This window comes from Pinus tabuliformis, chromosome 9, assembly GCF_031772625.1.
Source record: "Pinus tabuliformis cultivar Carrire ecotype Pingquan chromosome 9, CPIR1, whole genome shotgun sequence".
NCBI lineage: Eukaryota > Viridiplantae > Streptophyta > Pinopsida > Pinales > Pinaceae > Pinus > Pinus tabuliformis.
The window spans coordinates 191,529,784-191,601,872 of record NC_142307.1 but is presented as its reverse complement, the minus strand read 5'-3'; the positions used below and the strand labels follow the sequence as shown (position 1 = coordinate 191,601,872).

General features: G+C 37.5%; 1 protein-coding gene across 1 annotated transcript; it reads right to left on the bottom strand.

Moving 5' to 3' along the window:
• Positions 1-13,185: 13,185 nt before the first annotated feature.
• LOC149147791 (vacuolar protein sorting-associated protein 2 homolog 1) lies at positions 13,186-40,904 on the bottom strand. Its single transcript, XM_089441209.1, has 5 exons — positions 40,345-40,904; positions 33,543-33,673; positions 15,166-15,270; positions 13,656-13,916; positions 13,186-13,527 (listed from the first exon to the last, which is right to left on the bottom strand). Exons 1-5 carry the CDS (start codon positions 40,379-40,381, stop codon positions 13,390-13,392), a joined length of 672 nt encoding a protein of 223 aa, XP_089297335.1. The 5' UTR covers positions 40,382-40,904; the 3' UTR covers positions 13,186-13,389.
• Between the last annotated feature and the right edge of the window lie 31,185 nt (positions 40,905-72,089).

Below are 72,089 nucleotides of genomic sequence, written 5' to 3'. Positions count from 1 at the left end.
TGGCTGCCATCATGCACAGCAAGTGCATGCACTTTTGGAGGTTTGATTTTCCCCATGCCAATGAGTTTATCTTGCTCAAAAGTAAGGGACTCCATGAACTCTTTGAGAGAAGGCATAGTGTAGGATTTACCTGTTGCAAGCCTTACTGAATGAAATGTAGACACAAAGACGAAGTATTCTGGTCCGAGCTTTGACATAATAGAGAGAACTTGGTGACTCTCCTCCTTGGATTTGTCAATTCCACAACCCTTGAGTTGCAGTAATAGATCATTATATTTGGTGAAGAAGTCTTGAATTCTGTCATAGTTCCATGGATCCAATGATAGCAGCTCCACTTCAAGCAGATGTCCTTTCACCTCATCCTGTTTCCCGTATAGTTCTTCAACCTTTTTCCAAATCTCATTGGGAGTATTGCAGGCAGATAGATGAAACTGCAACTCTAGGGAGATGAACTCCATGAACTCTTTGAGAGAAGGCATAGTGTAGGATTTACCTGTTGCGAGCCTTACTAAATGAAATGTAGACACAAAGACGAAGTATTCTGGTCCGAGCTTTGACATAATAGAGAGAACTTGGTGACTCTCCTCCTTGGATTTGTCAATTCCACAACCCTTGAGTTGCAGCAATAGATCATTATATTTGGTGAAGAAGTCTTGAATTTTGTCATAGTTCCGTGGATCCAATGAGAGCAGCTCCACTTCAAGCAGATGTCCTTTCATCTCATCCTGTTTCCCGTAGAGTTCTTCAACCTTTTTCCAAATCTCATTGGGAGTATTGCAGGCAGATAGATGAAACTGCAACTCTGGGGAGATGCACATGCATATGGATCCGTGGGCCTCATCCATGCGGTTGAGGTACTTGGATTTCTCTATGGCTGAAGTGGGTTCCACTTCTGCAACCATGGTAATCCTATACAATCCTTTTTTACGAAGGTATGGAGCCATTTGGTCCTTCCATTCGTGATAGTTGTACGGTGTTAGGATCGATGCTTTGGGAAACTCCATTTTTCTATCGATCTTCGATCTCCAAGCTGTAATACCTGCAAAATAAAGTACTGGTGCGCCTTTTATCTAGCAACCTGTGGGCTTTGATACCATGTAAATGTGTTAGAAAACCTGCACAGATGAATCTAGCTAGTAAAGGTGGAACAAACAGCTTTGCAGAGCAAAAACACTAAAAGAAAATCGAAAGAACAAAAAAATGATACATTAGAAAATAAGTTACAATGCTCATGATATAGCATTACTGGGTGAAGATCCCAAGGTAATGCACCATAGTGGTGATCAATGAGAGGACTCAACACCTACAACAAGTTCCGGAGAGAACTAGCCAGTTGCGGAGTGAAAGGAGGAGCAAATCAGGGAGTAAATCGTGCAGAAGAACTAGCCAGTTGCGAAGTTAAAGAAGGAGAAAATGAGGGAGTAAATGATGCAGAAGAACTAGCCAGTTGCAGAGTTAAAGGAGCAAATCAGGGAGTAAATCATGCAAAAGTAATCTTGCATGTAGTCCCATGCTCTAACGAAGTGTCCGCGTGTACATGTGTAGTACCTCCAACACAAACACTACTCGCTTCTTGCCTTTGTAATTAGCAATCATTGTTCTATGTACTATACCTGCCGATCTTAATCAATGCGCCACTAAAGGTTTCTCCTTCGAGCTTATAAACCACATCTAAGAAGGATAAATAAAGAGAATGATGACTGAGAAGGTGCATTTCTCAGCGAACAACTTGCATGTGGCAAGAATGTTGTGGAATTCCAAAATTATTAATTGATATTGGAAATTTGGGCCAGAAATTGAATCTATTTGATCGAGTTGCAGTTAAGGTTGGTCATCGAACTGCGTTGGCATCACAGGCCATAAATCATGGTGATATGTAGTAGAGAACATTTATTATCTACATGAAGAAAGTCGGATGACTGTGGAGAAAAATACAGAGAGCAATACATTGTGCGTCGTTGCAAGACCATTGTTGACCAGAGTATAGAAGTTGGGCCCGAAGTGAAATCCATGATGTGGAGGATTACATGACGTGTAAGTGTTTCCAGCAGGAATCTAAAGATTTTATGCATTGCGTCAAATGTTACATAGGCAAAGACCTGCGTGAACAATGAACCAATGAGTGGACGTCAAAGGCTACTTAAGAGTCCCAGTTTGGAAGTCGTGAGACGTTGTCATGTGATCTTTTGCTCGACCTGACATTCATTTAAGAGCTAATCGCCATCGAAACATCAGAACATTGTTTGCAAAAAGTTGATCATAGGTTTTCCAGTTAAGTAAAATAAAGAAACCTTAGCCGAAGTCGAAGGAGGACGTGTGAAATCCATTGAAGCGACATGTTATGAACAACATTATAGAGAGAAAGCGGAGCTGGAAATATGTTTGCGTGACCACAGAAAGTTTGGTGTTGTGATGGTAGGAAGGTCGCTCCCAAGAGGGATTCATGTTGATAAAATAAAGGTTTTCGTTATACCAAAATTCGGAGGCGTTGGTAAATGTTCCAAATCAGTAATTAGGGTTTTCAAGGTGGAAATTACGGATTCTATAGAGATGCGGTGATTTTTCCAACACCCTCTCAAACGCAACTCGGGGGAATCGAACCTGGGTCCAGTGTCTGATACCATGAAGATCTTTTCCCTTACACCAAAACCCGTAGGTGTTGGTAAACGTTCCAAACCAAAGACTAGGATCCCCAGGGTGGAAATTACGGATTCAATAGAAGTGCGGTAATTCTTCCAACAGTTTACAAGGATCCCCAGAGTGGAAATTACGGATTCAACAGAAATGCGATAATTCTTCCAACAGTTTACAATCATGTAATCGAATTGTAGGGTCACCATTTTTCACTTGTAATCGAATTGTAGGGTCACCATTTTTCACTTGTTGGTTACTTTTTATGTATTTTGGCCGAGAAAGGAATCGAAAGGGCCATAGCTCATCGTTCAATTTGTAACGAAGGAATAATATCTCTTTAAGTTATATGGAAGCAGAATAATATTATAGATGCCTAATTATTTTCATGTGGATCCATTACAAAAATAAAATAAGAAAGTTATTTAAAACGTGAAAACTGGGAGATTGTTTTGTGCTAATGCCTATGTTAGCTTGCCCCTGGAGATTAGTTGCATAATTGAGTAAGTATGGAATTTTTTTATGCTTCTCTCACATGTCAAATTGTTTTATTGAGTTGACAGATTGCTTTCTTCTGATACGGTCAAGCCCAAGGTCTTATATTTTGTCCAACATCAAAATCTTCTTATTCCCTTCCCTTTCCTGGCCGAACATATTCGAATGAGTGCAGTTTATTGATTAAATGTTTTGAATTCGATTATGTTACAATCTGAGTTATTTTGATCGTGGCCTCTAAGACGCTGCGAAGCATTGCTCTTTGAAAACTGACCCATTGCACCATCAGAATGCGCAAGAAGTTGACATCGGTATTTAATTTTTCTTGAGCTTTGTTTTTGTTTTGGTTAAGTTTAAATTATACAATTTATGAGAATAAAATCAAGAAAAGAAAAGGCATTGTGGTTAGAAGAGTTCATTTCGTATATTAAAGACCAAAAAGTCACAAGTTCAAATCTTTGTGCGTGGTAATTTTATTTGTACAAAACAAAAGGGAAGTTAATTTTGAAAAATGTGATACTACATTGGTTGAGTAGCAAGAAGAAGACATTTGTTATCCGATGAATTTTTGTTTTCATTTTAAATTGAAAATGGATGCATTTTCGGTTGAAATCGACACCCTTTTGAAAGTTGATTGCAAGTTTTTTTTTATAGAAAGATGTAGAAAATGGCTAAACTCAATGATTTGTTAAAGTTATTAAGCAGTCTAATGTTCATAACACAGTTCAAATTAACAAAGATACATTGTTTGATATTAGAATTGTTTGTAAAATGCACAAGAGAAGATCGAGTTTCTGCCACTCGAAACCCAACTCCAGCGAGATGAACCTCAGCAGAAGCGTTGTGATTCTGAACTTGTTTTTGTTCAAAACAACTCTCTTTTTAATTCTAACTCCCATCAAAAAGACATTTCAGGAGTAAATTTGGATGCAGTTGAAAGTCTTGATTTGAAACATGTAGTTTCCAAAGAATGTTATAAATTGAGAAGAAATTGTGCATAACAAAAACAAAACTAGTGTGGGATATGATAAAGATGATTCTTTTTATGCTCTTGACTTTTCAAAGCCTATACAGTTTCGTAGTGTTGGATTTATGGATGATGTTGTACCACAACAATTTATAAGATGCCAACATGGTAATAGAATTGGACACGTGAAAGATCATTGTTATGATATTCACCCTTGTGAACATTGTGGAAAGAAGAATCATCATTCAAGCAAATGTTTCAAGCATAAGACTTGCAAAAGAGAAAATTAATTTGGATGGATTGCTTCTTGGGATTGGTCTAAAGCAACATAGGTCATACCATAAGAGATGTTCAAGAGTATTGAACAGGCTTGCAATGAAGTGTACTTCATCTTCTCACCTTGTACCTGACAAGAGGGAAATTGATGGAATTGATATGGTCTACTACACATTCGAAGATTTGTCAAGTGATCATGAGTCAGAAATAACCAGAGTTGCACTGCTACAGCCTAGAATCTGAGTTCATGAATCAAATTTAGAGTTGTAGACAGAGTTTTCTTTATTTATGCTCTATGAGAATGAGCATTATTTCATGTTTTTGGCATGCTGAGATTTGTGAAGGAGCACTTCCACCAGAATGGGAATTGTTCCAAAGTTGGTTTGTTTGAGGAATTGTTATGATAGTTCCAGATTTGACGGTCATCCTTAAACCATCACTAGTTGAGACCTTGATTTCTCCTATATTTTGGTATCGTTTGTGGTTTTCTCTTAAAAACCACCGTTCTTGGTTTGTGCTCATCCTTGAAAACCATTTCTGAAATACATTTAGCTCTTGGCTGATATGCATTTTTGCATTTTTGCATTTTTAGCTCTCATTTTTGGACTTTGATACATCCCTTCAATTAAAGGGGGATGTTAGACACCTAATCCTCGAGATTAAGTTTGGGTTAGTGTCTGTTATGGTGAGTAGTTATTGGAGTCCAAGAAACTTAGGAAACAGAATCAATGGTTTACCTATTGTATTAATATGTACACTATGCACATCATTCTTTGTCACCATTCTTAATAATATAGTTGAGTTGGTTTTCAATTTGTTGTTGTTCTACAAATCTAAATTCTAAGAAGTTAGATTCAAAATTGGTGTAAATGCTTCCAAGTTCACAGATTTCTCGACAATTTCAAGTCAGTACTCCATTGGTCACAGAAGTCTCGAGTTTGTTTTACATGGTTGTTACAAGGATGCTACAATACAAACGGTATATCTGAGGTGAGAAAATCATTTTAAAGGTTGTTGGATGTGTTTGAAACATGGGAAATTTAACAATATAACCCTTGGTCCCATATATAAATTTGGTTTTCGTTTATGTTCACCACCTTGTGCATTCTTTTGAATATGAATGTTTGATCTTTGCATTACCCTGATATCATGATGCCTTTCTTCCATTATCCCACTAACATTGATCACCATTGGTTCGCATGCATGTTTGATTGGTTGTGCCTTGACACAATCCGATTCCCATATCACCCACAACCTTATCCCACGTTTCGAAATATCTCCTTTGTTCCCCATAACCCTGATTGACAACAAGATTTTAGAGAAACCCAACACTTAGAATTTACTCTATAAATAATGGGGAAGCTCAAACCAATGAGGCAAGAACCTTGGTCGTTGACAACCCTGGAGTCGTGAGAAAGTTAATTCTTAGAGTCGAAGGGTGGCTGACATTTCTCTGAAAAATTCCAAGGGTATGACAATGCCATAGCAATTGCTTGTGCCCAAGCATTCGATGGAAATGTAGCTCAAATTAGTGATAGAGTAATGGTTGTCACAGAAGAGTCTCAGGACACAAGGCTCCCTCAGGAGGGTGATCATTGGTTTAAAAACAAACATGTGGAGAAGGGGTTTTGGAGAAGATTCCTGAATTCTCCAAACCTAGAACTTGAATGGAAACGAGGAATGTTGAATCGATACCTTGTGGAGAAGTGGAGAAATTTGCTTTCTATTTTGCCAATGTTTGTGATGTCTGGAGGCAAGTATGTCATCACCTTCCTTTATCATATTTGTTTTATTTCGAAGTTGGCCATCATATCAATTTTCTCTATTTCCTTTATAAGAGCTTGGGAAATATGGCAAAGTGCATTCAACAAAACCCTAAGAGTGCCAGGTGTAGTCTTTATCATCATGGATTCATTAAGATTCGAATTATGGATGACTAGAGATGAAGGGAGGACAATTGGGATGCCTTTGTTGATCCAAGATTGTGTAAGTCCACAACAGGTGTCCACGCCCCTTTGTCACTAACCCATATAGACTTCATTGCGCCTCCTATGCCATGTATTCCACTAATTCTACGTTGTCTGTAAATCTAGCCGGCCTTGGGAGATGCCTCACAAGGCAAGAGTTAGACTAAGATACAATAACGAGGTTGTTGTGACTATCACCTTAGCACTCCATCTACTACTCTTTAGTGGAATTTCACCAGACATGAGGCTTTCTGGTATATATCACCTAAAGATATTCTAAGTCAATAGAATCAAGGTGATGTAAGAGACACTTGATCAAGGTAATTCTTATTTGGATTATGGAAAACTCTTTATGTAAAGGAACAATGTACCAATGAAGAAGCCTAGAGGAGAGTACTTGAAGCATAGGTTTCAAAATATGATTTAATAACCATGCATCTAAGCATACAAGCACAAGGAAAACATATGCTTTAAGAGGATGATCAACAATAAAAAATGGAAAAACTTCAACAAGCCCTAAGTTGAATCCTTTTTGCAGAACTAGGGTTTTGAAATGTCCTAAACTACCTAGGATTGATGACATCAGCCCTAAAGAGGTAATTTCCACCAAGGAAAAAGCTATATTTTGAGTTGATAAGGTCAAACAAGGTGGAAATATGCCAAATCAACTACAATGTTGCACCAATTAAATACTTAGTTGAATTTGGCCCTTACCCTATCCCTAGCAACTTGCCTTAAAGGGCAAAAAACGATAAGATAGAGAGGAAAAGATAAATTTTTCAAGGTTTGATCATTAAAAGGGATCCTAATGCCTTTTCCCTACTTGGGTGATGGATTCTTGGGAACTTTAACCATAGAGATATCAAATTTTTCACATGTAAGGGGTAAAACCCTAGTTTTCATTTTCTAACCCTAGCTATCTTTTTATGAGAGAAATTAACTAGAAAGGGCTTACTATGAGGTTTTCTAGAGAGTTCAAAGGATAATAGAATTAACATGCAACGATTTATCAAGAATTTCCAATAAACATTTGTATTTAGATAAAGAACAAAATAGAAACCCTAGAAATATTTCATTACATGTAAACCATAAAAGATATGCAATAGAATACTTACAAAATATCCAAGAATGTGCCTTTTTTCAATCCCAAAAAGATGTCTCCAACACAAAAACTAGTCTCCAATATCCAAAATCCACATAAGATTACATCTCCTCAAGTATTGAAGTACAACCAGGCTAAGTCGTAGTCTTCTAGAGAGGTTGAAATCCACAAGTGTGATGATGACAAATAACAAGAGGTGATCCTCTTTTTATATGATGTCTATCACCTCCAATAATCCATTAAAAGCCCCTAAAACAAGTATATTTTGAGTAGACATAAAATAAAATTGGGTCACAAGGCAACCCATTAGCTCAACAATAAAATATGCCAATACATGCCATAAGCTCCTAGTAAGCATGATGTCATGCCCTTTTAGGACTCAAGATGCTTCAAAAGCACACCAGAAGGGCTAAAGAGTCTCCTCCAACCATAATGATCAACCACAATTTGAGGAAGGGGTCCTCAAATCAAGCCTTAAAGAATCTCCATGTGTCCAAAATTCCATTGTGGTTGCCCTACGTCATCCCTATGGGTGTCAAGTAGACCTCATAGTGTACTCTCTCTCCAACGTTGGGGCTCCATCATGTACAGTAAGCCCTCTTGAATCATCATATGGAATAACCATCCTCATCTAGGCTCTACATCAAGGCATGTCCATCAAGTAGTGTCAAGGCCAACTTAGGGGCATGTTAGGTCCACTAGTACATTGTCAAGAATCCTCAATGCTAAACAAGAGAAGCTCAGCGCCCTGGCATATGAGGATGCTTTGGGGTATCTATCAACTACCAAGATAATCTAAGTGCCCAACACTGTTGAATAGAGGCAACATGGCATCTACAAAATCATCATGCTCTTCGAAAGTGTAGTATGATATGGGCATCATGTGGAGTATGGGTGGAATAATGTGCCCTCAAAGGCCTCAACTGCTCTGAACCACTTGGAAAAACCATCTCAAACTCAGGTGAAAGCAACCATTCATTAAATACCATAACCATAGATGCATCTAAGTGGACCATACTTAAGTGTTAAGGATATAATAATACCTCAAACGGAGATCACCTTCAAATATCTAACTAAACCAAGTCCCATAAAAGTGTTCCCTACCTTTTAAGGGTGGCTAAGTAATCAACCCTATTAGGTGCTTCCAACCCTAAGGGGAGGTGGCATTTCCAAGGTCAACCTTCAATCCATAGGTGTTAATGAGAATAGGTGGCAATGTAGGGGAAAGACTTCACGGCCAAGTGTTGTGATCAGGGGACAAACTAATGAGAGTCCACATCCTTAGTGTATAGATTTGATGGAGGGAGCAATCATGGAGGCATGAGTTACCCCTCTCAGCCTGCTTTTTCCACCCCTTTGGCGTGCATTTTACTTATTTTTTATAATTATTTTTAATGGTGCATAGTTCAAAAATCAAAGCTTGTTCTTATGATATAGCATTTATTTTATCCCTTGACATGAGTCTATTTTTCACTCATTAGGGTTGAAATAGGTAAAGATTCCTTATGATGAGATGGAGCATCAAGTGCTCAAGAACTAGATGATGGCTAAAGAGGGGGGTGGAGCCATTGCTAAGATTTCGCCCATGCATTAACTTTTACTTGAGCATCTTTTGCATTTTAATTTTTCTTTTTCATTCATTGTGCCCATCTTATGCTTTTTCATTCTTTTAGTTGCATTAAACCGCCAAAGGAAAGTTTTTCGTCTTGACTTAAGGATGTGGATATGTGAATGTCAAATCCCAATGAACCAATGACAATTAACTCGAAATATGGAGATGGTATCAAAGGAATAATGTGATATGGAAGGTGTTATGTATGGAAAAACTAGGGAAGATGCTATTATGACATTGAGGCCTTAATGGAGGTCCCACTAGAATTGCGCTAACGATTAACTGCCCTAGTAATTTGAGAGAACAATTTTATAGTGAAGATTGGTTTGTCATCTAGATTACCCCTTTATCCATGTCAAAATGGAAAACACATTAAGTAAAAGAACTCAATTGCAAAATGGGTAAAGTACCTATTGAGTGGTAGCCCACTTTCATCCAAGAGGAATGTCAGATGGTGAGAGGTGCATGACAGAAGCAGAGGGCAAAAGAAACTGGCTTATCATCATCAATGACCAATGTGTAGGGTTGTTGGCTGGCTCATTGTCCAAGATAGGAGAAAGTTTCATCCTATGGGGTTGCCTTTTTGGGTGGGTAAAACCATGCTACCCTACATTGTCTAGTGCTTATTTCCCCCCTCCAAGATGCACAATGCTCCTCCACTTGAGTAAGATGTTTATCCAAATAAGTTAGCCTCTTCATGTGGCCACCATGAAGGATGTCTCGTAAGTTGTCATGAAAACTTCAACACCATAAAGAAGAGTAACCAGTAAACATCCGATTGGGACCAAGCTACCATTGTTCTCCAACTTGGACAAGAGGTTAAAGCGCTAAAGTCTTCTACTCTCATACAAGTTGCCCATTGTCTTGTAAGAACAATTGAAGCACTTATTATTTCACATGTTTCATAAAGAGAAACTAATTAGAATAAAAAATGGATACATCATCTCGTTGCTCGTAAGAAATTGAATATGATGAATAGCCCTTTCCAAAGATGGAAAGCATTGATTACATGGAGACTATTATGTAAGGAATTTTGTCTAGAGAAATATTTCATAGTTATGATTAAGTTTATTGTTTATCTTAATCTTCATATCATACCTCGATATTAAATGAGAAATGTGAAATTGTCAAGTGATAAATTATTAAATAGAAAATGTTGAAAACTAACTATAAAGGTAAAGATAGAATCATGAATTCACTCAAAACAAATGAATATGAATAATTATTACTTTACAAAAAAATTAGTGATTTGTTTTCTTTTTTCATATATACATAAAATTGTGTATCCCTACATACACTTATCAATAAAAATGTCGCAAGCCTTAATAATGTATGTTTTTCTCTATATATCTATATATATACACACACCTCCCTCTTATGAAGAGTGTCATTCCAAACCTATGGCACAAAAACAGTGTAGAACTGGTTGACGGCTAATGAGGCGGGTGGAGCAAATACTAGGTTTTTTCCCACACACTAACTTTGTCATGACCATCTTTTGCATTTTAATTTTCTTTTTCATTCATTGTGCCCATCTTGTGCGTTTTCATTCTTTTAGTTGCATTAAACCTCTAGGGGGAAGTTTTACACCTTGACTTGAGTATGTGGATATGTGAGTGTCAAATCCCAATGAACCAATGACAATTACCCCAAAGGTATCAAAGGAATAATGTGATATGGAAGGTGTTATGTATGGACAAGGTAGTGAACATGCTACTATGACTCTGAGGCCTTAAAGGAGGCCCCACTAGAGTAGAGCTAAAGATTAACAACCCTAGTAAGTTGAGAAAACAATTTTACAGTGAAGATTGGCCAATCATCTAGAATACCCCTTTATCCATGTCAAAATGGCAAACACATTAAGTAAAAGAACTCAATTGCAAAATGGGTAAAGTACCTATTGAGTGGTAGCCCACCTTCATCCAAGAGGAATGCCAAATGGTGAGAGGTGCATGACAGATGCAAATGGCAAAAGAAATTGGCATATCATCATCGATGACCAATGTGTAGAGTTGTTGGTTGACTCTGTGTCCAAGATAGGAGAAAATTTTATCCTATGGGTTACCTTTTTGGGTGGGTAAAACAATGCTACCCTACATTGTCTAGTGCGTATTGCCCCCCTCCAAGATGCACAATGCTCCTCCACCTAAGTAGGATGTTTATCCAAACAAGGTTATCCTCTTCATGTGGCCACCATGAAGGATGTCCCGCAAGTTGTCATGTAAACTCCAACACCCTAAAGAAGAATAACTACCAAACAATTGATTGGTACCAAGCAACCACTGAGAAATCTACATCTAATGTGCAAAAATACATTGAGATCTTCTCCCATGTCACAATCCATCTCAAATAATTCGAAAGCTAAACATACACCATGTATCCAAAGTGTCATGAAGCACCGCCAAACATGGCGTAAACATTTTCAAAGCAACCAAAAAGCAACACTATGTGCACCAAGTGCCGAAGTCACCAAAATATCACACCAAGCTACCATTGTTCTACAACTTGGACAAGAGTGTAAGGCACTAAAGTCTTCCACTCTCACACAACCAGTGCATTGTCTTGTAAGAACAATTGAAGCACTTATTTCACATGTTTCATAAAGAAAAACCATTTAGAATAAAAAGCGGATACTTCATCTCATTGCTTGTAAGAAATTGAATATGAGGAATAGCCCTTTCCAAAGATGGAATGCATTGATTACATGGAGACTATTATGTAAGAAACTTTGTCTAGAGAAAGATTCCATAGTTATTAAAGTGGATGATTAAGTTTATTGTTTATCTTAATCTCCATATCATTGCTCGATATTGAATGAGAAACGTGACCTTGTCAAGTGATAAATTATTAAATAGAAAATGTTGAAAACTAACAATAAAGATAAACATAGAATAATGAATTCACTCAAAACAAATGAATATAAATCATTATTACTTTACAAAAAAGTTAGTGATTGATGTTTTTTTCATATATACATAAAATTGTATATCCTCCAGTACACCTATCAATAAGAACAGTCACAAACCTTAATGATGTATTTTTTCCACGTGTATATATATACACACACCTCTCTCTCATGAAGAGTGTGGTTCCAAATCTATGGCACAAAAACTATGTAGATAGCGTGTTTTTTTGCAGAATTGTGGAGTTTTAATTACAATCATTTTTCTACGAAATTATTTTTATCATATCTATTGCAACCCTTTATATCTATATACTAATGCAGTCATATAAATTAAATGGCTATTAAACACTAATAGGCATCAAACTATTATAAAAATCAAAACATTTTTTAATAATGCATCTGACATTACCCAGATTTCAAAAAAAAAACATAAAAACTAAATTATAACTTGATTTTAAATTATTATTAATAAAAATTATAAAAAAAGATTTACATATGGGTTAAACATATTATTATCAAAATATGCTACTCTCCTGAGATTTAATTTAAACTTCAAACTTGATTTCTTCAAGAAAACCTGTCCAGAGATTAAACTCGAGGGATCGCATGCCAATAACACAGAAACATGCCGAGTGGCTCGGGAGTAACTAACACCCACTCGAGGTAAAACAATAAAAATGGGGCAGAAGATACATCAACCTTTAACCAGGTTATAAAAGCTTGTATAATATCATGTATACTCTTCCATTCTTTTAGGAATAACTTTGTGATTGGAGGAGGATTGTTAAGCCACAATTTTAGCCATACTTTTAGTCTACCTAAATGAAAACAATCCAGCCAGCCTGTAATAGCTTCGTAGCTTCGTCATTTAAAGGAAATACCGATAATATTGATTTTTTTCCATATTTTATGTCCACGTAACGCATATATATATATATATATATCAAAAAACAAACCATAATAGAAAAAATCGAAACACACATGCCTCCTTTCTTTTTGGTTATATAGATCAAAAGCAGTGATCATGATTTTGTCTAGTCAATTATAGCAACCTCGATTCTGGAGACCAAATCAATGGCCAAATAAGACCATATGTCTACGGTAAAATCTGGAAGAGCGTCTCCTAATAATAATGAAAAATAAAGATGAATTTTTGTAGGTTCAAGTTGAAAGAGCCAAATCACACGACCTTATTCAGATTTTTTAGTTGTCATATATAAACAATCGCAATAAACAACTAACCATATATTCTCTATATATCCGTATCTTATAGATTCCAAAGATTAATTACACGAGACAATATAGATGATGGCGCTTATTAAATTGGTTTTCACCATTACTGTTAATTAAATACAATTACTAGAAAAAACTTCTCTAATCAGAAACTTGGCATATCACCCAACAATTGCCTGATTTTCTGCCATACATATCAATTTACATCTTCCTCAGATTATCAAGTCTTGCTTGTAGATCATCATCAATACCTGGGTCCTCGGCACTAGTTGCAGTTGCTTGGACAACTTTGGTCGGTGCTGCAGGTGCAGCCACTGAAGTTGCTGGAGCCTTTATCAGCTGCAATATTTTAACTTGATGTCAGTAAAACATATCATTGAAAGAGTAAAGTAAATCTAAATCATCTGGAACATGATTTGACAGAAGGAATACATCCATAAGAATAACAAATGGAAAAGAAATCAAACCTGAGAATCGATATCAATTCCAATCTCATCTAAAACTTGACTGACAAGTTCTTCTGTTTCTTCTTCTTCTTCATCTCCTTCCAAAGCATCATCAATTGCATCACCCATAACCTCTGTAACCATTTCCATTCGTTCATTTTGTCTCTCAAATTCTTGCATTATTTTCTGCAATGCTGGTAAATTCATCTGCCTGTTCATCTGCCTCATAGCTTTGGTGACACCCTTCATTGCCTCCCCCATGCTTTGAGTTGATTTAAGAGTCTGCCACAAAAATTCCCATTGAGATCAAAGCATAAATGTACTCTCTAAATCTTTGCTATTAAAAAACATAAATTTGGTTTAGAAGGAAGAACTGTGATAAATTGGGAGACTCAAAAAGAAGTATGCCAACTAAATTTTGATGGGACTTTGAAGGGAAATCCAGAAACAGCGAGATATAGATGACACATTATGGAAAGCAAATGCAGGGTAAAGTTAGTAATAAGTATAGCACGAGCCTCTGGTAAAGCTTCAGATTATTAGGAAGAAATGGATTGTCTGATGATCATGGGACTCCAGCTCAGCAAATTCTTTTGAGTTAAATAAATGATAGAAATGGACTCTTTAAGATTATAATTTATAATGCATATGTTTAGTAAACGATATTACCTTGACTGGAAGTTACAACATACCCTAATGTTCACCAATTCGAAATAATTGATGACTTACTATTTAAGGTTATCATTTTTATTCAACGGATGTACCTTTTGTTACTTCACCATCATCCATCTAAAAATTGCTCCTGGCACGTATTTTGGCACATATTTTAGAAATCTCTCATGAGTTTCTGTGAAAAGATCTTAATCTACCCTGCGTTTCTACTGGCATAACCTCTGAGGTCATTGTCAATATTTTCCCACAAATTTCTAGTTTCTTTCTGACTCACCTATCTACTTGCCTATCAGTGTCTGGAATAGCTCTGTCCATCTTCTCAATAATAGGTTTCGGCAATAGCCACAATAGAACCAATGTTATCTCATTGATAGGAGACACAACTTAGAACAGGAAGTATATATTCATTACATATATCAAACAACAAGATAAAGGATGGAGAAAAGAATGATTATGTACATAGGGGAGGTTTATGGTCTCTCAACAACATTCATACTTATAATTCTTCCATACGGAGTGCTTTAACAAAACACCCGTTATATAATAACCAGCATAATCTGTTACACAAGTTGTCACAATCTAAGTCAACTAGGTCCATTAGCTGTTTAAATCAAGTAGCTGAGTCAATGTACTTGGTTGACCTATTGTTAGAGATGACAAACTTAGCCTACATACTAGTTGACTTGGGCAGATCTGGTCAACATACTGGCTGCTGTCAACCATCAAGTTCAATTGCTCCATTGTTACCTTCTTACTTGTTACATTCAAACTAGAATCACACCAAACCATCTGTAAGTTGGAGACAATCAGATAAATTAAAATGCAAATTAAAGCATGACACTCATGAAGATAACCATACCTGGATGCGGAGAGAGATGCCTTGAAGCTGTGACTTCAGTGCATAAAATTTTGTTATTTGATGCCTTGTTCGAATTAGATCCTTTGCCATGACCTTCACAGCAGCCTGACGAAGAAAAATGGTTGATTTAGAAACAAAAGATGGCCAAATTTCATCCAAATTCCTTGGAACAAAAATGCTGTGAAATCTATGCATAAAAACTAATTTAAATTAGGATAATATCAAGACAAGCTATCAACCTAGCCATGTGACACAACAAATTGAAAGAAACATTTAAAAGGCCTTGTGCTATGCAGAAATAAACTTTTATTCATCTCCAAATAAACAATAAGCCAGTGCTTTCTATTGCATACTATTCAAAGAATAAAAGTAATTATTTGTTAGTCATTTCAACATAATATAGAAAACTAAAGCAGGGCTACTCATTGTCCAATTTATAAACTTGTTGAAGATCAACCTAAAGCAAAAAAATTAAAATCTTAGCCAATGTAATTTCAAAGCGAAGAACGAAACCATCCCTTGGTGGATTTTATAGAGAGAAAAAGAACAAAGATGAAATTGCTTGAAAGGAATGACAAAGGGGGGAAAGGCAATTAGACAGCCAACTAAGGGAAGATTGCAAATTCAATAAGGGATCCAGGAGAGGGCTTTGTGTTAAGAGAAAAGCTAGAGCTTCAAATATTCCAAAGACAAGAAGTTACAAATAAAATGGATATAACTGGAGGTGAGAAATATAGACAAGGATCAAGAAAGAGAAAATAATTTGGATAAAATAACTGGGGGTTTAATGTAGACATTCCCAAATTGTAATTGAGAAGCTAAAATCAAAGAGCAGTATCAGACAAGCATAGAAACACCAAAAAATAGCGAAGACAAGCCAACAAAGGCCAACGAAGGAATGTCAATTACTTATGAGGACCATCAAAATGAAGAATGCACCTTGGAATACTTGAAATCGAATACAATCCTGAACACGTGTTGATTCCTTCTTCAAGAGAAAAAATATCGCTACAACACAAGTTAGCTGTAAGGAAATTTGAACAAGGCTCATTGTCCAGCACTGACTTGGCATGTTTACTAAGGAAGGCTAGCAATTCTCTGGAAGCTTAAGTTGGTACATCTAGAATCCTTCATTAGGGGATACCTAGGAGACAAAATGCTAGCTGAGATTCCGTAGACTCCCTTAGAGGGGAAAATCAAGACGTGTTGAATCAGGAGAAATTCAGTGTCATCTATGTAAGGGAAAAAAGGGGTCTCAAGATATCTAGACAAAGCCAGCATCTTGTTGAATAAAAATAGACTTTCATAACAATAAAACCCAAGGACAGGCCATACACTTGGAAGAACAGGAGCTTTCAATATGAAGGGTGTGCAATATGATTATTGTTCAATAATGTTGGATAATACTGAGAAGTTCAAAAAAACTATATTAATGTCCACAAATGACCAAAATAGGTAAATGGTACTTGGACATTGACAACAGCAATAAAGAGCGCCTATAGCATCTCCTAAGCAGTTCTAATCTACAGTTTAAGGAAAGAAATAATGAGCAGGCAATCTCCTAAGCAGGTATAATCTACAGTTTAAGGAAAGAAATAATGAGCAGGCAATAAAAATAAAGAGAGAAAACCCAGAAAGGTAACCCTAAAAGTTAAAGTAGATAATGTTCCAGTCGAGGAAAGACTCGTAGTAATAACGCTGCACCATGACATTTCAGAAGCCACTGAAACGATGGAAAACAAGGGAGAACAGTTCTTGGCTAGCCACTACATCAAAAGAGGAATCATCATCATCCACCAAAACAAATGTGGCAAGGAAGGCATATTTAGATTTCAAAAATGTGGTTATACATCATGACTTGCAGTAAAATATGTAACAATAGTGTATGAGGGCCAGCCGAAGCAAGAGACAAAGATACATATTCTAACAATAACTAAAACATGTGAAATCTCAATCAAAAGTACGAAAAGAGGAGATGCTAGAAAAAAATTTATCGGAAAGTATGAAATCTCAATCAAAAGTACGAAAAGAGGAGATGCTAGAAAACATTTTATCGGAAAGTAAGGAGCTATAAAAAATAAACCCACCGGAATGCACATTTTGGTTTCAAAAGTTCCAAGATGAGAACTAGTCCCACAGGAATGTACATTTAGGTTTCAAAAATGTGGTATTAACTTTACACATCATAATTTGGTTAATAGCATAGAACAGTGATGGTAAAAGGGTTCACCCAGGCATAAGACAATGATATGCATTCTAACGAATAAACTAAACCATGTGATATCTCAATTGAAAGTCCCAAATGACAAGATGCTTCAAAACATTTATACACAAGGAAAGAGCTATAAGAACTACTTCCATAGAAAGGTACATTTAGGTTTCAAAAATGCCAAGACGAGAACTAGTCCCATAGGAATGCACATTTAAGTTTCAAAAATGTGGTTTACACATCCTGATTTGGATAAACTCATAAAACAATGATGATCTGAGGGTCAACCTAGGCATGACAAAGAACTACATTCTATCAAATAAACTATAACATCTGAAATATCAATTGAAGTCCCAAATGAGGAGATGCTTCAAAACATCTCTAGGAAAGGAAAGAGCTAAAAGAGAAGATGTGAAAGGAATAGGGTATTCAATAGGAAGGTACGACTATGAAGAGTTGATTAGAGAAGATGTTATTTGAATAAAATGGAAGCATTAAAAGGAAGTAGGAAATCTTTTGGAAACAAATATCATGGATGAAATGGCTTAAAAAAGAAGATAGATACACCACTTTCTTCCATAGGGCTACAATACAAAGGAAAGATATTGATATGATTACCAAACAAAAGAAATATGGTTACCCCCTAGAAACAACAAAAACATGAATGGACTACTTGAAAACATATTTAGGAGATGACAAGCGAGATTCTTCCAACACCTAATCATACAAAGAAGAAAACATAGAGAAATATAATAAAAATTAATGGAATACATGATGGAGGAAAAGTTAAGAGAGATGATATTATCTGCAAAGGGTTAGGTCCCACACCTAGATAGAATCCAGGTTGAAATTTTCTTATAACCTTTCTTTCCAATAGCAAAAGATTGCACTGAAGCAACAATAGAAGAATCATCCCTTGATGGGGGTGAACCAACAACGAGATAATTGGCCTCAGGGCTTTCCCCTCCTCACACGTGGCGAGCATGCTCCTCGTCTTAGTGGGTATAATTCGATGTGAGGACCGGCCTCTGAAGTCTCCAGAGGCAGTGGGTATAGTTATAATGTTATTCAAGCACATTTGGATGGTTGATGCAAACTGGGAGATGAGCAGTGAATGTAGTGTGGCAAGTTTGAATAGGGGTTGCCATGCGAGCTCGGCCTGGAAGCTGAACGGGCAGAGAAGAGCTACGACGGACCTTCATGCAACTATTTGTGTTCCAGACAGCTCTCAGGCATTTATCTGGGACCCCAAAGCGCACTTACTTTTCTCAGTAGATCTCCTTCTCGGTCTTGGATCTGCAAGTGGAAGCACCAACTCTTGTCAATGGTACATGCCCCTATCCTGTTTGTCATTAGGTGGCTTTCAGATACTCCTTCCTTTTGGCTTTGCTATGAGTTCCCTGTTCTGGTGGTGTTAATATATTGGTTACAATGTGGGGAGGGGTTTCTGTGCTCAAGAAATTGGGTTTTGGGGTTGTGGCCATCCCTGTGGGTCGTACATGGTGTAGGGTCTTTCTCTTTCTTTTTCAGGTTGTGGTGGAGATGGGGTGTCCAACAATTTTCGGGTGGGGACGTCTCTGTGTCCCTGAGGCCTGCTTCCTTTCTATTGTTTGTTGGTCTATGCAGTCTTCAGTCCAGCCCCACTTTGAATTTGGTTCTCTATGTATGTTGTCCTAAAGCTAAATTCAATTTATATCGGTGCCTGGTTGGTTGCAAAGAGTTGTATGTCAAGGCATCTTTGTTGGGGTGGGAAAGTAGTTCTTGTTTCATAATCCTCTTCATTGTTAGCAAGAGCAACCCGAGGTCAATCAAATTTTCCGCCACCCTTAATTACAGTGGGGTATGTCGTGCATTGGAGTTAGATTTTGTTAATTTTAGGCAACAATGGTATGTTCTATGCTTTAGAGCAATTTTACTTCAATTTCTTTATGAGCCCAATATCAATTTCAGTTTAGCAATCACATAAACATGTAAGTAAAACGCTGATAGAACATAAACATAAACAGTAGAAGACAAGCCAAGACAAGAGGACACGACATGTGGCACCAACTAGGGACAAACCCCATTGTGGGGAAAACCCTTGATCAAATCTTCTTTTAGTCTTCAATAGTTCAATAGAGAGAGATAATACAATTTACAAATTCCGATAATTTATAACAGTAGCAAAAGAGCCCTAACCAAAAAAGTCAATGCTGGTCAACAGGGAAGATTTCTTCCTCAATTCAGCTCAGTCAAACCCAATCAACTTCAGCCTCCAACAAGTCTAATCAGCCCAAAACAGTCTGAAAAAGTCCAATCAAAACTGGTCAACAAAAGTCAACCCTGCGGCCAGCCCTAGTACAGTCAAAGCTAGTCAAACAGGAGGTCAAATTACCTTGGTTCTTGTGCCCAGATCTTCGGCTTGCTAGGACAGAATTCCTCCACCCAAAATCACACCAAAAATAGGTCAACGCTTGGTCAATGCAATCAAAACAACCTCCTGCAAATTCAGTCAACACTGGTCAACAGATGGAACAGAAAAGTACAATCCTGCGCACATGTGGAGAGCTACCCAAAAATCTGTACCCAATCATGTGAGGGGAGAGAGATGTGTGAGAATTTAAGTGTGTCCAAATGAGGATGAGGCATCATGTATTTATAGGCTAACGTTGAGGATGATTAGATGTGACTATTGGGCTTCTGAGCCCACATGAGTTTGCTGGCTGACCTTGACAATTTGTCCATAATCAAAATAAATTCCTCACTTCATTTGTACATGTCAAAATGGGACGATCTTTAGATCAATCCTACACCTCTCTGAGAGAGGAATCTAATAAAAATATCAATTGTCATAAATAAGATGACCCATGTGGAGTTTGGCCCTAGTTGCCAATTTTAACACTCCCTCTCAACTAGGGAGAACTCCCCCTGCTAATCCATATGTCAATCTGTATTATATCTGCCATCCATGCACTGTTATGTTGAATTATGAAGAAGAAGAAGTGATAGAGAATGTATCATACCATTCTCTACTGACCCGAAGTCGGTTCCAATCAAAAGAGAGTGTCTCATACCACTCTTACTGACCCGAAGCCAGTTCCCATTGATCCCAGATCAATATCGGACATCCTAGCATAAGGAGTACGGTAGTACACAATGCGTCCATCGGTAGTACTATGGTCCCTATCCTAATTTCCCTACTCATTGGCCAGATGAGAGGTACTTCCCATGAGTCCCAGACTGCATGGATAAGATGTCTCAGCAGGAGAAGGATGAACCACTCATCTTGCTCACATGTCGCCAAGGGGTATCACAAGGAAAGGATGAACCACTCACCCTGTACACAACAAACCACTAGGGGAACGCTGGACCACTCACCCTATGGTTGCTCACCGCTCCAAGAAGTACCCCAAGCCCCCTAGAGCTCCCAGAGCACAATGTCCATCTCATACCAGACCCTCATAAGAGGGTCTCTCCACGACTCCCAATTGTTCTCGAAAGGCCAAGAATTTGACCTTCACCAAGGGCTTTGTAAGAATATCGGTGACCTGCTCATCAGTCCCAATGTGATGGAGCCTTATTGCTCCTCGTTGTACCATATCCCGAATAAAGTGGTTCCTGATATCTATATGCTTGGAGATCATGAAACACGGGATTCTCTGATAATCGGATCCCACTTTGGTTGTCACAAGAGATCACAGTGGTATGCAGCACATGTCCAAACAGCTCACTGAAGAGCTTCCTCAACCAGGCAGCTTCACAAGAGGGCATACTAGTAGTTATGTATTCAGCCTCGGTGGTGCTCAAGGCAACTGATTTTTGCTTCCAGCTCATCCAGGATATCGAAGCAGAACCCAAACAAAAACAACATCCATAAGTGCTCTTGCAATCCATCGCACTGCTAGCCCAATCAGCATCAGAATAACCATGCAGCCTCACATTTCCGGCAATGTATCTCAGTCCATGAGTGATTGTGGCCCGAAGATATCTCAGAAGATTCTTGGTAGCAATCCAATGTATATGATGAGGCTCAACCATGTATTGGCTCAATGTGTTTACTGCAAAACATATGTTCGAACGAGAGTTCACCAAGAACATCAGTGTTCCTATGAGTTACGACGATACTCAGAACCATTTCCCAATTCAAGTCCAGCAGCACTACCACAACTTCTTAAAGTTAAGTTCCATTAGAATAATCACAGGCATGCAGTCCACCATCCCAAATCTCTCTAATATCTTCACAACATATTTTCTTTGAGAGAGTAAAATTTCAACTGGGTTTTGCCAGACCTCCAACCCTAGGAAATAGTGCATCAATCTTAGGTCCTTCATCTCAAATTCAGCAGCCAACTCTCTCTTACATTTGAAAATGAGAGAGTCTGCACCTGTCAGAAAGAGGTCATCCACATAAAGTACCAGAATGAGAGGTTTATCATTTTCAACCTTAAAGTAAAGGTTCAGATTGGCTTCATTTCTAGGTGAATCCCAGCTTCATTAAACAGCTATCGATCCTCTCATACCAAGCCAAGGGTTCTTGCTTCAATCCATAGAAAGCTTTCTTCAACCTGCATACATGAGATTTTCGATCATGAACTTCAAACCCCTCGGTTTGTTCCACATAGACTTCCTCTTTGATTAAACCATGCAAGAAGGCGGTCTTGACATCCATCTGATGTAGGTTCCATCCTTGCGAGGCAGCGAGGGCTATGATCAAGCAGATGGTGGTGTATTGGGCAACAGGTGCAAATATCTCATGGTAATCTACACCTTCCTTTTGAGAGAAGCCTCGAGCAACAAAGTGAGCCTTGAACTTTTTTGCACTCCCATCAGCTCCATGCTTAATTTTGTAGAGCCACTTCGAAGTGACAACTGATTTGTCCTGGGGTCTAGGGACCACATCCAAACATCATTCTTCATAATTGACTCCTATTCTTTATTCATAGCATCCTTCCATACTTGTTGCTTCATGGCGTCTTCGGATGATGAAGGCTCATTTTGAATGATAGTGCTCATGGCGATCAAATATCCCTGGTACCTATTCGGCTTCTTGCTTTCACGGAAAGTCCCATTTGGTGCAATGTGCCTCTCACAATCTTCGAGAGTCTCCCTAAGCCATCAGGGTCTCCTCCTGGAGGAGGAAGGCTCATGAGGGAGCAGATCAATAGGATCCATAGGTTCATCAACATCAGGCATCGTTTCGTCCTCTTTTTCACCTTGATTTCCTGTGTCAGCTTTTTTGTCCTTCCTTAGGATAGGAAGGTTGTTGATCTTCCTGAGGGCCATATCTTCGTCGAAGGTGACATCATGACTTATCTGAACTTCCTTTTCACCAGCCACATAAATTCTATATCCCTTAGAATTTTCAATATAGCCCACAAAGATTCATTTCTTCCCAAATGCACCCAATTTGCTTCTTTTCTCTTTCGGCACATGAAAATATACGGGGCTTCCAAAAATTGAAAATGAGAGACATCAGGTTTCTTACTAGTGAACATTTCTTCAGGAGTCTTTGAATCCAATGCTTGATGAGGGCATCATTTTTTAACATACATGGTGGTATTTGCAGCTTCACCCCATTGAAACTTCGGAAGGTCTTGATCATGAAGCATGCCATAGACAGCTTCTACAATAGAGCGATTCTTCCTTTCAACCACACCATTTTGCTCAGGAGTGTATGGCATTGTAGTCTCCCTCTTAATGCCAGCTTCTATGCAATAATCTTGGAATTCATTGGATTCATACTCGGTCCCATTATCAATCCTCAATATCTTGATTTTCTTCCCGGATTGGTTTTCCATCAAGGCTTTGAAATGTCGGAACCAGGTGAACGCTTCATCCTTCTTCTTCAAGAAGTAGATCCAGGTCTTGCGAGAATAATCATCCACAAAGGTGAGATAATATAAGTATCCTCCCAAGGATTTTACAAGCATCATACCAGATATGTCGGAGTGGATCAATTGCAATATGTTTGTGGTCTTGCTATTTCTTGAGGGGAATGGTCTCCTTGTAAGTTTACCTTTGGCACATCCCGGACATACACCTTCATGCTCTACTTTGAACTCGTGCATACCTGTCACCATTTGTCTCACATCGGATAGGGCCTTATAATGAAGATGGGCGAACCTTCGGTGCCATAGTTCAGATTGTAGAGATGTGCCGCAGGACATGGCTCCCAATGGACTTCCTCCAACTTGATACAAAGTGTCAACCCTGAACCCAAGAGTAAAAGCATCTTTGAAATTTCTTTTCCAAACACGTACCTTTCCATTGATAAAATCCACCTTGAATCCTTTATCTTCCATCGCTGAAATGGACACCAGGTTCTTCTTGAGATCAAGTACATATAGTACTTCTTGCAAATGAATAGTGTTACCTTGATTCAATTGAAGGGTAACATTCCCTACTCCCTTCACGGGATAGGTGGCATCGTCTCCAAGGATGATCTTCAAATTTGTCTCCTTTCTATCAGAATAGAGAGGGCTTCCTTGTATCCGGTGAAGTGCCTTGAGGCACCACTATCAATCAGCCAATTTCCCAAAGTGTCCAAAGGAGAGGCAGTGGAGAGGGCCGATATAAGATAGTACTCTTTTTGCTTATTGTTAACAACATTAGATTCAACATATCTTGAGTTCCTTGATTGCTTGGAGGATCGACCATTTCCTTGATGTCCCGCATTCCTTTTTCCTTTGCCATTGGACCTGCCATTCCTTTGATCGTTGTTGTTGTTGTTGAAGTTGCCCCTGGAGTTGTTATGATAGTCATCATCTCGAGGTGTATCCCTTTTATTAGGACACTCCCTTGCATAGTGGCCAAACTTATTGCAAACAAAGCACCTGCCCTTCCTTCCTCCCTTAGATCCAAGCTTTCCATGGAAATGACCTTTAGACCCTGTATTATTCCTCCTTTTGGCATGAGCGGGTAATGCAGTGGGGTTGCTTCTATTAGAAGGCATCTCTTGCTCTACCATACTTGTTTATTCTTGAATGCATCTCGACATCAATTCTTCAAACCCTAGAATTCGATCATTGTTGAGTATAGTGGTTCTAAATACATACCACTCAGGTGGGAGTCCTCCAAGGGTGGTGAGAGTAAGTTCCCTGTCAGGAATGACTTCTCCAATCAAGAGTAGATCATTCTTGATCTCAGTAATCCTCAAGAAATAGGATTGAATGTCCTTGTCCTTGCCCTTCTTAATATCCTTCAACTTATTCTTGAGAAAGAGAATTTGATTAGCATTACTAACCTTGAACATGTCGACCAACCTATCGTATATCTCCTTGGAGGTCTTCAATTCAGAGATATAGGCCACCAGATGCTTGTCAATGGAATCCCTGATAATCTTCTTCGCTTTGACTTCAGCCTTATTGTACTTGGTCTTCGCAGCAGCCAGTGCATTTGAAGGAGGCTCAGGGATTTTACCCTGCACATAATCCATCACTTCCTTCTCTTCCAAGGTCAAATCAAGAGACATCTTCCATCCATGATAGTCAAATTTATCATGGAGCTTGTCTTCAGCTGAGAAGTAGGATGAGGAACCCATTGAGTCTTTTGTCCTTGTCCAACTGTCTTTGGCGATTTCTCTTTCACTCTTACTTGGGCTTTGTCTTCACCTCAGCTCTGATACCATGTTAATTTTAGGCAACAATGGTATGTTATATGCTTTAGAGCGATTTTACTTCAACTTCTTTATGAGCCCAATATCAATTTCAGTTTAGCAATCACATAAACATGTAAGTAAAACGTTGATAGAACATAAACATAAATAGTAGAAGACAAGCCAAGACAAGAGGACACAAGATGTGGCACCAGCGAGGGACAAACCCCAATGTGGGGAAACCTTTGATCAAATCTTCTTTTAGTTTTCAATAGTTCAGCAGAGATAGAGAGTACAATTTACAAATTCTAATAATTTATAACAGTAGCAAAAGAGCCCTAACCAGAAAAGTCAACGTTGGTCAATAGGGCAGATTTCTTCCTCAATTCAGCTCGGTCAAACCCAATCAACTTCGGCCTCCAACAACAAGTCTAATCAGCCCAAAACAGTCCGAAAAAAATCTAGTCAAAACTGGTCAACAAAATTCAACCTTGCAGCCAGCCCTAGTATAGTCAAAGTTGGTCAAACAGGAGGTCAGATTGCCTCGGTTCTTGTGCCCCGATCTGTGACCTGCTAAGACAGAATTCCTCCACCCAAAATCACACCAAAAACAGGTCAACGCTTGGTCAATGCAGTCAAAACAGCCTCCTGCAAATTCGGTCAATGGATGGAACATAAAAGTACAGCCCTTCGCACGTGTGCAGAGCCGCCCAAAAATCCGTACCCAATCATGTGAGCAGCAAGAGATGTGTGAGAAGTGAAGTGTGTCCAAATGAGGATGAGGCATCATATATTTATAGGCTAACGTTGAGGATGAATAGACGTGACTATTAGGCTTCTGAACCTACATGAGTTTGTTGGCCGACCTTGACAATTTGTCCATAATCAAAATAAATTCATAACTTCATTTGTACATGTCAGAATGGGATGATCTTTAGATCAATCCTACACCTCTCCAAGAGAGGAATCTAATAAAAATATCAGTTGTCATAAATAAGATGACCCATGTGGAGTTTAGCCCTAGTTGCCAATTTTAACAGTTATTCCTCCTATTCGTCTGGTCTGCAGGTCTCTCGTTTGGGTTCTTGTGGGTGGCGTCACCGCAGGGGTTGGCGACCATTTTGGTTTTCAGGTCTGGGATATTCTTGTGTTTATAGATATTGCTTGGCAAAGAGGTCAACCTCGCGAAGGAGGTGGTTAGCAGGGGCAGGCAGCGCATAGAGCAGTGAGCGACAGCTCATCTACTGCAGACTCGGTCAATATGGAGCGAGAGGGGGAGCTAGCCCAGGACCAAGGACACTCCCCAGGATGCGTGGATGTGTCGGTCACCTCGAAATCGCTAGCTGAGCAGTTGAGAGGAATCCAGGCCAACCTGGACATCCTCAGGGAGCATAGATACAAGGGCAGGAGCGCACTGGTGGCATATATGAACGACATCCAGTTCAGTCAGAACAAGATTCGCGAGCCGCTAGCTAACTTACGCAATAGCCAACGACAGACTAATGACCACCTGCATGAATTGGAGGCCAGAGTGGAACACATTGACTTCCATATGCATGAGCGATCTGGCCTACTTGTAGTGCCTCCTTTGCACCCTCATCTACCTCCATGATATGTTGTTTACAGGTTGTCTTTTAATTTTGTCTCTCTTTTAGCATGTATGTATATTCAACCTATCGGAAATAAAGGTACAATGGGAAAATCTTTTTCATACTTCGGCTCTCCCAGCTAACAAATCCAGTGGGCGTGAAGTCAGGGAGCCGTTGAGACTCATTTTGTAATATATATTTTCATGACAATATAATAGAAGCTCTTTGATCAACGACAAAAAACAATAGAAGAATCATAAAGCTATCAACAAGTCCTTACCATTAAATGGTAAACATTCTTAGCTTAATTGAAAAAATGGCAGACGCAACTTTTCTAGATGAATATAGGTCTATGTTGCACAAAAGTTCTAGGAACCCAGTGTTTTGGGTCGTACCCATACTTGAAACTCGACAGAAACTCGACCATCATGTAATCATCTATGAGAGTTAATATAGACTTGGTTTTTCTTTTAAACTGCCATGTATCGATCTTATTCCCCTTTTTCTTGCAAAATAATGTGTTATTAACTTATTTATAATTTTGTTATATATATATATATATCGGCCTTCTATCTGTCTTATTCCCTTTTTTCTTGCAAGATAATGTGTTATTCACTTGTTTATAATTTTTTTGTTATATATATATATATATATATATATCAGTGTTTTTAAAACCGGAACCGGTGACCAGACCGATCCACCTAATGAACTGGTTTACCGACCAGAACCGGGACTGGTTTGGTCTAAACGAACTGGTTTTAGAAAAATACATTAAATAATTAATTTTTAATGAAAAAACTATTTTTAAGATTTAAAACCATGATTCCAAGCCAATAGAGACAAAATATGCAAAGATTGCTCATTTATATACCATGTAAAGGTGAATATATCAAAATGGCACCGAGTGCAATACATATCATCAACAAAATACATAAGCAATGAGGCTCTAAATGGCCTCTAGAGTCAAAAAAAAAGCCTACAAACTATGGGGCCAGTGGCCTACTACAAGACTCAAGTCTACATATATGATAATAGTGATCAACAGTATCACTTGAAACTTCTCATGAGTCATCATGATCAAACTCAGTTGGTTGAGTCTCGACTCCCAAACTTTGTAGTCACAAACTTCTCTATTGGTTCAGTGACTTGAGTCTCCAACTTCTGAAGGTATTCTACCCTAATATGCCCTATTATTTCATTTGGTGCTCCACATGGCTTTACATGGCCTCCTATCCCAACCAAGTGTTGCTTGAACCTGTTAATACCCCCTCCTTCAATGGATTTTTGGCAATATTTGCAGATCATTTTGCCATCAATCATATCATAAAGAGCCCATGCAGTATCTCTGGATTTTGGAGGCATGATGACTACTACTTAGCTTAAACTCTGTTGTTCCACTACTCCAGCAAAAACTCAACACTCTCCAAGCTCCCAAGAAAATTCACAAACACTCCAAATGAGATGTGTGAAACAAATGAGAGGGAGAAGGGCCTCTTAAAGGCTTGGAGAGGGTGTTTTTGGAAGGAAAGCACCCTTAGTTTCCCTCCAAAACCCCTAAAACATACTCAAAAAGTCGTTGATTGGGCTCGTGGTGGGCTTGCCTCCTAACCGGTCGGTTCCATCCTAAACCGGCTGGTTAGGGCTGGTTAGCTGCATTTTTCGGCGAAGGAGGGTGTCTGACCGGACTTTTTGACCGGTTTCAACCGGTGGGCCTACTAACCGGCCGATTAGACCAGTGACCAGTTAGCTGGGCCGGTTTTGAATACTATGATATATATATGACATTTCAGCCGACATTTCCATTTTTGGGAGGTGATGTTTCTAAACATACCCGTTTTGGAAACTCCGAAACTTTTCAGCATTCTGTGCAACTTAGATATAGGTTAAAATCACTATGCAACATGGTGTATATGCTATTTTAAAAATCAATTATTAATAATCTGGAAGGCACTCTTTCTAAATATCGTTCCCTAGAATAAGGGATTTTAGCAAAGCACTAAAAACAGCAAATCAACCAGACAAATTGAAGGGATTCAAATGACCTTGGCAATATATCCCCTCAAACATCTCCAATTGGTGGATGATACTCTTGATTGCATGGTTACAGATTACAGAGCTGAAGTAGAGGAGAAAAATCCTAGATATTGCCTTCAAACCAATTGAGAATTTATCTAATGTTGAGCTCCACAATGCTGGACTGATAACTATGTAATCAGGAGCTCCACAGTGAAGCACAGTAATGCAGCAGTAAATTGGAAAGGAACTTTGCACAACATATACACAAGGTTGCATTCTTGGACATATAGATGGTTAACCTTGACAAGAAGATTGCAACTTATAAAATTACCGATTTACCTCTGTTCACTGGTACCTATGAGAGTTCAAGAACTTGAAAAGGAGTGAAAGGAACATTTTTAAAAGAAAACATCTGGGAGGGCAGGAAAATGCACTTATTGGCTTGGGACAAGGTAGTCAGACCAAAATATATAGGTCAGACAGAGACAAGTACATTAGATTTGTTATATATCGCCATTAGTGGCTAAGATGCTTAGGAGATTCATTTAACAAGCATTATCAACTTCATGCATGACTTCCTAAAGCAACATATGACCCATGAGCATAACTGAATGACCTCTTTAGAGTGTAGCAATTTCAAAAATGAGATAGCATGTGGAATAACAAGATCCAAGGAAAACACTCAATACAAAATCATACATTCCAGGAAACTAAGAATGGGAATCAACTTTCAAGATGGGTCATGGAACCAGCATCCTCTAGAAATAGATGACAAGAATGAAAGGAGTTCAAGAAACGATCAAAGTAAAAGATGGTTAAAACATAATGGATTACTAGCTAAGAAACCTGAACCTCTTGGGGAAGATATGAATAAAAAAATGGAAAAGCTCAAAGTGGCAGTAGTATATCTTAAGGAGGGAGGAAGAACTCCCTAAGGGGAACACTAACTGAAAGAAGAATTATGTATGATAATAGGATTCAGGAAGGCTTTCCTTAAATGAGGAGGACCAAGAAAAAAGGGAATTCACGGAGAAAGCTATGTACAATGTTCTACTAAGTTCTCACAGATAACAAGAGTTTACGGAGAATATGATAAGAGTTTTCCCAAGAACAAAGAATTTATTTTGGATCAAAAAGAAGGCATATTTCTACTATGTCATCCTATGAAAATGATTAAATAGCCTAGCAGAGGCTAAAGTTCTTATCATAGGCATGAAGGTGCCCCTTGAGTTATGGGTGTTTAGGCCATAGAGTAGTAATAAAAGAGGAAACTAAACTTTTTATCAAACTTCTGAGCACCAAATTTTCAAATTCTCAAAAACTGGATTCTTAAAACTAAAAATGATGAAATAAAACTAAAGAGGTGTTTGAAGATAGAAATTTATGCATGTGAGGAGAACAAGTAAAAATCCCAAATTCCCAATAATAAGTTGGATATATTGCAATCAAAATTCCATGGGGAACCGATCAGCAAGGCCACATCAAGGGTGGCCTTTTTAGCACCACGGAGTGGAATTATTTATGATTATGCTAGTTAATAAAAGCATATAAGAACAGAACTCCCATGGATTTATAATTACATCATAAAGCCAAGGAAGATTTGGGATAACAAAACACTGACGGTATGAGAAACTTGCACAAGACCAAGAACTATGACTTGAAAGTACTCTCGGAAATTAATAACTCAACATGGGTGGGATATAAGATAGACTATCCACAAGTAGCAGCTGTCTTCCCATTGGAAGAACCAATGGCTCTCAGTATATAGATGAACTCAAAAGTGTACAACCAGACAAGTTTTGGATGATCAACTCAGGGAGCTGTTCTTCTAATTTAGAAGAGAATGCAGGACAGTTGTGGAGCCAGTCCTTCATAAATAAGAGGCCTGAATACATCAAGTTACCATCCAGGAAGCAGGAGACAAACGAAGGCAGAGCTGAAAACAGTAGGATATACTATATAGGGGCAAAGGAAGAAATATGAACATGGACATAAAGCATACACGTTTGGGATGTTGGTTCATCCCCTGAAAGTAGGTTTTCAAGATGGTCCAAGGTCACTTCAGAAAGAAATGATAGTCAAATGCAGCTTTCATCCTTAACCTTTGTACCAGTGTTCCACGGGGACACATTCCTCGCTCACCCACACTCCCGGGACGGGAAAACTCCTAGGGAAACGTTTCCCCACATCCCCTTTTTTGGGGAAACTCCAGGGGGACTTTTTTCTGGTAACGAAAAGCATCCCCCCAAATTTTATTGCTATTGCTAATAACAATTAAAAACATAAAAAATGAAAATGCCCCCTGAAGGATAAATTAAAACTTTAAAACATAATCATTCACATTTCTCATTAACCCTATGATTTTACCTTGCCGCCCGACATTTTCCTTCTATTGTTGCTCGACATTTTACCTTGCCGCCCAACATTTTCCTTCTATTGTTGCTTGACATTTTACCTTGCCACCCGAGATTTTCCTACTGCCCCCACTCAACATTTTTCATCTGCAATTTTCTGTGATTTGGATTTACCATCGACCGGGGGCCTGAGACATTTGGAGCTATGATTTTCATTTTATGACTCGGAGCTGTCGGATTGGAGCTGTGATTTTCATTTTGTGAATTGGTGTTAAAAATATGCAACTACGGTCAAATTCAACTTTGTACAGATCCCTTAATGGAGATAATATTTGCATTGAAATCCTCTTTTTGAGAGGACCAAAATCGACCCAGAGATCACTCAAATCGGATAAGGGAAAGTGTATTTATGAATAAAAACCCACGTGCATATTTGATAAGGTTAGACCTAAAGCAAAGTGGACCATCTTGGAAGCTATAAATACAAGAGACCTCTACCTCATTTGGACACAATCATGAGACACTCTTCTATCTTGGTTTTTGGCTCGCACAGGTTTGAGGCTCGTCTGTGGAGGAATAGGTTCACTCTGAGGTGAAATTGCAGGGTCCGAAGCTCGCATTTCAGATCTAGGGTTTTGGGCCACAGTCGCAGGAACAACATAGAAGGATCTCAACCACAGTCGCTCCCACAAAGGCTCATGCATGCTACTGGAGTCTTCCAGTTGCATGGGCAACTCACTGTGCATGCAACCGGGAGTTAGGGTTTTCACAATCACAGTCGCTCACTCGCCACAGATTAGATCCGGCCCTAGTCGCTCACTCACCACAGATCAGATCTGGCCCTAGTCGATCGCTTGCCCGCCAGGCTTAAGGGTGCAACTACGCTGCTAAAATCGCTCAGATGACTCCTCCATGTGACTGGGAACTAAAAGATGAAATCTCAATTGTCCGCAGGGTTCGGCAGTTCACTGCAGTCAATAACAATTCAGTACAAACTTCAGAATCAGTATTTTGAGTATAAGCTTTGTTGTGTTTATTTCATGGATATGGTAGTTGTTTTCGCTAGATATGGATCCTTGTACTCTCTTTTGCCGAATCATTTGATGACAATCTATAAGAAAAATAATTTACAAGGGTTTTCCCCATAGTCGGTTTTGCCCTGGTCTCCAACCAATCTTGGTGTCTCTATGTGCGAATGTTTTTCTTCTATTGTTCCTTTTTGTTTAGTTGCATTGATGATGATGATATTATTCTTTCTAAATAGTTGCATATGTTGTTGAATAATAATGTATATCTCAATAATGTTATGATGTTATGGGGTGAACTTAATGTGTTAATGATGAAATGCAATTATCAAGGCAAAAAACGATATAGCCCTAAGAAAAATTAACACTTCGAGCCACCAGGTTGGAGCTGTGATTTATTATATAGTATTTTTTGATAAATTTACTAGTATTTCATTGCTTTCTATGTTTACTTTTAGTTTAGTATTCTATTGCTATTTTAGATTTTAACATAATGTCATTGTCATATGATAGAATTTACTTTCGATGTGCATTGTGTAATTTCAATTGTCAAATGATTAATTTATTTTATATGTACCTTGCATAATATTAATGTTCATTGCCAAATGATAAATTTAGACAGAACATTGCATAATGTCAAACGATGGATTCAATTTAGTAATTTACTTTTAGATTTACAATTTTACATTAATGATTGCAGAAATGTCAAACGATAATTATGATTCATAATAGTCTAATATGAAATTATGATCATATTTAGATGTACATTTCATAATTATTAAGATTTACTATTTACTAACTTAGCTATTGAAATATTATTGGGATTTATTTCTTATTTCTATATATTAAATTTTTAATAATTTTATAATTTTTATGACTCTGACATCCCTCTGTTTCCCCGAAATTTTCCTAAATTTTAGGGTTGCTTATATACGTCCCCCTTGTGCGTATCCCCACTCCCGTGTTTCCCTGCCCCGAAAACTTGATGGAACATTGCTTTGTATTGTATATCACATTACTGTAGATTGCTTTATGAAGTAAAGTTTTATTATAATGGTCCCATGAGCTGATATTGCACATAAATTATAATGAATTTGATGACATATTCCAATAGATAACAACATTCAAGCACAAAAGTGCATAGGAGACATTTTCAGCATCATTTTTTCTATATAGCTAAGATTGCATATAATGATACCTAGGGAGAAATGATATGCACAAATGATACCTCGGGAGAAATGATATGCACAATATCTTAGGAGCAAGCTAAATAAAGTATGTGCTGCATAAGCAATTGATAATAAGTTTGTTTCCAGCTGCATTAATGAGCTCGGGACCTAAGTTAGCAAACAGCTGCCGTCTATGAAAATAAAAAAGTAAATACCACCATGTATGAGGATGGTGGTTAATTAAAATGCATATCCTATAACATATGTCTTCATAGTGTGGAATTCTCAACAATTGAAAAGTTTACCAATATAATAACAGAGTACACCATCCAGATTAAAAGGAGAAACAGTGAAATTGTTTCAATTGCTAACAAGGTTTAAAGAAAAGATAGCCTCTCAATAAGAAACAAACAAAAAAATAATCATTATATAGGAAACACACCATTTGCCCTTGCTTTGCGGTCTTCTTAATCTCTGTAATAAGCTTCTTCTCCTGGTTTTGTAAACCTTGCCTTTCCCTTTCTATTTCACGAATAGATCTGTCTAGCATGCGTTTGTTCTCCCGCAGAAGCTCTGCATGGAGGAAAAAACAACAAAATTCCATTTTCTGATTCTTAGTGGATTCAGGAACCCAAACCATCATAAATGAAAAACTGGGAGCAGTTTTACAGGTTCTTTAGTCTCATCAAGTCTGTCTCAACTGTAGACCTATGTCTGGTTAACAAGAGCATATTGTATGCTTCTAAGAACTTTGAAATCTTTGTCTATTTCTTCCAAAATATATTGAAATATTTAATGAAAAAAGGGAAACGTTCTAATTTCAAAAGAGTTTTTCTATTGCAAAATATGCTAATGTGAAAATTTTAACTAAATTATAACAGAATTTAGTAAACATGATAACTATATGCCCAGGGTATATATAGGCTAGTATCAATATTCGACACTTTATTATAGACTGTGGCAAAAAATAATACCACAAACAGTGTTTTTCCTTTTCAAATATGCAATTCCTGCAATCTAATCTATTGAAATGTGAACTGGTTTCCCGCTTCAATGATATTGAAATTAAAGATTTGTTCATATCCTGGTGAAGCTCATGGTGATAGAAATACTTGCTTTTCAGAAAAATTAAGTGAAACTTGCCTTTCTAAGATGAGTGTATGCCTTTCTAGAAGGGAGTATAAGACAAGATTCCACATAAACTCTTCAAAATTGTACAGATGTTAGAATGAGTTTATTAAACCCTACTGATTGGTGGATCCAGAGATGCATACAAACAGAACATTAATGCACGCACAAGTCCTTTAATCTTCTTTGGGTAAAAATTTCCCAGCCATCACTTGTAAAAAAAAAGGTTTCCAAGCCATCAAACTTGCTGTCATAACAATACCATGTTAATCATTTACAATTGCTACAGTGGAGTGGGAATGATAAGGATACAAATGAAAATTGCCTGCAAGTACTTCACAAATTCAAGTTTATTGGAGATGAAATTGCATCAGGCTTATGAAACAGAATAGAAAGCCTCTATATGACGAAATCCCTAACAGACCGAATCTACTTGAAGTAGCAATTGTGTTAAAAAAAATTACTGAAAAGAAATATAAATTTACGAACAACAAAACACAAATCATAGACACACAATGTTTATCCTAGAAAACCCAATCCAGGGAAAAACCAGTAGCAGAATATTCTATTAGTGTCCCTTCTCCAAACCCAGCCAAGCCGACCAAGTGAGCCTTCACCGCTCACATCCCTAGCACTCTTACAATGGAGTCTTTCCAAGACTTTTAAAGGCTTCATACATGCAACTAATTGGCACAAAACTATGGGACATTAGGAAACCAATTCCACCATTGTTACCTTGACTTTTTCATCAAATCAAGTTTACATAACAAACCCCGCCCGCCACCCCTTAAAGTTTGACTCGGGTTTCCCTTGACTAAATCTGGCCAAGTAAACCAACACCACTCACCTCCAGGCCCTATCCCCCTCAAATTTTATATCTAAGGAATCTGGTAATTCGGCATGCCCTCCTATCACCTAGGTCTAACCCCAGACTTTATTGGTAAATTCTCAGGGATACACATGCCTTACCATGTCCTAAACCGTATGCCCATTTATATTTAAAACATTTTCAACTTCATTATAATATTTATTTTTATTCATTGTTGTTGTTTACAATACAACAACCAACATCCCTCTCTTCCACAAGTCACCCATTTCACCACTGAAAATCTACAATCTGAAGCAAACAACCCATGATAAATCATCTCAATGAAACATTTTGCCAAACACTTTGCATGCATCCTTGACATAAATATAATATCAACAGGAGGCTTGGCATGGGTTTTCTTGTACGCCTCCTTGCACATATCCATGGCTCTTGTTGTACTCAACACCCTCAATCCAGCTACCACAGTTGCTCTCCCTATTGGATTGTGTTAACCACTTGACATATGATGTCAGCAGCATAAAGGGTTCCTCCCTGAACTCTGATACAAATTGTTAAAAAAAATACTGAAGAGAACTATAATTTACAAACAACAAAACACAAAACATAAACACACAAACCTAGAAAACCCCAATCAAAGGAAAAACCAGTTAACAGAATATTCTATTAGTGTCCCTTGGCCAAACCCAGCCAAGTGAGCCTCCATCGCTCACATCCCCGACATCCTTTCAATGGATTATTTCCAAGCCTTTTAAAGGCATGCAATCCACAGGCACAAAACCATGGGCAACCAAAATCACTAATGTTACTTTGACTCTTTCATCGGTCAAGTTTACCTAACAAATTGTACAATTTACAGATGAAAAAAAGCACCAAAATTGTTGATCATTTGAATGTATTTAACAAATTGCTAATGGTGGTATTGTTCTTATGGGGAACAATGTGTCTTGTAAGATTGTTGGGGTTGGAAGCATTAATATTAAAATGCTTGATGGTGTTGTAAGGACACTAAGTACATGAACTTGAAAAGAATTTAATTTCTTTGGGAGTTTTGGATTCTGTAAGTCAAGGTGGAGCACTAGAAGTGTCCAGGGGCATCCTAGTGGTTATGAAGGCTACAATATTTGGAAGGCAAAGCTCAAAAAAATGAAGCAATGGTGGTATCTAAAGAAGCTAACAAATCTACTCAATTATGGCATTAGCAGCTAGGTCATATGAGTGAAAAAGGGCTAAACATATTGATAAACCAAAAATTACTTAGATATTTGAAATCTTTGAATTTGAATTCTTGCAAACATTGTGTCTCTGGGAAGCAGTTTAAACAAATGTTTATAACAAGGAGTCATACAAGTAAAGGCATTATTAATTATGTCAATTCAAATGTGTGGGGCCATCTCCTACAGTATCTTTTGGTGGAGCCTCTTATTTTGTAACATTTTTAGACTGTTACTCTAAGAAGTTGAGGGTCTATGTTCTAAAAAGGAAAGTTGATGTGTTTAATGTATTTAAACAATTTGGAGTTCTGGTTGAAAAGAGAACTGCCAGGGCAATCAAGGGCTTGAGAACAGATAATAGAGGCGATTTTATGTGTTGAAGTGTTGAAAAATATTGCAAGGAAGTTGGGATCGAAAGGCATAAAACCAAAGGATACACTCTCCCAACAAAATGGCATGTCAAAACACACAAACAAGACACTTATAGAGAAAGCAAGGAGAATGCTCAGTAATGCCAGTTTGCAACAAGAATTGTGGGCAAAAGCAGTCATCATTGCCTGTTATTTGGTAAACCGGTCACCATCAGTTGTAATAGATTGTGAAATTCATGAAGAGGTATGAGCGGGTCATCCTTGTGATTACTTAGATATAAAATTTGTGGTTATGAAGCTTATGCCCTTACTCCTAAAAAGAAACGTTCTAAGCTAGACCCCAAATCAAAGAAGTATTTTTTTGTTGGTTATAATCATGTAGTTAAAGGATATAGATTGTGGGATCCCACTACCCACAAACCATCATTAGCAGAAATGTAGTATTTGACTCTCTCATAAAATCAGACAATGTAGAAGTTGAAATGACACAAGAACAAGTATGACAACATTAAGAAATTCAGTTGGAGACGCAGCCATCAACAAAAACAAGGAAGCGAGATGAAGCTTCTGAAGAAGAAGAAGTTAAGGATACAGATGTCAGAAAATGTATAGGGAAATATGGAAGGAGATATAAACTGGAAAGAAATCCTTCTAAGAGGTATGAAGATTATGTTTCATCTGTTGCTTTGATTACTAATGATGGGGAACCTTCGTGTTATAAGGAAGAAATGAATGATATCGAAAGAGCCAAATGGAAAATAGCAATGAAAGGAGATATGGATACCTTGGAGAATAACAAAACATGGGACCTAGTAGAATTCCGAATGGAAAGAAAGGTTGTTGGGTGCAAGTGAGTCTACAAATTGAAGAAAGGGTGTTGATGGCAAAGTAGAGAGATACAAAGCAAGACTTGTTGCAAAATATATCAAATGGAAGGTATTGAATTCCATGAATTATTTTTTCTTCTTGTCAAGCTTGTCTCTATTCATGTCGTAATAGCACTAGTTGCTCTATTTGACCTTGAGTTAGAGCAGTTAGATGTTAAAACAGAACTTCTACATAGATATTCGAATGATGATATATATATGAAACAGCCAAAAGGATCTGTTCAAGATCATATGAGAAGATTTGACTGCAAGCTCAAAAAGTCATTATATGGCCTAATGTAATCTGCTATGCAATGGAACAAGAAGTTTGATTCCTTCATGGTGAGACAAAACTTTACTAAAAGTGAGTATAACCAATGAGTTTACTTCAAAAGTTTAAATAGCACATCCATTATCTTATTGTTATATGTTGACAATATGCTTGTTTCAAGCAAAAGCATAGTTGATATCAATAGGTTAAAGGATCGTTTGGCTATGAATTTTGATATGAAGGATCTAAGAGCAACAAAATAAATTTTGGACATTGAAATACACAAAGACAAAAAAAATGGTAAGCTTTGGTTATCACAACAAAAGTAGGTGGAGAAAATGGTCATGAAGATTGGTATAAATGATATGAAACCTGTAACTATCCCTTTTGCTTCCCATTTTAAGCTTTCTTCAAGATTATGTCCTAGTAGTAAAGAAGAAAAGGATTATATGTCTCATGTACCATGCCAATGCAGTTAGATGTTTAATGTATGTGATGGTATGTACTAGACCAAGTATTTCACATGCATTTGGTGTTGTCAGTAGATACATGGTAAATCTAGGAAAATATCATTGGGCAGCAATGAAATTGGTGCTTCGAAATCTTAGAGGATCAAGTAATTATTGCATCACCTTTGATAGTTGTAGCAATACAGTCTATGGTTATGTTAATCAGAATTTGCAACTAATTTGGACAAAGGAAGATCTATTTCAGGTCATTTCTTTACTCTAGCTAGAGGATCTAGTTGGTTGTCAAAGCTTGAAAAAATGATTGCTTTATCCACTACTGAAGCTGAATATATCACTGTCTCACATGCATGCAAAGAGGCAATTTGGTTAAAGATTCTTTTGTCTGAGTTACCAAATAAGCAAGACACAATGAATGTATTATGTGATAGTCAAAGTGCTATACATCTATCTAGTAATCCAACTTATCATAGCAAGAGTAAGCAAAGTGATATTACATACCACTTTGTATGAGAGGTTATTAATGGAGGAGGAGCAAATTTTAAAAATATTCATAGTCAAGAAAATTGTGCAGACATGTTCACAAAACAATACTATTAGAGAAGTTACAGTGGAGATTGGTTTCTCTTGGCTTGCAGAAAAGGTGATCAGCAAGGTATCAAGAAAATTGCTGCCAAGGTGAAGATTGTTGGTTTGTGACAACAAAAATGATGCTCTCCTCAAGGATGACTGTTCAACTTCCAAAACGTGGGGTGAGGCAGGGTGTAGTGGGGTGGGGAGAGCAGGGCAGAGGTGGTTCCAAAATCAAATCGTGCCTGTACACATTATTCAACGCATGGGGAAGGGGTTGTGGTGGTTTCCAGAATCAACTCTAGCCTCGTCTACATTCTCCAATGCATGCCAAATTGTACTGTGGTGGTGAACCATGTAACCACAACCCCACAAATTCTTGACCAATAGAACAGCCCTGTGTGTGAATCTCTCAAATTGTCTTTCATCTTTCTTTGTTCCCTGCACTTCAAATTCTGGTGTGCTGGCTCCAAACCAGTAATAACGAAATAGCCAAATCTGATATAAAAGTGTTGAACGTCTTATTCGACTCTTGAAAAGCTACATGACAATACCATTCAAAAAAAACGGAAAAGCCAAATAATCCGGATCACACATGCATATAATCCAACCAGCTTGCAGTACCACCCGCTTGTGCTCAAACAAAAAGAGCTTTGCAATGATGGGGAGCAACCAAAATAAACTGCATTTCATGTAATCCAGTCCCAAAAAATTCTAAAATCCTTGGAATTGCACATCACACACTTAACTGTGTCTGCCTTGCAACAGACTTCAAAACAGCCATCCGTGATTAAGATGGCCCTTAACTGCTAGACTATTGTGAAGAACCAAGTACCCAAGAACTTGAGTCTAAAAGAAAAGCATAACAGGTAGACACTTTGACATATCCGAATCCACCATATTCGGTGATCATGAGCATTCCATTTCTGATTAATGTCATAGGCTATTGATCAACTTGATCTAGCTTTATCATAAAGCTTCTTTTAGTATTGATCCATAAACGACATCCCATTAAACCACCTCCAAACCTTCCAAATCGGCCCACAAGAACCATTATTGTTCCGTGTCAAAAAACGCTTCGTCTCTCATGCACTACCAGACTCCGACATTGGAAAAAAAAAAAAATTTGGGTCATTTGGAAAATATATATTATAATACAACGGTTCAGAATTGAAAAACCTACATGAATTAATCATACCAAATTTCCGCATTCAAAAATTTACTCGAACCATTCTGAAATCTAACTATTTCAATCAATGATAACGGTTGATAAATTGCAAACCCACATGGATTCCACACTGAAATTGTCGATCCAAATAGCTTTCGAAAATCCCCCAAAAAAAAAAAAATCTCTAAAACTAGCATAAGCGATCATCCATTGAATGATTTCCAAAAATTCAACAATTGAACTTTTAAATTAAAACCCCTCAAACAGAAGATCAGACCCAGCAGAATCACAAATTAATTAAAAAAATAAAATAAAAATGCTGTTTGAATCGTGCATAAGAAAGAACCCCAAGGATGGTATTACCTGCAGGAGTCTTCTTTTTTCCGAAGAGGAAGCTCATATCGATTGCAGATGATCACAGACCTTGATCCAACCTAAAATATAACCCTTCAAATCGGAGACTTTTTCAGTATAATTCAACAAAAATTCTTCAGTTTGCAAGAAGCCAAGGAGAGGTAGTGTGACTTTCTGATAAACTCTTCAAAAACCAAAACGTTAAATATTCGAGATGGGTTGAAAAAGATGCTCTGCAATGGAGAGAATTATCTTGTTGACCACAATCATACGGCCCTGTGCCCTCCGCACAGCTGCTCGATGGATTCTCCTCCGTCCAATTAGGCCACCGAAAGAATGAGAACTTGCAATCGAATGCTGGACTTGGGGGCCTTAGATCTCCTTTTCAGAAAGTTTGAACTATTAATATTTTCTTTAGGAGCAAGTATTTAGCGTGCCATGCAAAAGCAAATTGGGTGGATAGAAGGTGTAAACTAATTAACCTAAATTTGGAAGGAGTCAATAATAAATTCTATAGCAATGCAAGCCGACCCAAAATTCATGGTATCCAGTGTCGGTAACGCCTTTTAACGCGTAAACAGTCACGAAACCCAGCAAGGACTTCTAACCTACCTTTGTCAGTTTCTTAGTAATGATGCATCGTTCTACCATTTTTGTTTTACGATTGTTATTTTTTATTTATTCAGCTTTCTACGGTGTAAGAGAAAACTTATCTTCATTGCATAGGGACAATTTCTCTAGTCTATAGGAAATCCAAAAGGAGCTAAGGATGTGACAAGGAAACACTTTCTCAACCCTAGAAACAATGATATGACAACCAACTATAAAATAAATTAGCATAGAATATTTAGTGTAGCCAAACAAATGATAGAGACCTCATTCATCCATGAAAAAAAATGTTTATTCATTAAAAAAATCCATTTTTAAATCCATCTCCACTTTTAACAATTCAAACCATTTAAAAAAATGAAAGGAAGAAAGTTTATCCTATATGATGGGGTAACAAAATCCTCAATGAAGGTATATCCTATAGGATTGAAAACAAAATCCTCATTAAGGTTTATCCTCTATGATGAGTAGACAACTTGTTTCCATAGAAGGTTTATACTTGTTTTTATTGAAGGTTTATTCTATATGATGCGAGACAACTTATTCTTAATATGTTTGTTGATATAGTTTGTAATAGTGAATTTATGATAATGATAAGTCATCTCCTCATATGTTATTAGAAAATATCTATATTAATTAAAAGTCACATTCATCTCGATATTAAAACTTCATGTTAAATGTATAATATGTTAATAACGAAGAGCTCTAGAGTAGACAACTTGTTCTTAATATGTTCATTGATATAGTTTGTAATGGTGAATTTATGATAATGATAAGTCATCTCCTCATATGTTATTAGAAAATATATATATTAATTAAAAGTCACATTCATCTCGGTATTAAAACTTCATGTTAAATGTATAATATGTTAATAACGAAGAGCTCTAGAGTAAACTAAAATATGAGAGTAGCAATGAATAGTAAAGACATAGAATTCTAAACCCTATACCCATCCTTTTAAGTCACTAAATGGGATGTATAAGTATGTCAAGCAAGGGTATAAGAAATGCGTTATCAAACTATCAAAAGAGTGAAAAATAATAAATTCACTTAGCGTGTGTAACTATGTCAATTGTAATATGCATACAAGATGGTAGCCAACCACTGAAGTTCACACAACTAACAAGCATAGCCAATGATCCAAAGCCCCTCCATCTCATGTATGTCCCAAAGCAATTAACACATAGTTAATAGATGAGCAACTTAGAATACTTTCGGTTGTTTTTTCATCTCATATCATTTATTCTCATGTTTCTCTTTTTCAAATTGTCCTTCATGGGACTTTTGCACTTAGCTTCCATTCCAAAAGTGGGATATCGCATGATACAATTTTGTAATATATAAGGAAAGTCAAATGCAACATATGGCCAAATAACATTATATTCCTAAGGGATGTGAAAGTGAGATGTTACATGCCCTCCCTCTAAAGAGAAGCATTGGCCTTAACACGACTTTATTCATCAAGCAAATATAGCCACTACTCCCACACAACAGCCTCCACTTCTCAAGTAACTAGGTTAGTTGTATCTCCATTGAAATTTTACTTGAATGATTTTGGATCTACAAGATTGAGACTTTCCCACCAAGAACACAAAGTGGTTCTACTTAACTCTCAATCCAATTCCTTTTAAAGCATGCAATGATCAAGATTAAAATTCTGTGTATATTTTTTTAAGAAAAAAACATGGAAGATGCCATACCCTTTATACTAGGAGACAATGCAAACGTGTATGCAATTGACCCAATTTTATCTAATATCTCAAGAGGGACATAATATCAAGGTAAAAGCTTTGTGAAATACCTAAATTTTAAGGAATTTCTTTTGGCTTCATAAATAAGAAGGCGTGCTCCTCAACTAAAAACTCACTTTGGATTTTTATGAACGGTTGCATAACTATTTTTCTTATCTTGGAATACCTATTGTTTTTGCCTAATCTTGAAAACTCGTTCTTCCAATTCTCTCAACATATTTGGTGCAATCACAACTTTGTTTATTGGACCATTTGAACATAAGAGGTGTTACATTTTTCCTATATAAGACTCTAAATGCGCTCAGACTTGGTGATGCATGGTGGTTGTTACTATTTGCAAATTCTACTAAGTGATCCAGGTGGCACCAGAGATGCTTAAAAACTAGACATAGTTCAAAAATCAAAGTCCTCGTATTGAAGTGAAACGAGGACCAGATCGTAGTGCTCGTAGCCCTGATTCCAACGGTGTAAACGACATTCAAATCCAAGTTTGTATGCTCAAGTTATCCCTGGTCAAATTTTTGGTCAAACTTGACCAAGTGACGGTCACTAACAAGGCAACAATTTTGCAGAATCTCGATGCAAGGGATCTGACCACTTGAATGAGAAAATTTTTCGCCTCAATAATTTTTTCGGTGACCCTTAAAATCAGCGGTTTTTAACATTTATGTCCTAAAAATATATAAAAATATAAAAATTGGGGTGACGAGCCACCACCCGGCCCCAACGGCATATATTATATTTAAATATATTAAAAAAAAAAGCCATGGCACCCGGGTCTGCGGCTCTGACCTAAGACCCTGCCCACGGCAACAGCCTGTCGTATTATATATATATATATAAACAACATCAGGACCGGTGGGGTTCGAACCCGCCTGGTCAGTTGGTTAGCCTGCCCACGGGCAGTCCCACATAATATGCCAACCACTTTAAACTCTCGTCATATTTCATTCAACTGTTTGTCCAAAAATTGTTAACGTCGTTCAAATGGTTATGCAAAAAACATAACACATCACATTAAACACAGACCGTTAATGATTATGCCACAATCCATTTAAAACCAGTGCACAATTCAATATATGCAAACTCATCAAACACTAAAAGCATTGCCCTTATGGGGAGTCGAACCTGGTATCCCGCCACCCAACGGCCTACTAGTTGTGGGCCACCCAACAGGCCAATGGACAATCATTGTTATGTTCGCCTCACAAACATTACTTAAATCGCCCATTGATCATTCGTCGTGGCAACAAGAGAGGCATCGAAGGAGCGTCGAGCGACTGTGGAACCAGGAGTCGAGGAACTGCGCCTAAGACAGGCATGCTTTTCGAGAAGAGAATATTCGAGGGGAATATTTCCTAGAATATTCCCATGCAGAATCTTGGAGGAATCTAAAATATTCCTTAGAGGGTGATTTTTCACAGTGACAGAATCATGTCAACTTTATACTCAAAAGAACCAAAATTTCACAGGGAACGTGATGGTGTGGTCTATTTCTCCATCTTAGCAATATAAATTCAGGTGGCCAACAACAAGGAATATTTGCAGAATCTTGTAGAATCTAAAAGATTCCCTTGGAGGTTGATTTTTTACAGAGGCAGAATGATGCCAACTTTATAGTCATTTTTCACAGAATTTCGCAAGGAGCGTAGTGGTGTGCTCAGAATTTTCATCTGAGCAGCAGATTTTTCAGCCATCTCCAGGAAGGAATCTTTGGGGGAATCTTCGAGATGCCCGAGGGTCCAGATTTTGACGATGTGAGAAAGGGGTTAATTTTATAATCATTTAACATGATTTTGTGCTACGAATTCAACGATGTAGTCCATTTCATCAACAGAGTTCTACATTTTCAGGCCATCCACGAAAGTGGAGGTATATGATGCAGTCATGTCTTTCTTCTGATTTGCTAAGACGATGTTTTTGTTGTTGAGATCCCTGATTACCATTATGTTGAGGGATACTTGTATGCCATGTCATGTGAGAATTTATTAGCTTGTCATGCTAAAGGAAGACCCATTTGAGTGAGAGTTCCTATAGAAAGAACGTTTCATGGAGAGACATGCCACTCTGGTTCAGGAAAATTTTCCTTGTAATGACAAAGAATGTACTATGTACTCATCGTCATCTTGCAACATTAATGACGTGACCTCCCCACTCTTGACACTGGGGCCCGGAGATGTAACCCACACTGGGTGAACTCTGTTATCAATATGTGTGTATTCTTTGATTGAATGGTCGTCGTTATGTTTCCTCTTCTTTTAAGCATGCACATGTGGATTTTCATACTCTTTTACCTGCAATTCTGCTAACATCACATAAGTAAAAGATCTTGGTTAATTCTGGTAGCTGAAGAGATCTTGATCAAGTTTTGGTATCAGAGTGGTCTTCTCGCTGATGTGAATTGCAAGTGTGAATGATTGAATGTGCAACAAGAAGGAAAATGGAGAACAACAAAGATATATACGAGAAACTCCTAAGATGGCATGTATGGTGTACATAAAGTATGAAGATTATGAGGAGAAGATGGCAAGAAAGAGCAGAGGAAAATAATCCATCTCCAACTTTCAGTGACCATTCATCTTCTTCATTGTCTTCTTATCATTCGAATGAGGAGATCAATCAGAGCCTTCAAGCAGAGAATGTTGAATTGAGGAGACTTCTATGAGAAGAAAATTAGGAGAAGTAGAGATTGTGGCTTCAGTTACGAGCCACGGAAGAGGCCTTGGAAAAATTGAAGCACTGCGAAGGCTTAGCAAAGACATCATCACCAATATCATAATCGACAACTGACGTAAACAGTGTCGATCATTCTTCAGTTTCATTTTCACATGACACTATTTATGTTGGAAACATGGAGGTACCCATTTCAAGAACTGGCATGAGACTCCTTACCAAGATGGGGTATAAAGGAGGAGGACTTGGTGTTAATGGCCAAGGAATGACTCAGCCATTGGAGGTTGTACAAAGACCTCGATTTGTAGGTTTGGGATACATTGAAGGAGAGTGCTCAAAGGTATCAAAAGCTTCCAAGGAATTTTTGAAGCCATCGGAGGAAGAGGATGATTGAAACACATCAGAATCCTCCCATGACAATGCACATTGTAGAAAAAGAGTTAAGGCAAGCTCTCATTGCCAGGTTCGCACCAGAGACAGTCAAGAGAGGTATAAAAAGTCTCAGTGTTCTAGAGTTCATTTTTCTTACAAGCATATTGTTAATGATGAGCAAAAATCATGGCATAGAAAGCCATGTATTTTTTGTGGTTTCCATAACCATGTGTTTGCTGAGTGCTGGAAGATGAGGCGTGAAAGGCCTTCTCCACATCAGGGAAAGAAGGCTAAGCAAGTCTGGAGGAAGAAAAAAATTTGCAGCCATTGCAACAGAGGTGGACATCAAAGAGACACATGTTGGAGGCTTCATCCAGAGCAACGTCTTAAGGATAAAGCGCCCAAGTAAGAACCAATTGAAAAAGTTGTTCAACAAGTGAAGCAGTGTCAGGATTATGACCCATTCACTTTTATGAGTGAGAGAAGGTTTTACTAGATATCGTATCTTGCCATGGCCACATTTTTTAAATCATGTGTTGTGAATAATTGTAAATGTGATGATGTCACTAGTAGAAAATGAGAAATTAGTGATTAGGTGACTTAAAAAGTTAGTCACCACAGCTTTTCCAAGTGAAATACTACAAAAAATGAGCAATCTTAAGTGACCGAACTAAAAACGACTAACATAAATCACTAATTTAGTCGTGGGTTAAAATATGTGACTAGCTAATAAGTAATACAACTAAAAATGACTAACATGAATGACTAATTTAGTCTAAGAACAAAAATACAACTACCTAACAAGTACTACAATAATATGAATCAGTTTTTTATGTTAACAATCTTAATTGTGTCAAGCAATCTAAACTCACATGGTGTATATGTGAGCCAACTTTGCATTATTTATCTCTAATAATTTGTAATTTTAAAAATATATATTTTTAATAGAAAAAATTTATTTTAGTATTTTTTTTAAATATATTCATTGAATCTAATTGGATCTAGTTCCAATTTGAAATTAATTTGAAAATAAATTTTAATTTTTAAGACTATAATATCAAATAAAAACTACTTTATTTTCATATTAATCGACCTAGATCCATCTTAACCCTGGATCTATCAAGTACCGAGAGGGATCCAATCTCTTGAGGTGCAAACTTTTTTTCTAGTGCAAAACTTGAGGAAATGTTTGCACCTCGAGAGATTGGATCCCTCTCGGCACTTGATAGTTATAGGGTTAATATGGATCTAGGTTGGTTATATAATACTATATAATATCTATATTTGTATTTGTGTCTCTTTGTTATTCCCTCTCTCTATCTCACCCCCCAAACATACACACACTCTCTCTCCCTCTCTTCCCCTTCTCTGTCTATCTCTCTCTTCCCCTTCTCTCCCTCTCTATCTATATCCTTCTCTCTATTCCCTCCTGCTCTCCTCTCTCCCTCACTCTCTCTCCATGACTCCCTTGTCACCCACTCTCTCTCTCCACCTTTCTCCCTCTATGTTTTTCTTGTTCCCTCCCTCTCTTGCCCCCTCTAATTCCATCTCTTTCTCCTCATCTCTATCTTCCTTGCTCTCTATCCCTTATCTACCACCTCCCTCTATCCCCCCCCCAAATCACTCTCCCTCTCCCTCTCTCTCTTCTATCCACCTTTATCACTATCTCCCCCCCTCCTTGTCCTTCTCCATATCTATGTCTCCATCTCTCTCCCGTCCCCTTCTCTCCCTATCTCTATCCTCTCCTCTTCTTTCTCTTCCCTCCTCTCCTCTCTCCTTCACTCTCTCTCCATCTCTCCCTTCTCACTCCTTTTTCTCTCCACCTCTATCTCTCTATGTCTTTGTTCTTTCCTCCCTCTCTCTCCCACTACAACTCTCTCTCTCTCTCTCTCTCTCTCTCTCTCTCTCACCTCACACTCTATCCTCCCATCACTCTTTCTTTCTCTCTCTCTCTCTGCCCTCCAACTTTTTCCCTATCTCCCTCCCTCTCTCCGCCCCCTCCCCAACTCTCTCTTATATTTGATCACATTGTATTATGTTTAATAAATTATCTAAATTAAAAAAACTTAATTGGTTGTAAAATATTAAATCTATATTTTGGATCAATCATGTCAAAGAAAATAAAATAATGAAAAACTTTTAAAACATCATGCATTATATCTAATATATTATAATTAGTCAATTTGGTTGCTCTCATCCCTTGGATCCTTAGCTAAAATGGATCTATGTCGGTTATATATATATATATATAAAGATATCCATCTTAGCTTAATTTTATTAAAACTTTAATTTAATTTATATGGGAATATTTTTAGTAGTCGTGAGGATAGATGGTTTAGATATATCTCAAATTGTAACGTTTTCCCTTTTAGATTCAATTAAAAAAATGTTGTAAAATTAAATTAAAATAAAACATTTTTACTATGAAATAAGTTATGGTTTTTTGGCATGTGGTATTGATAAGCCATTGTATTGGCCCATGGTATTGTAACAAAGAAGTTAATATCCATGGTAAAGTGAGGGTGAATATCCATGGTTAACAATCTTGTCATTTTGTTATAAAATATTTTGATTGTGAAATAATTTATGTTTTTTGGGCATGTGGTATTGATAATCCATGGTATTGACCCATGGTATTGTAACAAAGGATATGTTTTACAAGTTAATAATATCTACCTTAATGTGGGGGTGAATATCGATCGTTAAGAATCTTTTTATATTGTTATAAGATATTTTGGTTGTGAAATAAGTTATGGTTCTTAGACTTGTAGTATTGATAATCCATGGTATTGGCCCATGGTATTGTAACAAATCATATTCACAAGTTAATAACAAAATCAAAATATTTGATAATCCATGGTATTGATCCATTGTAATGTAACAAAGGGTATTTTTTACAAGTTAATATATCTGCCATAATGTGGGGGTGAATATCCACGGTTAAGAATCTTGTCATATTGTTATAAAATATTTTGGTTGTGATCCCAATATCATTTTTAACTTCTTCTTCTTCTTTTTAATTTAGTGTCTTACTCAAAAATAACAAATTCTTATTAAAAATAAATCATTTAACCCAATTGCAATTTATATATTTTATTTTATATTATAAATATTTATTTTATTTTTTCCACTATAAATATTTTTTTTCTTTTCCATTTCGAGTTTAGCACTCGGTTCAAATAAAATATTCACAAATTACAACATCACATTGCAGCACTGCATTTTTCTCTGCCTTGTTGATATCTGTGTGGAAATGCTAGAAGAAGGAAGACCATCAACATGATCTATGAATTTCATGGGATTTTAATGGGATTCGAACCTAGATGGATTTTCATGGGAAACACCTTAGGAGAGCATCAACGATTAGATGAAGGGAGGGCAAGGTCATTGGGCATGGAGATTTTGGCCATTTGTACATGGGTATGAATTTGGGCTCTCGAAAGTTCTTCCTTTTTACTAAATATAATTTTTGTTCTTATGAGTAAACAATTTCGAGGGTTTGTATGATCAAAGCATAAATTTCATCTAGAGTTAAGGGTTTAACGATTAAGATAATGCAGATCTTGATGGCGGCCAACAATTCATCAAAAGACAATGCACAAGTAAGCATTATGCATGTCCTTATTGTACAAAGGGTTTAATGATTATGATAATTGCAAATCTTGATTGTGGCCAACAATTCATCAAAAGACAATGGACAAGTAAGCATTTTGCATGTCCTTATTGTACAGATCAATTCGCTCCTCCCTAGCTTTTCTAGGGTCATAATGCATGAAATTTTATTTTATTTTTTTCACCTTTTTGTAGTGGTTGATTGTTTATGTAATGGACTCTACCATGCCCAAATTCAAAGGGCTCGAGTGATGCAAGAAAATTTTATGGTAGGATGCAAATACTAGACCTTCCTCAAACTTTGTTACATGAAATTAAAATTTCTTGTAATCATGAACATAAAATCTTTCTATCTCATCCTTAGATTTTGATCTCAATGCCTACAATTTTAAACCATGTTACTACATTTTAAGTAGAATATACTTAGATCCATTAAACCTTACAACTCCCAAAAGCTTAGGTTAATTTCAACTAAAAAGAAGGAACCCGAATGTCGTTTGCAATTTAGACCCAATGCTTACAGAAAATGATTAAAAATGGAAGAACCCAAATGATTTGATCACTTTTACCCACCCATTAATTTCCAAGAACTTTGTTATTATTCTAAACCTAAACAGAGAGAGTAGAAGAGGAAGAGGAGCTTGGATGAGGTGGACCTTGACCTGCTTGATACTTTTCAAAAGTTGGGCATGCCCTTGACTAGAACAAGAGATTGACCAACGTTGTTGTAGATGTTGTTTTTGACAGTGTTTTCATTGCTACCATGTATAGGTCGACTCTATAGGCAATTGACATTATATTTTGTTCGTTATAAGAGGTAATTCGGGAGTATCTTGTTCTAGTTAGGAAGTAGCTTGGCAGGGTTGTTCCTCCTATTGATAACTATTATGCTACATTGTATTTTATTTTGTTTTAGTCATAGATCTTTCTATTAAATCCCCAAGCACACTTTGTCACCCATGGAAATATCCACTTATTTCAGGATGAATGAGATGGAGACCAAGCAGTTTGAGAGGATTTTTATTGTTGTAGATGAGAAGAGTTATCTGAGGTGAGAGGAGTTATGTGACATATATTGAAGGATGCACTGCACCATTTTATGACACCAATCATCTCCATGCCACAGTAGTGGCTCTCTATTGCATCGAGGGAGCAATGATAAAGTATTCCACTGTAAAGAATTGGTATGTCGAGGACGAGGAATGCAGACGTGAGATTTATAATTTTATTACGAAAAGAGGTTTGTGCAATGGAGGCAAATCAAGGATTTTGTGGAACTGAGTAGAGACTAGTTCGACAATCACCTGGAAATACTCACGCATTGTTTTGAAAGGCAACGATGAAATTGGAGAGTTCTATTATGTTGCCTTAAAAAATAACTATCAATAGGGGGACAAAGATGATTCATATAGGGAAGAATCAATAGGGGGACAAAGATGATCCATAATTTAAAGGGGGACAAAGAGGCTAGGGACAAAGATGGCTCATAATTTTAAAGGCTATATCCATCACCAACTATAAATTAAGAGTTAATGAGATGAGAAAATGTGTGTCTTGATATAACATGTAAACTTCATATTACTTATAACTTGTGCATATTGTATCTTATTGTGCATATGTTAATTGTATAATCTCAATATGTGTAATTTTTTGCATTTAAATTGTCAAATATGTAGAAGTTACATTACACTAGCTTAAATCTGCACACAAATAAAATATAAAAAATATGGCAAGGGAATGAGTAAGCATTTTCACAGCATTTTCACACTCGTTTAAAATTTCCCCTTGGTTGGTGAAGGACCAATTCAATGTTATTTTTGGTGGAGTATTAAGTTATTAACCGAAGATCAAAAAAAAATGTTAGTCTCTTAAATGGCTAAAAAAGGATATTTAGAATGTTATATAGAAGTTACATTTCACGTAGCTATATCTACCGACGTAACTATAATATTCCAACTGCATTTTTTTATATAGAAGTTACTTTAAGTTTTTATATAGAAGTTACATTTTACATAGCTATATCTAGCCTGACATAACTATAATATTCCAACTCCATTTTTTCACACTTTTCAACATTTTAAAGATTTTTCTATTTTAGTGTGGTTATGCAATTAAATAGTTGATATTGTTTAAGACATCTCCTATTTGCAACATTTTGAATTCTTAAGTGGGATCTTGGGTAGGTTTTTGTTACTACCATATATCATGTTTTAAGTAGATGGTGTTTTATAATTCACCCAAGAGACTTTAGGAGCAACCTTGAATTGCATGTTTGTTTCCATTATACATCTAATATTTGCAACCTTTTCCACGTGAAGAACCCAATAGCCCATGTTGAACATGAAGCAATTACCTCAAAACTTGGGGAATATCAGTTATTCTATTTCTAGAGGGGGATAGATCCAAATAAGGCAACGACAACTATCATAAACGGCTTTTGTCTGGTTGTATTTTATGAAATCCCACTAGAATTTGCTATTAAAGTAAATCAATTGATGAATTTGAAGCTTTAAGGTAGTGTTGAATAGTTGTTGCAAGGTATTTCTATAACACTATCTATCTACATGATTCTAATGCCATGAGATGGTGTCTCAATAATACTATTGTCCAGTGATAGGTGCTAGATGTAGATAGCTTTTCTCATGTCCTATAGGTAACTCGTATTATATTTCTATGAAATCTTGGAATGTGTTCAAAGTTTGTCTCAGATAAGGAAATATGTTTGTACTCTTGAATTTATCTATGTTGTAATAAGATCAAGAACAAAGTTGTCATTGCAAATAATTGGGATCTACCATCCAATTTTACTTTACTACATGAAATTCTTGATTTATTAGATCCCAACTAGTTAGGGTTGAATTTATTTTTATTGTAATGAGATTAAGAATAAAGTTGTCATTTTAATCACTAAAATCTACCATGTAAGATTTATTCACTACATGAAATTGTTTATTTGTTAGAGCCCGACTTATTAGGATAATAAAGAGTCCTCTTTCATGACAATATTTATGAATGCTATATTCTTGCTCAAAGAATTACATATTACAGAAAGGTGGAAAATAAATGAGATGCAATTGAATGGTTTATGTTTTCAAATGTGTGGAGGAAGTATAGAATCATTTTTAGTTGCGTTCAAATATTTTGGAGCACCCACTAAAGCGCTTCATTTTCCTCCTAGTTAATTCCATTTCTACCATCCCAATGTTTCTAGAAGTCCTTCTCCATAGTGATCTCTTAACTATCTCGGAGGGAAATTGATTGCTTGATTGGAACCCACTAATTACAATTTGATTAGGAGCAAGGGATGAGAAAGCTTCATGTTCTTCAATATATTTCGCAAGTTAAAAGCATATCGAACAATTGCCTTTCTGTTTAATTGATACGACAATCACTCGAGCATTTGTTAGGATTTTGAGATCTTTTTCAATGAATTTTTTTCTTCTAAAAGTTATGTTCTCAATTAAAGAAATTAAAGAAAAGGTGAAAATTATGCAATGGAAGGATTTTCTGTTTTAGTGCCTAAGAATGCCTTGCTAATGTGAAGGGCTTGGTATTTTCTTAACTCAAGATCGATCACATCTGACTTCCTAGCATTTCTTTTAATTTCATTTTTGTTGTGTTTATATTGCTATCCTTGAGGTTGGTGATTTATTGTGTGTGTAATAGGAAGTATTAACTACTAAGCACTCTCAAAGGTGATATTGATGGATGACTAACTTTAAATGTCCCTACTTGACACTTTAGTATTACATGATCATGCAAAGAAATTATTAATCAATATTAAAGGGAAGATGATTAACGTGCATTGTTTCTTGGCTTGTCATATAATTACTGCATTTTGGCCCCCAATAATATATTTGAGGCTACTTTTTAGTTGTTACTTGTGGAGCTTCCCTTTGGCTCAGAAAAACATCGAGGATAAATGTCCATTGCATTGGCATTGGACATCATCAAAGAGGAATTCACCAAAAGTAGTAGAGGACATGAGAACAAATGGTACAATGAGTGATAACCGCTAGAGAAATACTGAGGCACCATAATTTTTTGTGTATTTAAATTCACTCGAAATTAACTAGTCACAAAGTGTACCCTTTTTTTTCCAAATATTTTCATGTCTATAGAAATACTGGAAACACAATTTCAAATTAATTATTCAAACTAATAATTATCTGATAGTCAAAATTTATAATTAAATAATATAATATGACACAACTATAGGGTCTGACTGTGAGGGGCATTGTGACAATATATGTACACTTCTCATTGTATTAGACAATCATCTCTCAGAGTGTGATATCCATCCAAAGAAATTTACTCCCAAAGGCCATTGTGGGATTGAATTTTTTTCTTTCAGTGGATAAGTGGTGATATATTTTCTTAGGCCTTAGTGTTCTGCTTCCCTAAAGTTTTGACACTACTCACAACTAGCACCTTCATTCAACCAAGTGAGGTACTCATCTTGGAAAGTTGAATCATTTTGTCTCCACAATCCAATATGATGTTGGATCAATCTCATGATCCTAAAAACATAGGTGATAATAGTGAGGAACTTTTACTGTGTACAAAAGAATATCCAAATTTAAGGAACATGACTCTTTTAGAACAAGCAATAAGGATATTTTTTATACTGATCTTTTTTTTTTCCATTTGTTTTCACAAGTTATATATTCCCTGATATTTTTAACATGTAACTTAGTTGGTATGATTGTGCGTAAGTTTTTGTTGAAGGTTGAATAATAAGTTCCCAAGGTGTTATTTTCTATGGTGACGTTTTATTTGCTTTGTTTATACAGGTCATCTAGCCACATAGTGGCCACTATCGAATGTCGAGTTATATGTCGTATAAGTCTTTTATAGTCTACTATATTTTATATTCAAGTATTCATCGTCGTCCATGTCTTATACTTTGCATTGTATCTTCTTTCATTTTCAGGAGAGGAACTCAATATTGATGGTAAGCAGCAGAAATTGAAGAAAGAGAAGAACAATAACACCAGAGCAACAAACAAAAAATGAGAGAGAGAAGAGAATCTGTCTACTCATACCCTTGGAGCCAATATCTTGCATAAGACACACTCATAGAGACTGATGGTCAAGCCTTCAGAGTTGGTGAATTCACTTGCAATGCTTTGGCAACACAGTGATAATGTTTTGAAATGATGAAACAATATTTCATGTGTAAATTGTAGTCCAACCGATATTAAGTTGGAAACTCATATTGTAATACTTGATATTTTATATAATAAAATTTATATGGTTGTATTTTTTTTTGCACTTGATATTATTTAGTCTTGTAATTAACATATGTAACTTTGCGTTATCATATTAGATAAACATGCACATTGCATGTCATTTTTTAAAAATTTAGTCGCATAATCATACTAATTAATTTATGTTGATTAATAATGGACACATAAAATTAATCTAAAACGACTAAATTAGTAGTTTATATTAATTAATGATGAACACGAATAAAATGAATACATGACTAAATTAGTCATTTATAATGATTATGAATGAAATTAAATGAAATGAATAGAAACTACTAAATTAGTCGTTTATATAATGAATATGAAAATACCAGAAAAAGATAAATGACTATTGTAAATGTTATTTTTTTATTAAAATGATGACTAAATTTTGCATATATGTGACTATTAGTAGCTAATTTATAGTATCTTATAACACGACTAAAATTTAGTCATATTTCTTTGGTCATTAAAATGATGACTAAAATTTGCATATATATGACTATTAGTAGCTAATTTATAGTATCTTATAACACGATCAACGTTTTGGTCATTAATTGGTTTTCTCGAGAATTCATATGGTAATATATTTTGTTGTATATTTGGTCATTAATTGCGACAATTAATGACTAAACTAATGAAAAATTAATGACCAAATTTATTACTAAATATACTACTAGATGGTAAAATTGCGGAAACCAATTAAAGACTAAGCTAAAAATGACTAAAAATTGGTTGTGTTATAAGATACTGTAAATTAGCTATAATTGGTCACTGACTCAAAAATGGTCGTTTATATGCAAATTTTAGTTGTCTTTTTAGTAACTAATTAGTCATTTTGTACTAGAGTGTGTTAAAGCAATGATGATGTTTTGACCTTTTATTAATAGTTGGGGTATTGGTTTCTATTATGATGTAAACTTGACCAAAGATTGTGTCTTATAAACTATTGGCAAGCACAGGTTTGCAGAGGATGCATGTGTCGCCTCATCACTTATGGCTCCGAAGAATAAAGCTGAAGGAGAAGGAAGTGTGGCCTGACAGGACACTTTGTGGTGTAAACAATATAACACAACATTTCTAGATTATGTTCATTCTTTCGGAGGACCAAAAAATCCTTAATGGGGAGGAATGATCCAGGTGGCTTTTAGAGATGCTCAGAATCCAGACATAGCTCAAAAAATAAAAGTCATCATATTGAAGTGAAACCAGAACCATATCATAGTGCTCGCCACCCTGATTCCAACAGTGCAAATGTAACTCAAATCTGAGTTCGTATGCTCAAGCTATATTTAGTATACCTAGGGGGGATAGTATGGGGTACCTCCCTATGTATCCCATACTATCCCCCCTAGGTATACTACATTATTCCATTGGATACCTCCCTCTGTACCCCATACTATCCCCCTAGGTATACTACATTATAGATGGTCAAAGTTCTAGTCAAACTTGGCCAAGTGGCAGTCACTAACGAGGCAACAATTTGGTATAATCCTGGCGCATAGAATTATGCCACCAGAACGGGCGAATTTGTCATCTCATTAATTTTGTTGATGACCCTTAAAATCAGTTTAGTGGTTTTTAACCTCTATGTCCTAAAAAATATAAAAATAAAAAATTGGGGTGCCCCCCAACAACATGTATTATATTTAAATGAAAAAAAAGACCATGAGACAGGGCCGCAACTCTAACTTGGGACCCCGTCCACGGCAATAACCCCTCGTATTATATATATAACACATACCGTTTAAACAACGCCATGACCAACGAGATTCGAACCTACCTGGCCAGTTGGTCGGCCCACCCAAGGGTGGTCCCACACAATATGCCAACCACTTTAAATTGCCGTCATATTTCATTCAATCGTCGGTCCAAAAATTGTTAACGTCGTTCAAACACTTATGCCAAAAATGTAACACACCACATTAAACATCGATCATTAATGGTTATGCCGTTGTCCATTCAAAACCACCACGTCATTTTAATATACGCCAACTCATCAAACATTAAAAGCATTGCACTTATGGGGAGTCAACCCCTGGTCTCTGATTGCCCAACAACCTCCCAGTCGTGGGCCAACCAACAAGCGAATGGCCAATCATTATTATATTCACCTCACAAATATTACTTAAATCGCCCTTTGATCATTTGTCGGGGCAACGAGAGAGGCATTATAGGAGCCTTGAGCGACTGTGGAACTAGGAGTCGAGGAATTGTGCCCATGTCGGGCATGCTTTTTGAGGAGAGAATATTCTAGGGGAATATTCCCTATAATATTCTAGGGGAATATTCCCTAGAATATTTCACAGAATATTCCCATGCAAAATCTTGGAGGAATCTAAAAGATTCCCTAGAGGGTGATTTTTCACATTGACGGAATCATGTCAACTTTATATTCAAAAGAACCAGAATTGTGTAGGGAATGCAATGGTGTGGTTTGTTTCCCCATCTGAGCAGCAAGAATTCAGGCAGCCAACAACAAGGAATCTTTGCAGAATCTTGTGGAATCTAAAAGATTCCCTTGGAGACTGATTTTTTACAGAGGCGAAATGATGCCAACTTTATAGTCATTTTTCACAAAATTTTGCAAGGAGCATAGTGGTGTACTCAAAATTTTTATCTAAGTAGTGGATGTTTTGGCCATATCTAGGAAGGAATCTTTGGTGGAATCTTCGAGATGCCCGAGGGTCTAGATTTTGATGGTGTCAGAAAGGGGTCAAGTTTATTGTCGTTTGACACAATTTCATGCCACGAATTCAATGGTGCAGTCCATTTTGTCAGTAGAGCTTTGCATTTTCAGGCCATCCCCGAAAGTGGAGGTATATGATACAGTTATGCCATGTCTTTCTTCTGATTTGCTGAGATGATGCTTTTGTTTTTAAGATCCCTGATTACCATTATGTTGAGGTATAATTGTATGCCACGTCATGTGAGAATTTATTAGCTTGTCATGCTGAAGGAAGGCCCATTTGAGTAAGAGTTCCTATAGGGAGAACGTCTCGTGGAGAGACATGCCACTTTGGTTGAGGGAATTTATCCTTGTAATGACAAAGAATGTACTATGTACTCATAATCATCTTGCAACATTAATGAAGCGACCTCTCCACTCTTGACACTAAGGCTCGAAGACATAACCCATACTTGGTGAACTTTTTTATCAATGTGTGTGTATTCTTTGATTGGATGGCTTTCATTATGTTTCCTCTTCTTTTAAGTATGCAAATGTGACTTTTCATACTCTTTTACCTACAATTCTGCTAACATCACTGAAGTAAAAGATCTTGGTTAATTCTGGTAGCTGAAGAGATTTGAATCACTAAGTGAAGGTAGTGCTCACTCTTTTTATTTTCCCATAAGTTTGTTGATGGTATGATGTGTTAAAATTTAGTTGTATTGATCTCATTGCTTAAAGCATGGTCCTCGAAATATCAAAATTAAATTTTGTGTCTCCTTATGAAACAAACATTTTGGCAATTTCATATAAGTAAACCTCTTTCATTAGAAAAAAAATCAACAATGTTCAAAGCATTATGTGAGGTTTAGATAGGGATTAAATGTGCCACTGTTTTAAGTCTATCTGTTATCGCTATAAAATTTCCCTAGGGTTGTCATGAAAGAAATAATAGAGGTAACCACAAACCTACTTTTGAGATCAGGATCTAGCCTTCCTAATACTCAGAGAGGGCTCTCTCTTAATGATTTAACTTTGTTGAGTTAATTGATTTTAGGCTAGTTATTTAAGCTTGATTGGGTTGGTTTTTTATTTGGTTTGGTGGTGGAATCACTGATTTAGATGGATAGATAGATGTCTTTTTACCATTGGGCCATGGAGTCCAAATGTCAAGAAAACAAGACTGAATCAAGTTCTAAAGATAGTGTTCACAAGGCAAGGTAGCTGAGTAAATTCAAATCTTTTAGGCTGGATGGTGAAGTGGTTTTTCAATCGGGGTCAAGGAGCAATCAAGGATTCCTCAAACTAGATAATGAAGGAAATGAAAGAGGTCAATCAAAACTAGGGAGCAATGAAGAATTCCCTACTTTGGATATCAGAAGAAAACATTAAAATGAATAACTGTTCAAGACAGAGTGTACTTAAACAAATTCTAAAGTAAAATTCCAGTTATTTCATTCAAATTTGAAAACATATATGTATGTTAAACACTTAAGAAGATAACAATTCAACAAATGAAAGATACCTCACTAAAGTGGCCCAACACATGAATCTTGTAATGCAATGCCTTTATTACTCAGTCCAGTCTGCTGACTTGAAAATGTTTACAATAAACCCTCAGGTTTTCAGATCAATGTAACTATAGAAATGTTCAACAATCCACCCTCTATACTTCGAATTATGAAGTATTTATACAAAAAACAGTTACAAAATATCCTAAACTGTTTTAGGAATTATTCAAGGAAAATAAATATCTTCATGCAAGAAGATAGATACACCTAGGAAACTAAAAGGCTAGTTGTCCCTTATTTTATTGATTTTGTTGTTTTATGCTTTAATCTTTTGCTGCTTTCTCTCCTTTGTTGTTGCTTTACGTTGACTATCCTTTTACTTTTCTTTTGACCTTTAACCTCTGACTTTCATTTGATACTCTTTGACCAAGCTGATTTGTTGTTTTACTTTGACTACTCTGTATTCACTGTTTACCTTGCCTTTTTACAGTAAATCATTCAATTTTTCCCAAGTCTCTGCATCTGGTAATTTAATATTTACCATTATCCTATAGACTTCATCAGTTTTTGTATATTTTGCAAAGGTGGGCTTGTTTACAAAAATATGTTTTACCTCATGCTGGAGGTAAAAGAGGTTCTCAAAATCCTAGTAAAGGACTTTTCCTGTAGGCATCCCTTTCATGGAGGAACTGTTGGCTTGTTCCTTTGCCACTTCTCTGATTCTCTTATCATAGTCTTCATGTGGCATCAACCTGTCATTAATCACCAGTGGATTAGGTAGACCTTTCTGCCTCAAAGTATCAAATTTGACCATGAACCTGGCTATTGCTTGCTCCATTGTATGGCATTTATCCTCAAGTTGTGTCATCAGGTTCCTCTTGGTGATTACCTTTTTAACCTCTAGTATGGTCCCAGTTCTGTCAGCTATTCCAAGTTCTTGCAATTCATATTTATTCTTTGAGTTAAGGAACTGGATTATTCTTGAGGCTTCTTCTGGCATATTTCTAAGTTCGGCTCTAACCCTTTGAATTGCCTCACCAACCTCTTTGACCAAATCATTTTGTTCAAATATTACCTGTATAGATGGCAAAATATCATTGACTGAGTCAATGATATTGGCCCATAAAAGCTGTTTTGCTTGGGCTAGTGGCTCTTTCAGTGTTAATTCTTTCTCTAGCTTCCCTATCTTTTCATTCAACCTGTTTGTCTTCTGAACTTCATTCTTATGCATAATTTGAGCCAGTTTCTTCTCATCCTCTAGACTTTTCATTTGTTCCTTAAGTCTATTTATTTCAGTGGTCTAGATGGACATATCCTCCATGGCTTTGACCAATTTAGTTGCTTCATCACTAGGATGAGCTGCTGTTGAACCTGTTGCTACTGTAGCTGGTGATGCAGTTGGAAGTGTTGTAGCTAGTGGAGTTGTTGGGGCCAATGAAGTTGCCAAAGTTGAAGGAATTGTTGTAGTAACTGTAGGAATAGCAGTGGCAGTAGTTGTTTCAATGGTGGCTTGTTTCTCCTGTACTAATTTGTCCATTTCATTCTCCATTTCTTTCAATTGAGAATTTAGTTGGAGAATGAGATCCATCATCTCATCTTTCTGGCTTTGGCTCTCTAGAACTTCCTTGGTCTATGGATGTTCTGAAGGAGGCAATTTTAGTTGCTTCTTCAAAGCAGCAATGTCTTCATTTTTCTTCTTTATGAGCTTTTCTGCAGCCTTGATGTCATTTGGATTATATCCAATCTCAATAACCAAGTCTTCCAGTGACTTGATTCTATTATCTTTTGCCTGTGAGGATGCTTTCTCTAGCTTAAACTGTGTTGTGATGTTGTCTAGAGAATTTTGAAGTTTCTGAACACTCATGGCCTTGTTGGTCATCGTTGAGTAGATCATTTCTCCTACCTGCTTATGAAATTCAATTTGATCAATAGGGTGAACATCCCTGGCCAAAACTTCAAATTCTATCTTCCTGTAGTCTGCTGATGACTTAGGTTGCTAGACTATAGGTTGCAAAAAGGTCATTTGCATTTTACCAGTTTTAATGTCAAAAGCTGACATTAACCTATTTTGATTGCTAGGAGTCTGTTTGAAATACTGGGCATATGTTTCAGCTTTCAATGCCTCATTTCTTAATTTGATCTCTTTATACTTCTCCTTTATGTCTTTTTCCTTATCCACTGGTTTGCTTGATGATGAGACCTCAATGCTAAGCTGTTTCTGAATACTCTGAGTATTAGAGGTGGAAGGTTGATGAGTTTCCTTTGAAACTAATGGAGCTATATTTTCTCTGGCCATTGTTTCTCTATCCATGATTTGAAGTGTCTTTACTGTCTCAATGACCTCTTCTTTCTCTTCTTGCTCATTTACAGGATTTAGCTTGGGCTTTTTCCTATAGATGATTTCAAATCCGTCATGTTTTGTATCTATGCTTGAGAAAGAACCTTCTTCCTTGGTCCTTTTTGTATTTTTGTCATGTAGGGATGGAGTATGCAAAATGGAACTAGTATCCATCTGTTTCTCCATATCTATCAAGGTATTTTCCAACCACTCTGACTAGTTGGCATATTTTTCAATGTCTACCCTGGACTCATGCATAAAAGGGCTCAATTTGAATTTGAGCCTTAGTTTGTTTATGACTCCTAAAGGGTCATACTGCCATTTAAAACTACTACTGAACTTCATTTCCTGTAAACACTTCTTTGCTTCTTCTCCAACCTCCCTATTATTACAGATAAAAGGACCAAGCTGGTTTTTTATCTTGAACTGTGTTTTCTTCCTAGCTGATAGGAAATTCACATCATCTGAGTTTATAATCTGCCTGATATATTCTAATGAAAATATCCTCATGGGAAGATATTTGGGCAGCTTATAGGGAGTGAGCTGGCATCCATATATTCTAATTTCAATGTGGTCCTGGTATAGATACCAGTCTCCTATTCTACTGTTTTTAGACAACTGCAAAACTCTTTTTATCTCATCACTGATCCTGGGTTGACTACTACTGCTTAGCATATTTACAACTAGATGAACAAAGGAATCAATGAACTCTTTGTAATTGAAAATAGTGGAATACTTTTGGATTAAGGGTGTCCAAAATATGACTGATCTAGGATGGCCCTTAGTGTCCAGCTTTTGGATGTTGACTGGAAACTTGTCTGACTGGAAATATAGGAACATGTGGAACAATACAGAAGAGTATTTGAATACTCTTTCATTTGGAAATTTGATCAATTGATCATGGATTCTGTCTACCAAGAACTAGGAAAAATTGAAAATTGCAGCTGGAGGCTTGCCTGGGCAAAAAATAGAGAGGAAAGAAAGTATAGGCTCATTTATCCAAGGATGCAAGAGAGCATGGTTACAATTTGTCTTGCCCTCTCAGAGAAAATGGTGGCAGAGTATGGAGGATTTTCTGTAGGAGTATGTGACTCTTCTAGGATGAAAGTGTGAAAGATTTGAGACCTTTTGGGAAGGTCCAGCTTCAAGTAGAGTTCAAGTAGGCTTTTAATGGAAAATGAGGTTTCATTTTGGGTTTGGCTGGACCCGCAGCATTTTGTTTATTGACTCTGCAATTATTTTAAACAAAATCTGTTGGTTATGAGATACTATGGCTCTTTGGCTTGGGATAGAGTAGAGTTGGCATAGGTGGATGTTTTCAGGGAACTGGTATACTTGTGGGAACAAGTATTTGGGAAAATTTGATTCCCATAGATGAATGTCATAATTTTGGTTCAGGAATTTGTCTTTACTCCAACAGTGGAGTTTCAGTAGATGGCTAGGGGAAGCTATGACTTTAATTTGGAAATCTTTGTCAGCCAATGGGAGGTGGTCAATGTCCAGGTGAGGGATTTGTAGGGGTTTTTCATTCAGAATACTTTGGGAAGCCAACTTTGGTTTATTCTATTAACTTACTCTTTCTCTGGCTTTAGGATTAGGGTTAGGAGCTCTGGAACGGTGGGAAAGGTGAATACAGTCTGCAGAAAAAGTCTTTTGGATGCATAGTGGGGTTCTTTTTGTTTGGCAAGGTTTTTTAATTAATTGAATTAATTAACCTTTTATAGTCACTATGCAGAGCTTAAGTACAGGGCCATTTTGGTTCTTTCAAGAATACCTAGAAAACGACGAATAGGTGTGCAGACAGGGTACCGTGGGAGCAGTGAAGGCTTGTGAGGCTTCGATTGTCTGTGTGCTACTTGAAATTGGAGTCTGTAGTGTCTTCTGGTTGTAAAGTTGGTTAAAATGGTTGAGCAGAGCTTCAGGGTTTCAGAATTGGTCGGCAGAGGTGTTTGCAACAAAATAACAGTGAAAAGAGTGAAAAGGGGGCTTTTTTGGTTTTTAACCAACAATGGTTAATTTTGGGCGTGGGATTAAACTATGAACAATGGGCGGTTTCCTTTTACGCGGGGAGGCAATTTTATGTCATATTGCACCGCTTTTGAGTGGAGGGTGGTATTTTTTAGAGCACGCGATATAACGTGGGGCTGCCACGTAGCAAAAGGGTGTTCGGGAAAAACCACGAATATCACGTGCTTTTGAGAATTTAATTGTCAGACGATGGGAGCGCGCAATATGGATATGGGCCGTCAGATCTGGGAGTTGTTGATTGGAGGGCTATCGCGCAGCGGAGTTGCAAGGGCTGAGTCGGGGTGTTGATTAGAGGGCTATCGCACAGCGGAGTTGGAAGGGCTGAGTCGGGGCATGTTTGGCGGGGCCCGGGGACAAACAATGCGGTGGTTTAAATATATTCAAAGGTTTAGTGAGGGTTGGGAATTATATAGTGGGGGTTTAAATACATAAAGTGGGGGGTTAAATAACATAAGGGTTGAGTCAAAAGGGTATCGGGGAGGGTTTTCAATGGGGCCCGATACATTTAACCTTTTAAACTTAGGATAAGGGGGTTTTAGTGGGTTTACAAGGGAAAAGGGAAATTAATAAGGGGGGGATGATTTTTTAAAGGGAAATGTCTAGGGAAAAGGGGTGAAATTAAGGGAAAAAAGGTTAAAATGAGGGGAAAGGGTATTTTTACAAGGGAAATGAAGAGGGAAGGGTCCTTTGGAATCAAGAAGGGGAAATTAGTGAACGAAAAGTAATGAAGGGGCAATGGAGGGAAATTTAGAGATGTAAGGGGTTTAGTGAAATGAGAGGATATTAGTGAATGAGCTTTAGTATTAAGGCCTAAAATCATATAGAACCTTTTAGGGTAAATACCCAAAGTAATACACAATTTTTGTGAATGTCCTCTTTCCTTTGATAGTTCCTCCTGCACATGAAACATAGGATTTAAGCATGATGAAGGTGCATTTGAGCTGGCAACCTTGTGCATTTCAAAACCTCTTCTACCTACCCTTTATTTACCCTAACATTTTCTCTTCATTTATTGGGTGCATTTGAGCTTGCTGACCCTTGATTTCTTTTTCTTTGATAAGCAAACTATCTAATTCTAACCTTATAACTTCCAAGGGCTTAGATTAAACTAATGAGCTCCTTATTATTCTCTACCTAACTACTGATCCACCAAGATTAAACAGTTTGGTTAGATCTTTATTTCTATATATATCAGCATGAAATTTAAAGCATGAATGAATCAATATTAAATTATTTGACCATCATGGACTGTGGCATTTTTGACAAGATACACACAATCTTATTTTTGCAAAACAAAGTAAAAGTAGTGGCATTTGAATTTGCATCACTTTCAGAATCTATTTTTTATCTCTTTTTGGTGGGGTTCATATTTTATTTTCTTTTTTTATCCTTTTATTTTAGTCCTTTGATTTTTCTTTTAGGACTTACCCTCTTTACATTTTTTATTTTTAATATGGGAAAACATTTTGCAGAAAGCAAAAGTATGTGCAATATTTTTTTTACAGAAATGGATAGTGGATATATTAGATACTTGGCCTTAATGCCAAAGAGCAAATTAAAAAAGGTGAGTCTAATTCCAGGAGTGCCACACAACCTTGCAAGGCCGTGGCATTTATGCTTAGCTCACATCTCTTTTTAGCTGCTACTATGTGGTCAATTTCAGAGATTTTCCCAAGATTGTGGATACATACAAAATGATTTAACAGTAGGCAATAAAACATGACAACTTTCTAAATTAAGGAATTGGTTCCCATATTTCCTGTCCACCTCTGAGCAAGGCTCCAGCCGTAAGAAGGGCTACTTTGTTAGCTTCAATGTCTGCCTCCTTATTATTGGCTCTCAACACATGGTAGAAATTCAAATTCTGGAATGAGTCTCCAAGGTCTGTAATTCTGTAGATCAGCCTTGCAAGCCTTAGGTCCGTTGGCTTAGAATGTGTCACCATAGTGTTAATGATAACCTGAGAGTCCCCAATAACATTAGTCTCCCTGATTTTCAACACTATCAAAATCTTGAGACCTTGGAAAAGAGCCAAAGCCTCAGCTTGAATGCTAGAAGCGATGCCCAAACCCCAGGAGAAACTGTGGATCCTTATGACATTTGGATTCAATATGACTCCTCCAGCCCCAACTCTTCTAGGATTGCCCTTTATAACTCCATCAGAAAATAGAAAGTGTCTCTGATGGTTTGTAATCCATCCTTAAAACTCTTTTGCTGTAGCCCTTATTTGCCATTCTTTTGGGAGGGAGATACTCTTTGCAATTTTTTGGAACTGAAGATCGAGAGAAGAGCCCAATTTATATCTTGTTGGTAGAGACTTAAATCGTCTTTATGATCTCTCATACACTCTTTTAATTGGGATTTAATCTTAACTACCACAAGCTTGGCATCTTGTTCGTAGTTTTTGAAGATCCTTTTATTTCACTCAAGCCAAACCTACCAACAGATTATTTTAGGGAGAGTAGACCAAGCAGCTCTGATAATTTTGTTTTTTGGAGGAGGACCAGGATACCTTTGCAACCATTTAGCAAAAAAATCAGGAATGGAGGAAGGCAAAGCAAAGTTGGAACTCAAAGTTCCCAGCAGCTCGGTCCAAATCTGCAATGTGAAGGTGCATTCAAGCATCAGATGAGTTACGCTTTCCTGGTTTACCTTACAAAGGCTGCACCTTGAAGGGCCATGGAAACCTCGCTTCTGAAGATTATCATCTGTCAAGATTTTGGAGTGGCATAACAACCAATTGAAGAAGTCGATTTTTGGCAAGGAGGGATAATGCCATATCCCTTTCCACGGCTCTGGATTCGTGGCCACATGAGGGCGCTCACACAGCTTGGCATATCCTTGAGCTACGGTGTATCCACCAGCCTGCACACCCCAACCTCTTGAGTCCCGATTTTGAGCCAGCGTTGGAGCCAATCCGTGGAGCTTGGAGAGCAGGACCTCACGCTCCATAGACAAATCTGGGGGCGTTTCAAGATTCCAGCTAGCCCAGCGTGAATCCTGCCAGACGGAAATGTCCCACAGGGAACGCAAACCAACCTCATTCATCCATCTGCGCAGCGCTTGAAGTGAGCGACAGTCTCCCAGCGGCTCATTATTCATTATTCTGTCTGTCCAAAGGTTGATCCTTTTTCCATTACCGGGAACCCAGTAGGCATGAGCATTGATAAGAGGACAGGCTTTGATACAGAGCTTCAGAAAGGGTGTATTTGGATGTGTCAGAGGGTGATCTAGACAGCGGGAGCGCTGGCCTTTGAAGTATTTTTTCCAAAGAGCTAATTGCGCCCAGCCAGGGTTAGGTGCAATAATTCTCCAGATAAGCTTAGCTCCCATTGCAATATTATGATAGCCAAGATTTTTGAAATTCAAGCCTCCTTCCAACAGCGGTTTGGAGATGGATTCCCAGTTGACTAGCAGAATCTTTTTCTCATTCTGCTTGCCCCCCTTCCAATTTTTTTTTTGAATGATCTCCTCCATTTTTCTGAGAATACCAGTGGGAGCAAGAAGGACATAAAACTGAAATAAGGGAAGATTGTTAAGGACTGATTTGATGAGAACAGACTTACCAACAATGTTAAGCCAGGAAAAGCCCCAGGCAAGCAACTTGTTCTTGAATTTCTCCAATTGAGGGAGCCAATCTCTGCTGTAGGCTCTTTTGAGAAATACAGGGAGGCCTAAGTACTTGAAGGAAGTCCAATTTGAGGAGGTGGCGAAACCAAAGGTTCTGGAAATGGAGTTGAGCAAGCTGGAAGTGGTGTTCCAACAATAGATATGGCATTTGCCATTGTTTAGACTGCTTCCCGAAACCATACAAAACTCGTCCAGAGCTCCTTTAAATCTGGAGGCCATAAGCATAGAAGCAGCTCCCAATAATAAGGTGTCATCTGCAAAGAGGGCATGATTTATGTTTTTAACACCTCTTGCTATGCAGAGCCCAGCGATTTCCTGATCCATCATTTTTTTGTCTAAATAAAAACTGAGGACAGAGGCTTGAAGAACAAATAGAAGGGGTGAGAGAGGGCACCCCTGCTTGAGCCCTCTCGTGGCTTTGAAAAAGTCAGCAACTCTGCCATTTACTAATGGGGCAATCCAAGGCTTCGAAATGCATGCCCGAATCCAATTTATAAATTTCTCACCAAATCCAAGCTTATGTAAGACTTTCAGTAGAAAACTATGCCTAACTCTAACTCTATCGAATGCATCTGCTAAATCAAGTTTGACAACCATACCTTTTTCATTGCGAATCAGGTTTGAGTGGATTGCCTCTTGGACCAGAATGAAATTGTCCACAATCTATCTACCTTGAATGAATCCTCCTTGGCTTTCCAGTATGATTTTGGGGAGGATGAGCTTCAGTCTATTAGCGATGACTTTGGTAATCAATTTGTAACCAATATTACAAAGCGAAATCGGGCGAAACCTGTTGAAGGAGTTGGATCCTTTCTCTTTGGGGCTGAAAGCAAGAAAAGTAGAGTTCATGCTGCCTTCGAATTTCTGGCAAAATTGGGACTTAAGAACCATTTTGTAAAGATCCTTTTCCATAATCGACTAGCAAGTTTGGAGGAATCTGGCTGAGAATCCATTTGGCCCAAGGGCTTTGTCTGGGTCCATGGAAAAGAGGGCATCCTTGACTTCGTTCTTGGTGACTTTAGCTTCAAGAAGGTGGTTCATTTCAACAGTAATCAAGGAGGGGACCACGTCCATCATATCAGAGTTTTGGTCCAGATTTATATCTTCACTATACATGCTTTTAAAGTGAAGGGAGGCTGATTTTTTTATGCTTGCATTATCCTTGTGAATGGTAGTGCCATATTTGATTTCGGAAATGGAGTTGGTACATTTCCTTACCTGAGCTTGTTTTTGAAAGAAGGAAGAGTTCCCGTCCCCTGCTTTAAGCCAAAGACTACGTGACTTAAGTCTCCAGTACTCTTCCTCAAATAGACAAGCCTTGTGATAGTTTTGTTGGAGTTGGGCTTCTTTATCTAGAATCTCTTTTGTTATGTCAACTGTTTTAGCTTGAAGATGGTGAATTTCCAGAGTGCGGTGAATTTTTTTTCCATTCATTGGCTGGATTAGGCAGAGATTCGGCCCAACTTTTCAAAGCCCTTTTCACTCTTCTGAGCTTCTCCTCCTAGACAAAAAGGGGGAGCCTTTGAGCAGCTGCAACCAAAGGCCCTTAACTAATTGCATGAAGTCTGATTCCTTAGCCCAGAGCAGGCTAAATTTGAAGGGAATTGGTCCGAGATCAAGCTAAAACACCAGTTCCAGCTTGATGGGTTTATGATTAGAAGTACTGCATGGGAGAATGTGGACTCTAGCCTCTAATCCAAGCAGAAGAAAAGAGATTTGAAGAAAGAATCTGTCCAACCTAGCAACAACATGGCCAGGACCAATTCTTTTATTAGTCCAAGTGTACTTACCAGAGATTGGCTTGATGTCCAGCAGATCCCAATCCTGCATAAGGTCCTCTACCCATTCCCTTACCGGATCTTGAACAATACTGCCTCCTCTCTTGTTTGATGATAAGAGAGTGAGATTTAGATCTCCTACAATGATGGTATTCTCAAGATTAACGAGGTATGCTTGGTTTCTTATGGATTCCCAACAAGCCTTTTTTCCCCGACGTTCACAAGGACATACACATTGAAGAGACTAATAATCTCTTTTGAGTCTAAATGCTGCAATTTTAAGAATAGCCAGTGAGTGTTGAGGGTCTCAGAAATGACTGAGAATTTGCTAGCGTTCCAGAGAGTGCCCAACCCACCGGAAGCCCCTTAGGCTAAGATTGCTTTCACCTCATATTTATTCCAGAGTTTCTTACTTGCCTGAAGGAAGAAAAAGTCCTCCAGTTTGGTCTCCTGGGTGAGGAGTATGTCAGGAGCTTCTGTTCTTATTAAAATCTGATGGCTTCTTCTTTAGTTCTGCTCCCCATACCTCTACAGTTCCAGGAGACAATCTTCATCATTTGTATTTCTGGTTGGCTCCCTTGGAGCCTTGGGGCTGGTTTCTCACCATCTTTGGTTTTGATGCTAATAGCTTCTCAAGGGTTGGCTGGCTGCCTTGGAGCTTATCTTTGAAAGTTTCCTGCTCTCTTTTTTCCTGATCTGTTTTGCGGCCTCTTATGGATCTCCTTATTGAAGCTTGGGATTCTCCTATTTCACCTTCTTCCTCCGAGCCATCAGATTCTTGCTCAACTTCCTCAACTTCGACAATGTTTCCTTTGGAACTCTCAGCAAGACTTGCCCCCTTGGGAGAAGAGGGGGTACCTTTTGCGAGGGGGGTTGATTTTTGATTGTCTGCTTCTTGTGTTTCCTCTATTTGCGAGCTTAGAGGGGCAAATTTATTTTCTTGCTCCATTCTGGAAGGGGGTTGCTGAGGAGGGGCCTGTTGGGGACCTCTTCTGTTTGGACCAACATGATTTTGGGTTTTCCTGGCACGCTTGACTTGGTTCCAGCCTTCTTCTTTACCCTTATCTGGTTCAACATTGGACGGGCATCCTCTGGCGAAGTGACTGTAAACATGGCATTTGAAAGGCAACTGCTCGTAATCTAGCTTCTGCAAGTAAGTCCAACTTCCTACTTTTATTTGATGGCTTCTGGAAGTCCCACCTCTAGATCTACTTCTACGCAGATTTGGGCACAATCATATTGATCTTTGTTGTTTACCCGATCTATGAATTTCCCAAGGGCGTTGCCGATGTGCTTCAATGAGTCCCAGTTCCAAAAATGCACTAGGAGGTTTGGAAGTCTGACTCACATTGGGACAGCTGTGGGAACGTTGACTGCAGGGTCGAAATCTGGCATCCATCTATTGAGATAAAGGCCCTGGGGGCCCATGAAATAGGGGCCATTCTGGAAGATCAGATCCTTGTTGTCCTTAGAGGTGAATTCGAAGAGGAAAAACCCTCGTCCTAAGAAATAAGAAGTGATGTTATTCTTGATCAGAGGAGCCCAGTTCTTGTTGACCCAGGTCTTAGTGGATTTAGGAGAAGGCCATAGACCAGTGAACTAGCCAATGAGGGCCCGCTTAGCCAAGGAGAGGGCGACTTGAATCGGGGTCTCTAGTGGCAGGGAGATTTCAGGAATGTCTTCAAGCCTCTTGACAAACTTGGCTGCTTCACTCTTTTTCTTCTGCGGAAAACCGACCAAGAGCCGAGAGAAGGCTTCGGTAGATGAAGGCGAAGGGGGGGGGGAGAGGGCCTGCCTGGGGCAAGCCCGGGACCTCCATGGGGTGAACCCTAGCTTACTAGCCCCTCCTAGCAGCAAACGAGCCACACAGAAGCGCAGGCTCTTAAAAAAGAGGAGCTAAGGAATGATGTAACAGGGCAGAGGGCCCAGAGCCACAGGGTTGCAGGGCAGGGGGATCTAGGGCGCAGAGGCGTTGAAGCGCAGGCAGAAGACTAGGTCTTCATGGTCTGCACTAGCACTCCAGGTCTCAATCTGTCATCCAATTTCTAAAGTATGTATAATATTACAAGACTAATCATAGCCAATTCAAAATTATAAATCCTATTATTATAGGACCCTAACAATGGCTCCAAATGGGGATGACATTTCTTGGTGAAATGTCAAGAAATTTAAGTTCAGTAACCTTTGAAACTTTGACTGTGCTTGCCTTGTAACTGCTTCTCTGTGATTTGCTTTATTCATACATATGATGGTTCACCTTTCAAAGCTTAGGGCCTTCTCTCCGGGCTTCAACCTCAAAAGATAATCATCCAATCCAATCTAAACTTTGCAATGTTATGTACAATGAGCAAAGTAAACAACTGAACTAATGTTAATCTGGGGATAAGTAATGCTTCAACATTCTACCATTGATTAGTCCACCTGGTAGATCTGTTCCATCTAACTACTTCAAGAAAAATACATTGTTACCTCTATAACCATAAATGATATAAGGACCTTGCCATAGGAAATCAAATTTCCCATGTTTACCCTTTTCTTCTCTTCTAGAATCCCATTTGAGTACTTTTTCACCTATGTAAAAATCACCAAATTTGGTTTTCTTTTCAAAAATCTTTTTGATTTTATCTTAGATCACTTGGGATTTGACATAGACCTCTTTGTTGGGTTGTCTTATATTCTTTCCACAACTAACCTACGTAGTGAACCGGGGGGGTTAGAGGAGGGGTGAAGCCCCCCTTTCGTTGCACTGTTTGCACAGTGGGGGGGTCACAGGGGGGCGGGTCTCTGCCCCGGGAATTTTTTTTTTGGACCCTATATTAGGTTGGGCAAACCTACCTATGGTTTCGGTCCATGGTTTTGGAAGCGATGGTTTTTCGGTCCATGGTATTGGATGCTTCAACATGTATAAATATGTATTTTAACATTGAAAGGAATATAAAGAAAAATCAAGCTGGTATTCCCCGTTTTGGGATCCAGGGGAAAATCTCTGTGTATATGTGTTTTGTGTTATGCTCTCGCATTTTTTATTTTATGTGTTTAAGAATTCGTATGCAGGTAATTTCTGTACGGGGTAAAAACCTATACTCTTCCCTGTTTTGCTGCAAATGTATTATCTGATTTATCCTCCTTTGGATATCATTGGATTCTACCTGTAGTTCTTGAATCATTTTCATCACTGGTACTCCTAAAGAGGATGGAAAACCAACATCCATTCCATATACTAGTTGATAAGGAGATGTACCATTGGACTTTTTGTAGTTAGTCTATCTACCCATAAGGCATTAACCAACTTTTTGTTCCAGGTATTCTTATTGTCTTCTAACAATTTCTTGATGATATTAACAAGGCTTTTGTTTGAGGATTCTGCAAGTCCATTACCTTGAGGGTAATAGGTTGTGGAATGGCAAGGGTAATATGATATCTGTTACAAAAATCTATCATTTTCTTGGATTTGAAGGCAGATGCATTATCAATAATGAGCTTTTGTGGGCATCTAAATCTTGAAAGGATATTATTTTCAAGGAATGAGATG

Bases quoted from the DNA above. Each gene is read 5' to 3' on its own strand.
- LOC149147791 (XM_089441209.1), bottom strand. From the start codon at position 40,381: ATGAGCTTCCTCTTCGGAAAAAAGAAGACTCCTGCAG. The intron at 33,674-40,344 runs GTAATACCATCC...TCCTCCATGCAG, and splicing joins AAAAAAGAAGACTCCTGCAG to AGCTTCTGCGGGAGAACAAA. The intron at 13,528-13,655 runs GTTTGATTTCTT...AAAATATTGCAG, and splicing joins GAATTGATATCGATTCTCAG to CTGATAAAGGCTCCAGCAAC.